This window comes from Copadichromis virginalis, linkage group LG4, assembly GCF_057382275.1.
Source record: "Copadichromis virginalis isolate Kocher_CV1m ecotype Utaka linkage group LG4, C_Virginalis_male_GT1.1, whole genome shotgun sequence".
NCBI lineage: Eukaryota > Metazoa > Chordata > Actinopteri > Cichliformes > Cichlidae > Copadichromis > Copadichromis virginalis.
Window position 1 is genome coordinate 23,006,996 of NC_140621.1, and position 72,089 is coordinate 23,079,084.

Below are 72,089 nucleotides of genomic sequence, written 5' to 3' on the forward strand. Positions count from 1 at the left end.
ACATACATTATTTACAGAATGTATTTTTGTGTTTTTGCTATACAAGTCCAGGTTGAGTGTAAAAACTCATGAAAATAAAGTAAAAAATAAATAAGTCTAACAAAACAAAACAAAACAAAAAACAAGAAAAAGAGCAATGAATGAATGAATGGACATGCAGACTATACAGGTAAAGTGAATCACACTGAAAGGCAAAATAGAGGAGATTAGTTTTTCATTCATTGCTAAAATGTTTGAAATAAATAAAAAAATAAAAAGGCACAATTAAAATTATGTAATTCCTTTTGCTGCCTTGGGTTCTCTTTTGAGCACCCAATGAACTATGAAAATGCAAAAGGGAATTATGACCTTAAGCAATATAGGCTGAAAAAAGCTGAGGGAGAAATGATGTCAACATCATTTACTTTAAAGTGTCATCATTGAATTCATTACACAGCATCAAGGAAACAAAGTTGCTGTCTTCTCATCTTGAGTCTAAGGTGTTAAAGTGGTGGTTAGCCTAAAGCTAACTGTATTTTAAGAGAAACCAATGAAACCTATTTTTTTCCTACTGTTTATGCTAATAACTTTCCCCAGGTGTTTTTTATTTTGAATGAAACCCATGGCAGCACACATTGGCCCTTAAATAAGCCCAGATAATCCATTAATACACCGAGCAAACAAAGCTGACCTGCAATGAGTGGGAAAATTTGCTTCACATCCCAATACCTAGCAACCTGAAACATCTATTTCGGCAGTAAATGCAATCTACTATCCCTACAAGTGTAACACATGTCATGCATGTTGAGTGAAGCATGGCAACCCATATAAACTTTAACATGCACAAATATAATCTAATGGACTACAATGTATCCAACTATATTTATATATTATATTCAACTTATAGAGATTAATGCAGAATAGTGGCATACGATAAACCTAGAAAACAGGATGGAATCAATACCTTTTTAAAATGAATTCTCAGGAACAAATCACAATATTGTCATAACTGTGCAAATATAAAACTAATCTGTCTTGTCTTCCCTTACATTGACCCATATTCCTGGGAGATCAGTCACCAGCAGGTCTCTATGTTGGCCTCATTAAATGTGAAGTTAAATCTCAGTAAAGATGATCTTAAATATTCATTGGCTGTGTCACAGAGGTGGTCTCATTGCTGCAGTGACTAATGAGAATGCTTCCTTATAGTGTTTGCTACGTGTGGGTAATGAGTGTGCCGGGTATGGGAAGAGGAAGGGAGCAGCTGCTGAAATTAAGCTTTGATGAAAACAAATAGCCATGAAAAAATATAGGTCAGCAGGAAACATTTTCTCTCATACCTCAGTGTGTGGCATCATTGAAGATCCTACCAGAAGCTCAGTCCTCACACTAATTTCCAGTATGACAGAGTGTTACATACTGCTCAAACTTACATGAGTTAGTACAGGTGACCTAGATTGAGTTTGTTGGGCATTATGTTCCCTAAGTGTTTTACCATTTGGGTCAGGGAAAGCTCTGACACCTTATATTAATACATTTTAAAAAGTGGGTCATTTTGTGACCCAGCATTATTAGAAAGGTATGAAAATATCCCAATGGCTAACACGCACAGTAGAGAGAATAAATATCCCATTATTATATGAACACAGGAATTTAGTTCATTGACTTTTATTTGACTGAACATTTTTTATTTGTGGTGTGGTCTGGTTTTTAGGCTTCGTGAACATTAGTGACATCTTTAGTCCTGTTCTTGATACTCAAGTGACTATTCATTCGGCGAAAGCAGTGACAGTGATAACATGAAGTTAAAAGTCTATGAAAAGCATTTAGAAATGTAACATTTTAATTATGACTTATATTTTGTTTTATTGTAAGTGGCCTGCTTTCATTACGGTTCTTTAAATTAGTTGTTCCATATATACAGTGACTGCAGAGCATGATAATTAACACATCTACTTACACTTGCTGTGTTAACGAAGCATGTTCTAGCATAAAACTGCAAAATCAAATACCTGTTGTCAACACCTTGTGATGCAACTGAAAGTAGAAAAATGTTGATAGATTTAAGGAAAATCCATGTTAATTATTTTTTTAATGGCTTCTGTAATCCATCTACTCTAGTCCGTTTTCTTCTATTTATCCAGTTTAAGACTGGAGCCTATCCAAGCTGCCAAAAGGTAAACTGTGGAGTACTCCCTGAATAGGTCACACTCTACTGCAGGGCAAACAGAACGATAACCAATGTGGCAAATTTAAAATCACCATTAATGTAACCCCTTGGACTGTGGGATCAGGCCAGAAAACCCATGCTGACGCAGGGAAAATGTGCAAACTGCACACAGAAAGGCTCCAGCCAGCCAGTGGATTCAAATCCAGGACTTACTTGCTGCCAACAGCACATACTAGTCAACAGTGCTGGGGCGTGCTGCTTATGCTTATATAATATTTAGCGAAAATGTCAGTGGCTCTACTTTCAAGTAAAGTGACTGAATGCCTGCAGAGGTAGTGAGGTTTTATTAAACATCACAGGTAGTCGTGAAGGAATAGTGATTTGTAGATGCAGTCACATGTGTTCTGTAAGCTCTAAACATCACTTTCAGCTCATAGATCTATTCACACTTGCACGATCCTTCATAGTTCTCAAAGATCACAGTTCTCACATCTAGTTCATCTCAACAGCAATAGGTAGAAGAAGGGAGAAGTCAATTTTCAGATGTGAGGTAGGCTGAGGTTGATATTTACAACTGTCCTCTGTGAATTTCACAGAGGACAATTGTAAATATCAACCTCAGCCTTCCTTTAATAAACATTACTGGGAAGGATATACACTATTTACAGTGTATATCCTTCCCAGTAATGTTTATTAAAATGGAGTATGCATTTACATATTTATGGTTAGCTATTCAACAGAAAAAACTCTTCTAAGTAGTTCTTCTGTTTTGTTTTCTGTTTGGTTGTTTGCTTTTTTTTTTTTTACACAAAGCTCCTATTTTATTTCTTACTTAAAATTTCTTGAGAAGTAATCATTTCATCATACTTCATAACAAAATGTGATTTATTTATTTTCTAGCTCTCAATATAGATTTCTATGTAAGAACTCCAGCAGTAAAACTTTGCCCTGGAACATATCTCGTGTGGAGCCCAGACTAAACTTGTAACTTATAGCTAACAAGGGAATTATAGATATCTTTTAAGCCTGGGTGACTTTAGGACACTTCCAGTTGAACCCATATATAGGAGTCCCAGAGTGGCTTGCCTTTCCCCACTCAGCCTCTGTAATGACGTGAATGGGCAGCTGACAGTTTCCAACAGATGTGTCACCTCCCAGCATCTCTGACAGGATGCAGATGTCCTGTCTGCTAATCTGTGGTCTAATCTTAGCATGCATCTCTATATGAAAGACACAGTCACTGAAGCTGTGCATCATTAAAACAAATCGTTTCCCAATAAAATGAACCTTTCTTGTTATTTAGATTTAGGGCAAAGTGAAAGTTTTATTTGACAAGAGATTTGTTCCCATCATGTGAATCCTGGTTTCATAAAAGTTTCTAGGAAAGATGCTTTCACAAAGAGTCTTTATGTGCACCAAAGAGCTAGCCGGTCAGCTGCTGGTCATAATCCAATCCAAATTTGCATTTAATTTAATAAACACTACTTCACTGCCATGGATACTTGAGGATATGTGCATGAGATAGATCAGGGGTCAGGATTCAGTTGTACTAGTCAGCCTCTGTGGCATGTAACATGAAATGCACATTTGCACTCTGTCTGTTCTTAGTTGTTGGTCTATCCAAAACAGGAGAACATAATAAGCTGGTGCAGCTATTAATTGATTCCTGCACTTCATTTGACATTTTACTGTTCAACATCCTGATTATAACCAGAGTACGTTCATGCTCATCGTCTCTTATTTCCAAGAAATCTGAAGCTCGGTTCCACGAAGCTTTGGGTTTTTTTTAACAGGCCTCTTTGATTTCCATAATTGAATTACAGATGGAGTCATTGCTGCTGAGGACTCAGGCAAGGTTTGAACAAACAGTATATTTTCTGCCTGTTAAATGAAATAAATTGGGCACTGCAGGAAAACGGTTTTGACTGTTTTCAAGATAAGAAGGGAATTTGTGCATGTCTGCATTTGAAAGAAAAAAAAATAAAAAGTCCAAATGACAGATAGGTAACTGGTAAGAAACTGGTAAGATTGATGAATGTCGTAAATATGAATAGTACAATGTGCCCGAGGCCTGTCTCAATATTGGACAGTAACATATTTTTCTCCGTTTGGTTGAGGATAAACAGCATCATCTGAACTGTTATGTCTTCAAGACAGCAGGTTACTGAAACTTAAAACAGGCATGCTGTGTCAGGTTCACTGCTGCATACTGAAAAGCTACTATTCGTGATTGAAAAGGACAGTCTCAGGCCCAATGGTGCTCACCTTAACATTATGTATTTCTTTTAACTAATAAATGATTAATAACATGCATTCAGAAAACATTAACGTTTTGGAAAATGTCTTCAGGGAAGTAGGTGCAATTTCAAGAAGAGTTCATATTTAATTTGTTTCTACATGCAGAGAGTCCACCATCATGACATGCCCACAACGTAAAGCTCACAAAAGCATCATAAACCTTTCAGTGTAGATTTTTTGGAACCATACAGTACCATTTTATTCATGAAAAACAATTCCACTCCTGTGGAATGACCACTACTGGAATAGCAGTGCATTTTACTGTATAACTGGAATTAAAAATATTCCTCAGGAAATCCCAAATAGTGTAATACAGCCTTTGTTTGGTGTCAAGCAAAACATCTGGTGGGTAATAATGCTGATACAACACCTTTTCCTTTTCTGTGTGCTTATGATCAGACTTCAAAGTCTGTTTTAATTTAATGATACTGGGGAAAAAAGAGATGTTATAAGCAACAGGGGATGCAGAGCAATGACAAGCTTGAGGCTTGCACAGACTTCTCCAAAATGGGCTGTATTAAAAAGAAGAGATATTAAATGTGGGAATGAATTCATAGTTAGAAATCAGTATATAAAATCCAGAATTGTGGGCTTTGTTGCGCAAAATTAGCTAACACTGCCCCCAAGTGAAAAATGTAAGAAAGTAGCACTTTATGAATCAAAACAAACAAACAAAAACATTTTCTGTTCTTTTTCAACCCTCTCATAAATATTAAAAAATAAATCATAAAAATAAATCATGCAAATCATACACAGGCTTTCGGAACACAGCCTTGGGTTCATAATGTATAAAGGTAGTAATTAGTGTGATAGAGTAGGGCTGTACTGAGACCAGCTGCTTGATCTTGGTTGCCGTCATCTCAGGTGCAGATACACTCATTTACAACTTTCTCCACCACCTTTCCTAAACACAGCACGAGTATGAGAACATTATAAGTCACTATCCACTAAGCCACCTCCTTAATGCTGTGACTATTAGGTATTACCAACACTTTTGAAGGTCCTCTGTTGCCTTTGGTGATCGTGGGTGACCAGGATGCTGTCAACAAGACCACTGGATCCTGTTGGTTGGCTTCCATACAAAGCTTATAAAAAATCTTAGGTCTTCCATATGGAGTTTGTCAAGGCTTTAAATGCTGACATACAGTGTACCATATAGTTATATTTAAAGATTAGCATTGCATTTTTGAGCCCTCAGCCAGGGGTAATTATTCCCTAACTGTCTTACTTTCATGTCAGTCATTTCGGCATAAACATTTTCAAATTTCCTTGCATCCTTTATGCCCATGCACAATTTATCCACTAGGTGGTAGGCTTCAATTGTTTAATTTAAAGGGGTTACACGTTTAATAGGACTGCACCTTCAAATATGTGCTGGAGATTTTTGCACATGTTCAAATAAACAAAAATCCACTTTACACTATTGCTATTATATCACACACTCAACTGCACTGCAATCATAAACTGAAACTTTTACATGAATAAAGAGTGACTATGTAAGAAAGAGGCATCGCCTCAATAGAACATCCTCTAACCGAGGCGGACATGATACAGGACAGCAACAAATAGGTTTTTCTTTTTTAATATTGCTTATTTCAGAAGCAACAAACCCTTCCACTCATGGATGTAGCGTGAACCATTCAGAATAACGTTCTTGTAAAATTTGGTTCAGTTATATACTCCACGTTATCCGGGACAGGAGGCGTTTGTCTCAAGCCTGTGTCATCGACGAAGTCAATGGTTACGGGACACTCTAGGTTGTAAAACAAGCACACCATTCGAGTTCCAACACGAACGTAGTGACGTAATTTTTTGTGGCAAATCATAGCGCAGGCTGGGCGGGCATTGTGAAGCTGTAGTTGAGTGTTAGCAGGCTAACTAGAGAAAGAAAGCTAACTAATCGTGAGAGTGGAAGTGGAGCTAAACGAAAAGCCAACTGTCAAAACAGCAAGGGGAACAGAATTTTAGTGAAGTGATAATTCTGTTTGATGACTACATGAAAAGATTTAGACCTAGTTAATCAAAGACCGTGTTTGTCAGATGCCCGAGGAGCATTTTGGATACTACATCGATTGTCCCATTTCCAAACGGAAACCATTTCTGGACAGACAATTCGTGCTAGCTAGCCTAGCTAAGTGAATAATCCAGGAGACTTTTCATTGTCACCTAAAAACCCATACTGAATGTTTTGTCTGTCATGAGTCCGGCCGGGTGCTCCCATGTGAACGGTTATAAGGTGGATAATTGGAAACAAAATCTTCGAGTCATATACCAATGCTTTGTTTGGAGTGGTACTGCTGAGACCAGGAGACGCAAGGTAAAAACAAAAAAACAAAAAACACAGGAACTGCAACGCTAGCCTCACAAACAGAAGTGAAATAATTTTTAATGTGGCACAGACAGACAAAGAACTGGAGTGCAAATGGTGTCCCACACGAAGCACAATCACAAAATCTTAATGAAAGTACTCTTGCAGCAGCAAATGTTGCCAGTACTATGGTTAGCCACCGGTAACTTAGCTAGCAGGACTCTGCCTGGTGAACTGCGGATACTGTAGGATCCTTAGCAGAATTAACTAAAACACTGAAATTGTCTTTAATAAGTGAAACACTGTTAATTCGAGAAAATCTGCTATTAGCTGAGCGTTTTGCTGGATGTCTAAACTTGGATTTTTTTCTTTCCTTTTTTTGGAGTTGTGGTCACGGGTTAACAGTAACCACACCAATTGGGACCTATTGTGTCTTCGCACGAACACACAGAGTCCTTACGTTATTAGCGGGTTTCTGTTGGGCTTACTAGGTCATTGTTTTTTTTGTGTGCGTATTTCTTTTTTTTTTTATTTTGCTCTCTTCTCTACCCTGGCCATGTCGCTTTCAGGGGCTTCCGCTGATTGCTTTATTCCCAGTTTCTTTTTGGGCTCATCCCACACCTGCTTGGCCTACACAGCTACGAGTATCTCTCTACACTGATGTCATCACTGGACCGTGCTGCAGTTTCTGTTATATTCCCACCCTTTCACTCCTTTTCTTTCTTCTTTTTCTTTCCTCTTGTTTTTTTGAGCCACTGTTTTCACATTGTCTAGCTTGGCTTTGTTTTCACCTTGCATTAGCAACAGTTTGATTGTTGCTTGCTTATAAGCCATCTATGCTTCACCTGCATGTTGTAATGCATATTTATGCCGTTGTGATAAAATAGGTACTTCACAGTGATGCAGGATGGGCAGAGCTGGTGAGTTGATGCTTTCCCCCCTCTCCTCATCTTCACTGACATAATGCAGGTAGTTCAGATGAATAAGAGCTGGCTTGCTTGCTTTCCTCCCGCTCACCCACCCGCTTCAGTGCCTCCTTCATTTAGTGGACATAATATTGGATGTAAACCAGTGTAGCAGGAGGCATCGGCCCCATCCTTTTATCGTTTGTGATGCACTGTTACAGCCAGAAATATTGCCTGTTGGGGAGGGTGGACCATGAGTAGAACAGCCAAAAGCATGGCTCAGTTACATTGCGGGTATGTTAGAGCAAATAGTGCTAAATGGCCAGTAACCCTTTTTTGCTTATACAGTGTTGAAATGACATGCTTTAACTTGAGCACAGCGCTCACCCTGTCTGTCTTAATTCTTTTTTCACCCACCCAAGATGACAGAATTATAAAGCAAAACTGTGAGAGAGCATCTGAAAATGTATACATGACGGTATAATGGGGGGCACTGCTACAATTTATTTTAAAAACCTGTTTGGTTTCTTTGGCACACTACAGACAAGAAAGCGCTCAACAGCAGCTCAAGTCCGTCGTAAAAGTATGACTTGTCATAGGTGTTGCTCACTTCTCAGTGATGTACAGAGTTATGGCTAAACTCCTGTTGTTGTGTTTAGTGGTGGCTAATCTGGTTTGTCCTATACATTTGGGAGGAATCTTTCCGTATCTGTTTTGCAGCGCTCTCTGTCTCAGCAACATTCCTGTCAGCTCCACACAACCATCTTTTTTGCAAGATAATATCTTCCAGAGTCTCTGAATCAGCAGCAAGCTCCGCTTTTCACATAAAAAGTACGTCTAATAAATCTTTCCATGTGTCTGCAATGTTGAGACAAACACAACAGCAGTTTATCAGAGGTATAGTGATGTTTCTTTTCCTATTTTTTCCCATCAATCCTGCGCCATCTGTGCTTGGTAGTATGCTGCATAAATAACAGTCATCCAGGCCCAATCCTGCTAGATGTTAAGTGCTCAAGGATAGATGACGGTTTTGCATTGAAAGTAGTGACAAGCAGGTTTCTGTACAGTTTAACATTTTCAGTTCCAGACTGGATTGCATTTTAATTCATGCTCTGTGCTCCACATTTCCATGTGCTTTATCAGTTCAGTTTTTCATTATAATGTATCCCCCTAGATTCTCTATCATGTCAAATTATCACAATACGCCTGTAGCCTTAGAGTCATGCAGGCTTTTTCCATGTTTCTTGCTTGCTATACCTTGTTATATTTCCTTCATCGAGCATATGACTATTTATTATATTGAAATAGTATGTTTACATACGGCTGAAAGCAGGTAGAAAAGAGAAGTTAAAGTTTCTGCATTTTACTTAGTTGATATATTTGTGCCTTACAACTTGTCACTGAGCCTGTTTAGCTTCTAACGAATGTAACATGCAGAGCACTACTGTGCTGGTTCATTGGTACAAAAGTAAAGTTGAGACCACTTTGTGTTTGTTCTTAAGATCATTAGATACCAGTATGACTTTATGTTGAATACTTATTGCATCAAAATGGTTTGATTAGATGACACTGACACTGATGGATGTTGTGAATGTCATATTCATTGACTAGATAAAAGCTTATCTGTGCAGTTCCTTTTGCATATTCATCTTACACTGGTGGGAAGCCCTGTAAATTAAGAGGCACCTTCTAGAAAGATGAGAGTGTGGTTTTGGTTTTAGAAGTGCCTTATAATCTTGTAATCTTGTATTGCATTTTTCCCATCTTCTTTTAGAAGGGACTGTCCTCAGCAGCCTTCCTGTAAGCTGTCACTCTTCCTACCTTAAGCCAATATCAATTCCCAGGTGATGCATTTACGCTGTCGCCTGTTCTGAATGTACAACCCTTCACTGGTAAAACCCGGTAGATTGAACATCAGGAATAGGACACTGCAGGAGAGATGTGGTGACCCAGTGTGGCCTGGGATTCTGTGTGTTTCATTTTGAGGACCTTAGGATTATTTATTTTTTGCATTATGGTTCTAGAGCAAATTCCCCATTCAGCTGGAATGACAAGTACTCTTATCTGCTGTGTAATGTTCTGCAATCTGCTACTGACACACAGTTGAAATATTAACCATAAACTCCACGTTTAATGTTGTTATTTTTTGTAGACTCTGTCACGCCTGAAGCCTGGTGTCATTTTGTTCTAAAAATGTAGCAACCGTCTTCTCTGCACAATCACAAATGGCCTCTAAATCATTTCGTAATTGGGACACAAACGGTCCATTGAGAAAACAATTAAATACAAATAAAGGGGCGTTTTGAAGATGCCCCGTGAAATGAAATGGCAAGAATAAACAAGTATGCAGTGTTGTTTGTCTTCGGGGTGGATTTATTCCAGATGAATAAGTCTGTGGTTCATTGTATTTAGCCTTGAACAAGAACCTAGATGCTGGTTAGTGGAAAGATCTTCTTTAGCCATACTGGGTAGCGAAAGGATTGGAAAGGAAAGACCATTGTTTTGGTTTGCTTTCCCTTCTGTCTTTCAAATCCCTTCTGTTTTTGATATGCTAAGCTAGTGTGCTTTAAATTCTGTGTGTGATTAAAATGGGTATGTCGTGTGGGACCTTTTCTGTGCTGTTTCCTGACATTTTATTTCTCTTAATTGCCAGATTTCCATTTAAGTGGACTTTGACAGAAGGGTGTCAGAGCAGCTTTTGTGTCATTTGATTGAGGCTAATCTATTTCAGTTGTATTCAAAATTTATAGTTTGTGAATGGCCATGGTTGTGAGTGGTAATGCCTCTATTCATACTTATTTATCTTGACATTGCTTAATCCAGGACGATGAACTCTTATTTCATTTACTGGACTACTCCACAGTGAGGGTCTGTGCAATACAGTTAAACAAGAGATATTACCCTAGGTTGAGTGGAAACGGGGTAGGATGAAAGCAGAGTGGGGTGGGGTTGGCAGAATTTTTGCAACCATAACTACTTTGAAGATTGTGCTGTTACTTAGATTAAAGAGTAATGATTAGAGAGCTGACAGTAGTGAACTTGTATTTTCTAGTTTTGATAAATCATATATGATCTGAGAAACCACACCCCCTGCCCCCCAGCCTTCCTCTACCTTTCCCATAAGTGCAAACCCCCCTTTGTGCTTTTCTGCTTTTGATGAGAGAAGATGAGAAATAAATCATTTGCTAGATGCTGCTGGAAATTTCAGAAAACGGATATATTTTCAAGGCTTGACACAATTACGACGCCCGTCTCTCCCTCCTCTTCTTTCAGTTGGCATGCACACATGCACAAAATCACCGAGGCACGGCCCATCCCAGAGAGCGCCTGATTTCTGTGCTATGAGGAGATCTCTTTGTCAGATCTGCCTCCATCGCATCACAGGCCTGCTCCTTGACTCATCAGCATACGTTTCTAGCGCCAGGATCTATTCCTACAGTCTCTTCTTATCACGCTTTTTTCCTCTTCTGCGCCCACGCCGCTGCTGCCTGCTTTACCTTGACTTTATTTTATTTGTAAACCTTGCTAAGCCATGGTTCTTCTAAAGTCTAGCCTATTAAGTTTGTTTCAAATACTCTTTTGATTATTCATATTTTATTTAACTTTATTGGTGTGCAGTACTGTACAGAAATCTTCAGCAGCTACTCATTTCTTTAGGTCCAGCTATTTTTTTTAAACATCTACATACATGCCTGGAAATATAGTGTATATAAAGCAAAAATAGAATTTGTACAATTCTCAATAGGTTGAAGGACAATATTTTGTGTCATCGCTGTTTTTCCACACAGCCTGAACCAAAAATCGATTTCTTTTGTAGTTTGGCATACCCCAGCTTTTTCTTCCGGTTTCCCTTCCTTAAGAATGGCTTCTGACAGTCACTCTTCCACTGAGACCATTTCTGATGAGGCTTCAGTGAACAGTAGATGGATCAAAATAAGGGCCACATACATCTCTCAGGTCCGGTGTGAGGTCTTTGTGGGATCCCCCCCGTTTGTTAAGGGCATGGCTTTTAATACTATCCATCTTCCCTGGATAGTTTTTAAGTCTGTCACTTCGTTTTTTTCAAGCTTCAGTTGTCACGTCTTAAATTTTTAAGGACACATTGCACACCATGACAATATATGCCAAATCTTCCAAGTTTTCTTTTGGGAATCATCTTGTTGGTGTAAAAATGCTATTTTACACAATTTAAAGGGTTGTATTGTTATGTGTAGTTAGAGCACTGATTTATCCCTTGAGTCGGGTGCCTTTTTATACTTGATTGATACATAGGTCATTATGAAGTGGTTTAACAATCAAACGCACAAAAAAAATATATCACATTTCTTGGTCTGGTCAGATATAAGGACTGAAAAACCTTGGGAAGAACTGTTTTTCAGAACTACTTTAAAAATTAGAAGAAAATCTGGCTACTTGGAAATGGAACAAAGAAATGGTTGGGTTACTCAAGGCTTATGCTGAGTATTTATTGGAATTAAATAAAACATGGGTTGAATTATTATTTTTCGAATTATATCTTTATCTGAATTAATTTGATTTTGTGGATCCTGGGAAATGCATAATCAAATGGTCTATTTTTCTGTTAGTTATTTATTTATTTTTTTTCCTCTCATCCGATTGGCTTGCAGGCAACACTCTGTGGCTTTGGTGATGTCAGATTTTGGTTCCTGGGCCCCTGTCCAGGCCTGTTTTTTCCATGTCTGTATGCTCTCTGTCACTCCTTGGTTTCTTCTTATGTGGGTTTCGGTCTGTCAAGCACCATGGCTATGGCTCAGTGAGTCAGACTAAACAAATGGTCTGTAAACTCCTCCCAGAGTAATCATGGACCTGGTGTGTCACCTTGTGGTGCCCCTTTCACATGCTGTTTGCCTCCCAGTTTTTTAGTCATAGAAAGTCTTGCCTCATAAATACTCTGTGTCCTGAGGGAACTGTAACATACTCTGTGAACTTCTTTGTACTGTACCCCTAGGTGCATTTTATACTATTCTGGGTTTTTTCATTTCTGGTAAGACATACCAAAGGACAAATGTTAACAATCTTCCACTTGGAAGCAATTTTAAGTAAGTAGGTACAAAATTTACAAATAATAGCCACATATGTAAAGTGTTGGTTAAGCATATGGGTAGGATTTTGCATGAAAGTTTGCTCTTAGATAAACAATGGAGAGGAACATTAAAAAAAAAATAGGTGTTTACAAAACAAAAGCTTTTGTGTTGTGGTATTATCTTTTGCAATGGCCTCATTGATCCTTACACCCGAATATTCAGATATGGGAGTCTGTGTAAGTGGAAAAAGAGCATGAGTTTGCAATTTCATTGGTCTCATTCCCCTTTGACTGATTCCCTCTTCCTCTCCCACAGACTGTTTCTTTTCATTGTCCTCCCTTCAACTACACTTCTCATTTGACTGTCCAGCAGGCTTTGGAAAGGCATCACTGCCACAAAGCATGCTGTTCGTGGCATGAGCCAGCCAATGAGGCTGCTGTCCAGCCCTCCCTTAGTACCACCATCTGGCTAATGAGCTGTCAGTCACTCTCCAGCGGCTGACCAGAACCAAGAGGCAATCAATCTCTTTTTTGTAGACACTTGGTCATTCCCTATAGTTAAAACCTTTCACTGAAGTGACAGCTTTTCTTGGGATTGACATTATGTCTACAAAACATTCTCTCTCCTTGTGAGAAAGACAATAGCATCAGACACTTGGATGACAATTACTTGGGTCTGTTCTGTAATATCACTTTTAAGGAAGCTATATTGCAATAGCTCCATTGTGGCTCTGTTCAGTGGTGCTTATAGATTTTCTCGCAAGTGATGGTTATGGCATATTGGTGCTGAAGGGAAAAACACGCAATTTGATGATTAGTCCAAGGGTGCCATTCAAAACAAGCTGCTCTTCAATTTCTGATTAAATAAATAGTTGTCTTATTTTGGTAGAGCAGGCTTTGGGCATCTGATAGCTGCAATAACCATATAGCAATTTGTTAGCTTGAACAGTTAAACATCTCTGCAGCTTAACAAACTTGTTCATAAATTATTATTGTTTTTAAGAGGTGAATTGAATTAAAGTTGGCTTTGTGCTCTTGTGTGATGGAGCTTTTTGCATTGATTCACAATGACCTTTCAAGGGAGTATGGCTGGTTTCCAAGTATATGCATATTCCAGAAGACGATCTCTAAATACAGTATTACTAATTAAATACCATATTTCATCTTTCACTGCTGCATTCTGCTTCCTGTTTTCTCCCACATCACTTAATGTCTTAAATAAAAGAGTAAAAGAATAGAGAATGCAGACTGTCACTCCCTTATTCAGTGATCTTAATTACTTTCACATATTCATTATGTAGATTATCACGTGTTCAGCAGGCCTACAAAATCTGCACAAATCCCCAGTATGGAGTTCTCCTTCATACACTGTTTATTCAGGTAGGTGTGTGTGTGTGTGTGTGTGTGTGTGTCTTTTTTTTCGTTTTCCTGGGAAAAGTAGACTCTGTACACTAAGGGCTTAGGGTTTAGCTTTGTGTCGTTATACCACTATATGTGACAGTATGAGGCTAAACTACACACTCTAACAATCCCTTATGTCTCCTACAAGTTAAAATTCATATGTATGAGGTGGGAATACATTCTCAAGCCAAGACTACACAGCATTCATATCACTTTCAACAGGCCATGCAATGAGCTGACGTGAAACCGTACAGATTCATGTTGTGTATCTCTAGGGCAGCTTACTGAAAGTGCATGTTGTGGGCCAGACATTGTTATGTGAAAATAGTGGGGGTGGGGGGTTACAGCATCATTCTGCCAAGACAGTGTCAGGCAACAGCCCCATGAGGTCAGTCAGAAGCAGTGCGGTTCTGGAGCATCACCATCAGTTTCCTTCCATAGTCTCTTGTTGACTTGCTCCTGTTAAATATGGAGTCAAAGAAGACTCGGTATATGTGCACACTTGTGTCCAAGTATCACAGCAAATGTCTAACAATGTCTGTGTTTGCTGTGTGTGTTTTCAGGCGTATTTATAGTATGCACTTTTAATGTCAGTTACGGTTAATGTATGTGTGTGTGTTGAAAAGCATGCATGGGCTTATGAGTGCTAGGCAGCATGGTGAGTCACTGTTCTCATATAGCTTTGCTCTCTAGTCTGTATTGACTTTGTTGCCCCTCCCCTCCTTGCTCCTCTCTTTACAGCAGCAAGAAGGTTCTCCGTTGAGCCAGACCTTTGTCCACATCATAATTGTTGTCATCATTCTCTCTCCTCCTCAGTTACAGCTCATCACATTACTGGCTACGTTTGAATAACTGAATGCATTACCCTTAATGCTTGGAGTAAGTGTGACGTACTGATGGCACTTTTGTGAAGTTAGATCTAGAGCACTGGAGGATTCATATTTATTCCATCATAGTCATTTTTTGCTAGTAGCCCCACACAGCATCGGTGGACTCCACAAAGCATTATGCCCTCTTTTGCCCATGCTAATAATAGATTGGAGGTATAGTCGTTTAAATCGGTGGTTTTCTAAATCTGCTCTTCTATGAATCAGCAACTTTGCGCATCATTTCCCTTCACTCAGAGCACAGCCTAACCGCCCTCAAAGAGCGTGCATCCCAGGTGGGAGATGCAGCCTAGCACAGCACGAACATGAGCTTGCTACCTGCCCGACACTTGTTCCAGTCATCTGAGCCAGCGGCTGATCAATAGCTGATCTAATAGAACATTAAAAGCTCCAGGTGCAGACAGAGATGCAGGACTGCTGACACTGAGGAGTAGACAGCCTGTGAACTATTGTAAGAGGCAGAGAACAGGGATAGATTTTCTGCCCAATACAGATGTATTGAGGTAGGGGAGGGTGAGGAGTAGGGTAAGGCGTGGCATTAGCAGGGTTTCTTGTTTTTGGTGCTATGGTGCAGTGGAGAAATGGGGATTAACATCACTGCTGGTGGGATGAGTTTGGACAGGCAGTTAAAAACATGTTATTAATATTAAGTACAGTGAGTAGCTTTTCTTACTGGTGTATTTAGGGCTTAATTTATACTCTAAAAACGGAACTGCTTCTTCACTCTATCTGTTCTACTACTACTGTCTCCCATTTTACCTTTTATATGTTTTACATGCGACCTTAAAGATTTAGAGTTTGTTGTAGATGTTAGTTTTAAGTGACGTAATTAGTTCATTTCCTTATTCACTCACCAAGCTCATAGAGCTTTTCTTTGGTGCTGCCCCTTCTGCCCATTCAAAGCTGGCTGCCTCACAGACCAATTTGAATAAAAACAGAGCTTAGTGCCTGCAACCGTGAATATCCCCTCCACTGCAATAGGGCTGCCACGATTTGTCGACTAGTCACGATTACGTCGACTATCAAAATCGTCGACGACTGATTTAATAGTCGACGTGTCGTTTGAAGCTTTGTAAGATCGCAAAAGACGCAGGAATAATAGCAGGATTTAAGAGTGTAATAACGGACTGAAACAGAAGATGGCAGCACAGCATGTACAAGGATGCCAGCTGCCGTTAAACCCCGAAGAAGAAGAAGCAGCTATGTCCCAGAATTCATAGCGCGGCCCAGCTTAGTTTCCAACAATGGCGGTAGCTAGTTAGTTTTAATATTACTCTTATTATTCTTTCTGGGTCACAAAATAAACGTTTAACATATTTTCAGGCGAGAATGTAGCTGTGTAAACCTCAAATATCTGCTCAGTTTATCAGGACACCACATATTTTCAAAAGCGCTCCGACGTTTTCGGAGACGTCTGTTACCCACTAGCTCGATAGCTAGCCGGGGGCTAGGTCACTAGCGCCGTGAGAACACCAGACTCCCGGCAAATTGTTTTCAAACCCACCGCCGTCTTTCGCGACTCAGGTTAAATATATATGAGTCACTTAGATAAATTAAAAATGTTATTGTTTGGCTTTTTTTAGTATTTTATTTGTTCCTGAGTAAATCGGTTTGGCTGAGATTAAAGTTATAGTTTTTACACAGCTGAAGCAGACAGCTGATTATCAGAAGTGTGAGATGCTGGAGAATATACTCCGGTGTCCTGTTATATTTTAGATAGCAAGGAGTTTATTAAACTTTACCGAAACAATCTGCAAATTTCATTAAAATTGAATAAACTATCATCTTGTCTTTATTTTTAGTTAGCACCTTAAAAGCTTAAAGCTGTAAGCTAATGATAGTTATATAAGAGCAGATGCTGCTGGTGCAATAAGCTGTAGTTTTACGTCCAGTGGATGATGATCTGATTAGTCGACTAATCGCATAAATAATCGGTGACTAGTCGACTATCAAAATAATCGTTTATGGCAGCCCTACACTGCAATGTCATCACAATCTAGCCCATGCCTACTAATGCTTATCCAAAACATAGACCGCACTGGGAGTTCTGCTGGCTACCTCTGTGTCATTGCATGGTACTATCCGCATTGATCACATCCTGACTAGCATATTTTGTTGCAAATCAGATAAGTGAATTTTGAATTCTTTTCTCTTCTGACAGTAGAATTTTGCACAGGAATGGTATTTTTATCCTGCAACCACTGGCTCCTACACAATTTGTGACCATTTCTGCCCACTCCCACTGATAAATCATCTCTGCGGGGATTCAGGTCTCAGTCCAAATGTTTTTTTTCCTTCTAAAAAAACATAATGCCTCAAGTACAGTTAACAGCGGCATTTCTGTTATTGTTAACATATGAAATAGTTGTGTTAACTTCTGTTGTTAAAATTCTGTTGCAAGTAGCTGACAAGAGAAATGATAGAAATAGAGGGTATCAAGTATTAAATCTGGATATGTGCTATAGGTGGGAGAATCATTACACTGCCACCCAATATCAATATTTTTTATATAAATTATTGTGTATGTAGTCCAAACTGATTTTTTTTTTCTTTAAATTGACCAATCCATCACTACTTTATAACTAGTCATGGTGGTATTCATTAAGCCAGATTAAGGTGAATAGAAGGTAACTAATCAGTGTTGGAGAAGGAGAAGAAAGTGACTCAGGTAATTCATTTGCCATTTAAACAATTAAAAAAAAAAGAAAAAGACACGTTACACATTTGATAATGCTACAGTGAATAAACCATCATTGTATCATCAGGATTATTTTTTCCCCATTCCCAGGTATACTTTAAAGTAAGAAAGAGCCTTTCATTAGAATGGAGGACTAGGTTCAACAAGAAAATAGGTCAGCTGATTACCTGAATATATTGAATAACCAGGTTTTTCCATCATTTAAATTTTTTTCTTCCCTAAGCTTATTTTGTGATGACAATGCTAAGATTCATCGGGCTCAGCCTGTGAAAGAGGGGTCCACATAGCATGAGTCATTTTGACACATGGGTTAGCCATTAGAATACAGACCTCAGCCCCACTGAAAAACCTTTGGATGTGCTAGAGAAGATGCTTTATCTGAGACTGTAGCAGCATAACTACTGGTTCAGAGGCACCTGATCTACCATTAACTATAAGCTAACAATAAGCAAAAAGGAAAGTTTATTGTACTGAAAATGTATACTGCATCTAATAATAATGCCTAAAGGAAATATATAATGTAAATGGAGCAGACTGTCTCTAGGGGCGTTTGGCTTTTGAAAGTGACTTGCTGAATTTGTGGGCTTGTGGCTAATTCAGCTTGAGGTGTTTTCACCATATTGGTCATTGCGAATTTTTTTGTTTTCTCCAGTTGTTTCGAACATTGGTGCAGATGAGCTTCAAATCACCATTTGCAGGAGTTGTAAGGATTTTTTTTAAGTACCGTAATTGTCGGGCTATAAGCCGCTACTTTTTGCACAAGCTTTGAACCCTGCGGCTTTTAGTCAGGTGCGGCTTTTCTATGGATTGTCCAAGATTTTTGTGATATCGTAAGAGGATTTATTTTGTTTGTTCCGCTGTTGTACGGCACTACGTTGACTGGCAGGAGGGCATGTGATCAGACACACAGTATCGGGGTTCAAGAGTGGTATGTTGGTCACGTGTCCATCCGCCAGGCAACATAGTGCTGTACAAGTAGCGCGAAAAACAAACTTCAAATTAACGCTACGCGTTCAGCGGGAGTCGTGGATGACGAGCGGCAATAAACTTGCGAAAAGCAAGTTATGCTCAACTCCACCGGTGGAACCTGACAGCGTGGAAAAGTGTGAAAACATCCATGATCACCAACGGATTTCAAAGGGCTGGACTGCTGCATTATGGAGAGGAAGACACCGCCACGGCCCTTCAGAGGGTGTTCGACTCTGACACTGACAACGAGGATTTGTTTGGTTTTGAAAGTGACAACGAATGAAAGAAGCTGAGAGTGGATGACGTAGCCATCCTGAGCCTGTTCGTATCAGACACTGGAGGAGAGGACTTTGGTGGTTTTAGTGCGCAGGAAGAAGAGAAAGATGGTGGTGAATGACTGACTTTTCTTCTTGTTAAAGCCGTGTCACTGCACCTGAGCCTAAAAGGTAGTCCGAATCTATTTTTCTGGTGTGCTGTAGGTTATTGTTATGTACTACATTTGTTACTCATTTATGAAGCACAGTACATGTTTCGTACTTGTAATTACCGCTACGTGCACATATACCTAAAAAGTTATGCAAATATGTACCCATAACTTGTTTTTCAAAATATTAATAAAAGTGATGTCTCCAAACAGCCATCTCTTTCCTGACAATTCCCTTTGTGCATATTCTCTTACATAAGTCAACATTGAAACACCTGCGGCTTTTGGTCAGGTGCGGCTAATGTATGTACAAAACAGGATTTTCCCCTGATTTTAGCTTGTGCGGCTAATATTCAGGTGCGCTTTGTAGTCCGGGAAATACGGTATTTGTCTCAGGAAGTGAGGTCTAAATATACTTTCTGTCCAAATATCACATGACAGAAAGTTAATTTTTAAGGAAGCATAAAAATGTTGCATTTCACCTTTAGGGGCCACTGGAAACAAAATGCATAGCCATACCAAGCGGCGAGATGAGATTTTAGCAACTGTGCCTTGCTGAACGGCGTTGTTACTTGCAGCTATAATGTTAGTTTCCTGAAACACAAAACCTGTACACAGACCTGAAACTAATGTGCCCGTAGGAGCCCAATTCAACGTCCCACTTCTTTGCCCAGTTCTTTGTCATGGGAACAAAGTTTCACTACAGAACATATTTACAATTGTAGTTAGTTATTTTAGGGATTGCATTATTAGTGGTATCTTTCATAATTGTGTAATAATACCATTTCATTGTTCACTGTTCTAATATGTGGTTTGTCCAGGAAGAAGAAGGCAAAACTGACTGGACCTCTTTTTAAATTCTTTTTTATTTCTATGGCACAATGATGGTTTATGTTTTTCAGAGTGTCTCAGGTTATGCTTTTGAATCCCAATTCAAAGTTAACAATAGGCAGACAACATAACGCGGGACCGCTGAGTTTATATGCAGTAGCATTAGTTATAAAGTAGAGGGTGAGGTTAGTTTCACACACTGTGCCTAAAAGTGTAAAACCGAAAGCTGTCTGGTCAGTACTTTTTCCTTTTATTTTCGGTATCTTCACCTACTTCACAGCTCTTTTTGTGCTATCTCCCCTCTAAGTGGGTGACTCATTGCATCAGGTCTGCACCCTGAAAGGCTTTGATTAGATTGCTTTCTTTCTCCTCCCTTTCCTTATTCAATTTCTCCCTTTCAAAAAGGCATGCTGACAACTTTCTGCTGTAGTGTCCTTTAGATTCCTAAATAAACAAACAAAGATCAGACAAAGCTCTGATTTTAATTAGATCATTAATACTGCATTTATATATTTATTAGGGGTGCAACGATACACAAAATTCACGGTTCGGTTCGGTTCGATACTTTGGTGTCACGGTTCGATATTTTTTCGATACAAAAAAATGTTCATGCCTTTTTAATTTGTCATTTATTAAAATTATAAATATATATTTTAACTCAAAAGTACAGTTTTTAAATTTAACCCTAACCCTTGTGCGTGTTTTTTATTTTGACAGCGAATGCGCACCTGCGGACCACTTATGTGCAGCCCTGGTTATTTAGCTCGTCATATTGCAGCCACAGAAATTATTTTGTCCATGAAACCATAAAGCTGCACTTTCTTTTTGCCTTATAGTCTGATTTGTCATAACTTCTCCGTTTTGTGGTAAGCTTTTCTTTGGCTGTCACTTCTTCACCCTGACCTGTCTTATTTGGCTCAGCAGAACTAAAATATATATCTGTCTGTGAAGGTTCTCAGTCATCCAGGTCATCGTAGTCAAATATATATCCTGCTGCTTTTACACACGCACTCACATAAGCTCAGCGATTCTCTGCGCGATCAACCTCTCACATGTTTAAGCTGCGGGAGATTTCACTTGTCATGTTTGCATAGTAAGCTAACGATTAATAAGATGATGTCAGAGGAATTGGTGCACAAATTATCATCACTCACCAATCAGTGCTGTCGCTCTCTATACACAGTTCGCACGATTGCAAAGTGAAAGCAAAAAAGCAAGCGCAAATTCAAACGCGATTTCAATATGTCACATATTGACAGTGGCTCACCGATGCCAATTACATAATTACCAAGCGACATTTCTGAAAGAATGCAAAAGCATTGACATATATTTTTCCTTCCTACAATAGCCCGACGGGCAGGGCAGAGATAGATTTTGGTAGCCCGACTGGAAAAATCGCTAGCCCCGGGACGTCGGGCTAGCGATTTTGCGAGCCCTGTATCTGATTGAGGAATCACTCATCTTTGGAAAAGAGTTTATTACAGAGAAATGTCTCTTTCCAAAATAAAAGCTATACTATCCGCTTCTTCTGGGCTATATTCTCAGCAGCATATTAAACATATCAGGTCCCCATAAGGAGAATCATGTGCTAACAGCTGTCTAAATGACTCGGCTAAAGTTAATAGCATGCTTGCTTGTTTTTTTTCTGCTTCCACTTGTCTTTGCACTAGGATGATGTCAGCGTAAATGTGCAGTCATATTCGTTGTGTTCCCACTAGTGCTTTCAGGTTAATCTCGTTGAAATGACCTTAACGCCACAACACGGCAAATCTCCGTTAATGAGCTACCGCCGATCGCCCCGTGCATGGGGCTAGACGGCCAACACGTTAACGAGCTAACTGCGCTAACACACTAGCTCCCACCCATGTAATTGAGCATTGCGTGGCACATCCAACATACTGTTTTACTTTAGTCCATGACTCGCTTACCTTCAGGGTCATACGTCACATGAAAACCAAAATAATTCCAAACGCCAGATCTGAATGAGGGTGGGGGAGGTCCATGTTGCAAGGAGAGCTTAACTTCTGTCTCGCTAGCTTGCCCTGCGCTCTTCCTTCTGACGATGCTGTCTGTGTTGAGCGCTCAGTGGATCTGCATTCGACTACTCCGCCTAGGCTGCACTGTCGAGCCTAGGTGGAGTAGTCGAACGCAGATTCACTGAGCTCTCAACACAGACAGCATCGTCAGAAGGAAAGTTGATAAAATAAATTACAAATTTTGTATTGTTCGATACATATGCGTACCGAACCGAAAGCACTGTATCGAACGGTTCAATATCAATACGAATATCGTTGCACCCCTAATATTTATTTATAGTAGTTTCATGTTGACCTTTCACCCTTTTTAAATGCTTGACCTGCATGTCAAGCAGTTCTGTCCTACTCTATTGCTGATCACATTATTCAGGACTATAGTTCTACACATTGTGTTCATAGAACAGGTCCTTTATCCTCTGTGTCACTCATGCTCTTTAGCATTTTAGCTTTATAGTTGCTGCTTATTATTCTACATTGATTCCTTTAAGGAAGAGTTTTTTGCATGTTTGCCAGTTATGCCATGATATGAATGAAATCACTGGCAACACACCTATTGCTGTTAGTGAGTTACCCGCACATTGTTTGCATCCTCTGGTGTGCCTGTCAAGCATCAACACCCTTTATGGCTTGCACATGTTTAATACAGAAAGATTCACTGTGAAATTAATTTGTCGCTGTGTTTGATTTGTCAGCAGGCCCAGCAGTCTTTAGTCTGTCCTCCTGTCAGGTTCATTCAAGCTTTGTGTCCTCAGAATTGTTTGTCTGACACTTGAAGATAGAACTTTATTTTTCTGCTCTTTATACTTTTACTAGGCCTCGAAGCTCTGTCCTGCTTCAGAGGATTTTCTCAAAATTATGGACTTGTCCTTTCCTGCCTTGATCTTAATTCCTTTTGTCCCCTGTTCTCTCCCAACCCCCGTAATCCCTTGGGTCCTTCTCCCCAGGCCAAGTCGTGTATCTGTCACATGTGTGGCGCCCACCTGAACCGACTCCACTCTTGTCTCTACTGCGTCTTTTTTGGCTGTTTTACAAAGAAACACATCCACGAACACGCAAAAAACAAGAGACACAATCTAGGTAAGTTGCTCACTCTCACGCACTCTAAGACCCTAGTTGGTTATATTTAAATTATTCTCACGACCAGTGGCAAAATAGATGCTGACTGCATTGCATTACAGTTCCTGTGGGAGTGCCTAGTCCCAGTCACATTTAAACTGGCAGTCTTCTTCAGCAAGGGGATGGTAGACTTTTGCTAATCTTGTGCTACCAAAAAGAGTAGCTTCAACATTACATACCAATTATGCTAAATAAGACAAAGGTATTAAAGAGCAAGATTTTGACATCACCCTGATGAGCACAATTAAATGTGGGAACAACAGAGACAATAGAACAGTTTTGTACACATCTTAATGGCTTTAATTGATTTAATCCATTTCAGCAGTTTGGTCACACACACACACACAGACACACACACTCCGTCCTGTGTGCGGGGATGCGGTCTTAATTAGCGTTGAGCTTTCCACAGGTGCCTCCCTGACACTGGCACTCTGTTCCTCTCTACCTCTAATCAAATTAATCCAAACTCCCTTGTCTGCTCCACTGCTAGATGTCAAGCTCCCTTCTCAGTGCTCTGTACCCATCATTTTCACTTCCTGTTCTTAGCAGGCTCACTCACAGGACTTTGCTCATGCCTTCTTTGTCTGCTTATTTTTCTATCAACCTCATTTCCCCACCTCTTCATCCTCTTACTGTTTTGCTCTTATGCTTTACTCATTTCAGCACGAGTGCTGAAATGCTTCTCATGCCTTATGCAGGACCTTGTCTTCCTCCTCTCTCTGCCACTTGTATTATTCTAATTTTTCTTCATTAACCGGGTGCTGTTGTATGCAGTGGAGCATCCTGTTTCTATATATATTTTACTGTCTTTTCTTATTTCACGCCCTTGCAAAACACTGAGCAGCACATATACACCGGTTGGTTTTTCTACATGATGCATTAGCTCACCTTCTTATTGTGAGTAGCGCCAAAAACAGAAAGATGTCCGGTTAATCTAAAAATAGGTTGTCACAGCAACAGAGCTGAAATACTGTTGCTGTGGAGTTTGAAAATGGAAGAAGTTGGGTTGTGTCAATGGGAAGCACAAGTGGGGGTGGTAGACAAATACACCTGCCTGCCTCACATCTGTCATTTTTCTAGTGGAAGCAATAAGATGGTAACACTTGGTTTTATCAGTGGTTTTAGAAAGCAAAATAATCATTTTAACCCCCCCCCCCCCAAATGTCTATTACTGTACAAAAAAAAAATACTTATAACTTGATTGCAATCTAATACTCACTCTCTTTCCCCCTCCTTCCTTCCTACAGCAATAGACCTATTATATGGTGGAATATATTGTTTTGTGTGTCAAGACTACATTTATGACAAAGACATGGAGCAGATTGCCAAAGAGGAACAGAGGAAAGCATGGAAATTGCAAGGTATAGCATTCTGTTTTCATTAATACAGTTTTCTTTCTTTTCTCTTTTTTAAACTAAAGCAGCCTGGTAATCTCTGCCCCGTCACATTTGTCCACAGGCATAGGGGAGAAGTACACGACGTGGGAGCCGACCAAGAGGGAGCTAGAGTTATTACGACACAATCCAAAGCGGAGGAAAATCACTACAAACTGCACCATAGGTGGGCAATCGATTGCACTGTTTATTCTGCACGTCTTAATTTGCACAGCTTTTCTTCTCATCGTAGTTGTGATTGCTGTGGGTTTTCTCCATGGCTCTTTGTGTGTTTGTGTACGTGTGTGTGCGCGCAAGTGTGCTTGGAGTCACTCATCCATTTAGGTGTAATACTCAAGGTCAACCAGACTGGGCAGCCCCGCAGGCAGTGGACTGGGAGAGGCAGGACACAGTGTTCCCTCTCAGATATATGCACACTACATCAGAATGTGTGTCTATCTCTACCCAGAGCTTGTTTTCTCTTTGTTCCTTTTTTGGAGTTATCTCTTGCCATGCTTTTACCCCTCCTGTTGTTTCCATTGTGTCTCTAATTTTGTACATGTAGTAATTTACCCTTTTTCCCCGCCCCGTCTCCCACCAGCCTTCACTCTCTTTATACCTTCAAACAATTTGCTTGGTCAACCTGACTGGGCAGTGGAACTGGTGTCTTTATGTGTGTGTGCCCACCATGACCAGTCTAAATTGTTTAGGCGCTCACTGAGCACTCTTATCAAGAACCAAACCTTGGTCAGTTGGATTAGACCCAAGATCTAGCTGTGTCTCACCTGTTCTTCTGGCCATCATTTCTCACTCTAAATGAATTCATTCAAAGCTTTGGGAACACATCCAAGTTGCACACAGTGTTGCTGGCATACCTGACCCAACACCATATTAACTTTTCAGCCAAACAAAAATGGATCACAAAGCATTGGTGGATTTTATGCATAACTTCATTATGTTTAAATACATGAACCAGCCTTTTATATATCAATCTAGTGTTAAAAACCAAATCTAACTCAATTTATTAAATGTAAAAGAAGTGTTCAAACCTTTTACTTGACTTTATATTCTTACAAGGTGCATTTGTTTCACAATTTACACTACATGCCAGTACAAAAGCGTGACATCCAATTAACTCTTCAGAGCTCTGTGATTAAAATTCTGTCGAGCCACAGCTCAGGTTAAAGGCATAAAAGCAACGCGTATTCCCAGTAGCATAGAATTTTGATGTGTGTCATCTTCAGAAGTCCTTTGTAGGGATATATCGCTCAGTAAAAGACACATGACAGCTCACAGAGTTTACCAAATGCCATTTAAAGGACTCTGAGATAAATATTTTACTTTCTGGAAAGAGCTCTTAGTGAACATGAAGCACTGCTCATCTTCTGGTCACACCTCCATGGTAGAGCATGGTAGTAGCAGTATGATACTATGGAATTAGTTCTTAATAACAGGCCCAGGGAAACCCAATGCAACTCAGTGAGTGATGAATAGTAAGTAATACACCTTTTAGCATGAAGATAACCCAAAGCTAACGGCTAAAACATTGCTGAATTGGGTTTGGAATAACTGTCTGGCTAAGTTGAGCGAAAGCTTAGACTTTAAAATGAGAGAGCATTGAAAAAAAGAAAAAGACTTGTAAATAGTTTATGTACTGAATTATTTTTTGAACAAGGAAGTTCACTGTAGTCCAAAGATAAATATGATTTAAAAATCTCTTCATCGTCACCAGTGCGAATTGGAGTCACTGCCGTGTTTAACCTTCAAAGCCCTGATGTTCTCCCTCTTCTTTTATTCCCTTTTTGTTCCGCAGGTTTACGAGGGCTAATAAATCTGGGCAACACGTGCTTCATGAACTGCATCGTTCAGGCTCTGACACACACACCACTGCTACGAGACTTCTTTCTCTCCGACAGACACAAGTGCGAGATGCAATCAAACTCCTGTCTGGTGTGTGAGATGTCGCAGCTCTTTCAGGAGGTACGACGCACAGTCGACATGTGCAAACTTGTTAGATAGGTTTGGTAAATGGCACAAAGAAAATGGGTTTGTGAATGTTTAGTTTTTTATCATCTTTTTTTTTTGTGTACACAGCTATAATTTTAGAGATTTTTAACAACCATGCAATACAGAATGTTTTCTCTGCCATAAAAGGCTGAGTCACTCTTGTGCTCTTTTGTCAAGTCCAAAGAGGGAGGCAGAGACAAGGGAAGAAATGCTGCCTGAAAGGAATGTAGAGTGCAACATACAATGCAGTAATTATACACCTTTATTGAATCTGCTCAGCCAGATTTAAATTACGTAGCCCTTAAAAAGTCTTAACTGTTTATTCTTCATGCAACAGAAAATAGGCATTTTACATCTAATAAACTCAACCCAGAGTCTTACGTAATGACTGCCTGCTCTGCTCCCACACTGTCTCACTTCCTTCTTACATCCTCTCATTTGCAGTGTATATGGGCACACAGTTGGCAAGTGGTGTTATAATATATAACGAGTTGAATCATCAGCCCCCCACCTCCGCAACACACACAGACATGTCTGTCCTGTCTCAGTTAGCTGAACTGTTCAGTTGTATTTCACATGAAGTGTCTTTGAGGCATAAAATTCAGGATTTTACATTTAAACAGTCCCGGGCACGTGAGCAGTCTTTTTTTTTTTTTTTTTTTTTTTTTGTGCCTAAGCCTTGTTTCATAGGTTACATCCAGCTCCCCTCTGTATCTTCATCAAAAGTCATCTTGTGGCTCTGTAGGCACCTGCGTGATCTCAGGCAGCTTTTTTGGATTGAAAAGGGGAGGTGTGGCCTGCTTTGATCAGCGACTCTCTCCTCTTCCTCTCCCCTATTCTTGTCTTCGTGTTGTCGCGTAATTCGTTTGTCAGCCACCTTCAGACTGCCGAAAAGGAGAAGAGTCTGTAAGATTCAAAAAGAGACGTCAGCTCAGCATTTTTTTTTTCTTTCACCGCTCAATCAGACTTCAGAGAAAACTGAGGAGTATAAAGCGACGTGCGCGCATTATCCGCACGTCGAGATGTGAGATCCTCTGGCATTAATGAGGTCTTGTTGGAACTTCGTTGCACTGTTTTTGCACCCTGCCGGTACTTGCCTTGTCACTTGCTTGTCCATCCTGACCTGCCCTGAATTCTCAGTCCAATTTCAACAGCAAGCCAGAGATCTCCAGCACATAACAGATGGATATTTTTGCTGCACACTCTCCCTGTTTTTCCCCCACCCATCTGCTTTGACTTGCCTCTGTTGTGTCTTACACTTTCCCTCTCTGTGGATTTGCTGTCATCAGAGCTGGTTCTGTTTTGTAACTTTTGTTAGAATTCATTTATATCTGGCAAGACCTGTTGAATGAAGTGCTTACAAAAGAGCCAAAAGAGACTGGAATGAAGTGGATAAAATAACACACCTAGTAACACCTGGAAAAATAGGCTAACCACCTTTCTTCTTCACCCTCACCCACCTGTCCCATCTTTCATCCCTTCTCCCAGTTCTACTCGGGCCACCGTTCGCCCCACATTCCATTCCGGCTGCTGCACCTGGTGTGGACTCATGCACGCCACCTCGCAGGCTACGAGCAGCAAGATGCCCATGAGTTCCTCATTGCAGCATTGGATGTACTGCATAGGCACTGCAAAGGAGACACTATCAGTAAGTCATCCTTAAACACAATTAGTTTAATGGGTTTATTTATTTATTGAGTTTGTGGCCCATAAATACTTTAGTTTGAAATTCCAGTTCGACTTAAGTGAGTAAACGCAGGTAAAAACAGTGTCGGCTGAGATTGAGGGGAGTGTTAGGAGACAGAGCCACCTACTGTCTCTGATCTGGCATATCGAATTATACCTAAAATCTACCGACAGACAACAGTGCCTTACTTCACTGGAAACATACTGAAGGAGACTTACAATGTACCAACGGGACAGCAAGCAAGTAGTGTAAGGAATGTCAATAGGCCCTGCTGCAGTGCAATGACAGGTTGACTCAGTCATAGCCACAACGGAAAGGCTTACCCTGATTGGCTAGAGAGAATAAAGAGCTGTGAAGTGGGAGTGAGGCACTGTGAAGCTTTTAAATGTGCTAAAGAGGTGGGCAGTGTGCAGTCATGTGTGTTCATATTGTCTCCTCTCTCTGGTCAACAGACGACAATGGCAAGAAAGCCAACAATCCAAACCACTGTAACTGCATCATTGACCAAATCTTCACCGGGGGCCTGCAATCAGATGTTACCTGTCAAGTTTGCCAGTAAGTGTGTGTGTGTGTGTGTGTGTGTGTGGGGGGGGGGGGTCAGATAAAACCCCCGTCATGATGCAATGGAAAGGGACTGCTGAAAGACAATCCCACTCGAGATGTTCACTAAGCATTCATGTTGAAGCAGCATCACGCCTTCTGTCTTTTTTTCCCTCCAACATTTACTCATTCATGCATCCTCCACATATTCCTGTCATCTTCAAGTAGTGGGGGAACCATTGGTTTTTGCGCTCTTATTCAAAGACCCAGTCCCTGCAGAGCTGCTTTAATGGAGGTTGTCTAGACAGCAGCACAACCCAAGCATTGCCTGCTTCCCCCTAGAGCTGTCCTGTCACATTAACACTAGCACGCTGCACTGAACTGGAAAGCACCTCACCCAGACTTGCAGGCAAGCCCAGCCCAGCTTACTGTGACATTACCTGCCTCCACTGTGAAAGTAGAGACTGCTGATGCAGAGCTGCTCATGACAGTGCATCACCGTGGCAGTAAATCATGCCCCTTCATAATCATTAAAATCACTTTTTGAATATAATGGGTAAGCTCTTAAGCAATAAAATGCATCAGCAAAGGCTTTCAAACTAAAGTAGTGCCATACTGGTGTCAAATTACTGCAGAGCTGATCTCCTATTGCCATAAATGCATGTCTGCTTGCCTTGCTAGCCACCCACTGGTTGCTCTGGGTATTGCAAAACCATGACTCATCTAACCAACATTGATAATGTTTGGCAGCCCACCCCTGTGCATATATATTTATGTATACTCTACACATTTTGCACTTGAGGCCTCTGTTTTGCCTGGGCTGCAGTCCATCACGCTTATTGGGCTGTAATAATACAAATTCTTTACGCAAAGCCATTTTCTTTGACGTAACACATCATTGAATTGCAAATGAACCCGGAACAACTGTGTAGACATTATTCACATGCGCACATTCAGTCTTCCATCAGCCTTAAACAAAGACATGATCAGAATCTCAAGGGGGCTGTGGGAGTTTAATCTTACTCGTTACCATCTATGTCATCATCCTGCCAAGTGACGCCAAACTACACAAAGCCACACACTAATAGTTAAACATTATAATTGAACTCCCTTCTTCTTCTTCTTTTTTCCCCTGTAGTGGGGTTTCCACAACGATAGACCCTTTCTGGGACATCAGTCTGGACCTTCCTGGCTCTTCCACGCCTTTTTGGCCCCTCAGCCCTGGAGGGGATGGAAGCACAGTTAATGGCGAAAGTCACCTGTCAGGATCCACCACGCTCACAGACTGCTTGCGCAGGTATATATTCATTCATTCATACATAAAGTTCAGTCCAGGTTCCCCAGGAGTGCTTTCTTTTGCTTTGTGTTTTTTAATGCAACACTTTAACATTTTGAAAAACTGTTTAAAGCCACTGAAAAAAAGGCCTGCTGGAAAACTCCATATAAGGTGCAGATACTCCCTGTTTATGTCTAGACATGGAAAACTGATATTATGGATTATAGTGGCAGCGGCAGGGCCAACTGGCAGCATGGTGCTGGAATTAGTTATACTGTCACCTGCTGATTTTGCAGGCATTTTGCATTTTAAGTGTTTTTTTGACATTTTTATGTAAATGAAGGTTTGTTTGTTTTGTGTTTTGTTTTTTAATAAATGTTTCTGTGGGCATTTTTTCTCTTTTGGAGAGTCAAAGAAGAACATTTTTTCTTGATTTTAAAAATACTTGTGGATGTGTCAGTGAGTGTGATGTAAAATACATAAACAAAAAGCAAAAGCAAACCAAAACCCTTCTCAGGTTGGATGCTACATGTTTATCGGGCTCCTAGTAGGCATATTAATCTGCGCTGATTTAAAAGGAAATAAGCTTTTATCAGTCCACCTGCATCTTTTCAGGAGCAGTCAGACATTCACCCCACCCCTGCACATGTACAGGGGGTCACATATAGTTTCTATTCAGGCACAACAGCCGTGTTATCCTTGAATCTCATCTTCTCCCATCACCAGGTTGACCAGGGAGTGTGACCTCTCATATCTCCTCTACTGCCTCTTCATTTTTTCAATTTGTTTTCCTCTTCTCCTTATCTTATTTCATTCTTTTCCCGTTTGCCCTCACTCTCTACCACTCACATTTGTCTCATCCTCCCCCTCTCTTTTTCTCACCTCCTCTCCTGCTGACTTTTTTTTTTTTTACTGCAGCTTCTCACACATCTCTAGTTGCTGCAGCAAGTCTCTTAAAGCTACAGAACTGGTTGATGTTATTGCCATGGTGATAAAGGCGTTGACGACACCACATGGGCTTTTGCGTTAGGCAAACTGACATGCGTATGTGCTGCAGCAAAACCGTGCAAGCAGGCATATTATACAGACCTTCATGTTCTTCCACTGATACGGAGAACAGCTTAGTGCGCTCCACATTCAGAGGACATCTAACACAACCAGAAACACTCCACGCAGAAATCTTTCTTCCTGCTTCTCGCGTTTCATGCCTCCGTTCCATATCCATTTTCTGGCTGCACGTTTTAACACGTCATCTCTCCCCTCTCTCTTTATTGCATTCTTCACTCTGCAGGTTTACGCGACCTGAGCATCTAGGAAGCAGTGCCAAAATAAAATGTGGTGGTTGCCATAGTTACCAGGAGTCCACCAAACAGCTGACAATGAAGAAGCTTCCCATCGTAGCATGTTTCCATCTCAAAGTGAGTCACCCATGCGCTGCCAATTATCACTCGTTACATTGTCTGTCACTGTCTGACAGTTTGATTATTTAAGGCTAATCTGAGGATCTAACATTCGCACGTCTAATTTTGTCACCACTCCGAAATAGTTAAAAGAGCTGTGTGACTTAAAAGGAAAGTTCACCCTTAAAATCAAATGTGTGCATGTGTTGATGAGATTCCTGCATGCTTTTATATGTAATTGAGCTAATAAGTATTTCCTTATAATGCTAAGGTCTCATCCCCTAAAAACTTGAGCAGCAATTTGAGCAGTTTTATGTAGGAACTACTTTTCTTTCCATCGTGCTACCCATTTTTTTTTTTTTTTTTAGCTTTTTTGCTGCACGGAGGAGAATCTTGAACCTGCCCTCGCTCGTGACAGGATGTAAACATTAATGCCAAGCTATAAGGTTGACTAGCTCTGTGTTTCCTTTAGTTAGAGACTGCACTGCAGGCCAGAGGAAAACAATTGCATTTGATCTTGACGTGAACTTTCCCTCCTTTCCGCCTTCATGCCAATGCATTCTGCTGTTCAATTATCTGTACTTGTTCTATATTGCAGTGGCATTAATATATGATTCATTTTGCTCTGTGTGTATGCAGCCTTTCATCTGATGTCAGCAAGGTTCACATTATGCAGTGCCTTAGCTGGCTGGTACATGTGCGTAGGTGTGTTCATAATTCAATTTAGCTGTTGTTGCCTCCTACAGTGTTGCACCTTTGTGCAGTGTCCCAGGACATTTATGATTTTTAATGACTCATATGGTGCTCCATTATCTTCATGTTTTATTTATTGCAATACTGGAGAGCTATAATGTATTTGTAGGCTGCAGTAATGTTGTCTTAGATGGATATCAGCCTCACTTGTTATCTCATTACAAATATGGAAATGTTTGACAGCCAGGGTGGAAAACATACATTTCACTCATGTTTTTTTTTTTGTTTTGTTTTGTTTTTTTGTAAAAATGATGCCTGTTAATTCTAAACATATAGTATTGGTTTCCCCACCCCCCGCCTCTCTCTCTTGCCACTTCTCCTTTTCCCGTCTCCCTTCTCATCAACCCTCTCTGGCCCTCTCCAGCGGTTTGAGCACTCTGCTAAACTACGGAGGAAGATCACCACGTATGTTTCCTTCCCCCTAGAGCTGGACATGACACCCTTCATGGCGTCCAGGTTAGATGATCGCTGAAGTCTACATGTTTCATTTCTACTACTAATGAGGCCCTCAGCTTTTCTTTTCATATATATTATAGTAAATATTTGGCAGCTAAGATCCAAATGGGGAAAAAATACTTTTCCTCGTATAGCCTTCACCTTCCCAATTCATTTATTACATTTCATGACATGCTTTGTGTAAATGCTCCCTAGTAATATACACTGTCACTAGAGCATGCAGCAGCAGTCTTGCCCCACCCCTGAATGTTGCATCCATTCAGCTCCGCTCATAGACTGAAACATCATTAGTGTTACAGGCAGAGAACCAACGTGCTTTCATTGATTGTAGTATTCTGCCACCTAGTGGATTTTTGAGGAAGTTTATACTTGCCTCAAACATTAACTGTCTTCTTTGTCTTTTACAGTAAAGAGAGCAGAATGAACGGGCAGTATCAACAGTCGGTTGATGTATTAAACAATGACAATAAGTGAGTACCTTGCATTAGCAAAATTCACGAAATATCACTAAATTATCAGCATTTGTTGCTGTATGACATCAAAGACTCTTACACAGTAGCACATGCTAATGACCCAAACCATCCGGCTGTGACTTCCCCTAATTAAATCAATTTGAAGCCTATTAAAAGCTGCTTAGTTTTCTTCATCCATTGCAGCTACAACTGCTTTAATTTTCCAGGACATTTATTGGGAAGATACTGTGTCGTTTGTGAAAATGTTTTTTCCTTAATATCTCTATAGTGTGAAAAATGACCTTAAAGTTTAATGGTACTGGGTTTTGAACCGAACGAGCTCATTTACTGGTGGGATGATGGGATATTCTTGCATTAAAAACTCAGTTTTTCCATTTCTTTTCTTTTTTCTTTTTAGGTATTCCTTGTTTGCTGTGGTCAACCACCAAGGCACATTAGAGAGTGGCCACTACACCAGCTTTATCCGCCAGCACAAGGATCAGTGGTTCAAATGTGATGATGCCATAATCACCAAGGCTAGCATTAAGGATGTACTCGATAGTGAAGGGTAAAAGTCAAAACACAACATTAGTGGTACACAGTCTGATACAGTGTGATACTGTAATTCATTTTGTTTTCTCTTTTCTTTCTAGGTATCTCTTATTCTACCATAAACAGTTCCTTGAGTATGAGTAGTCTTTGTGACCAATGACCATGAAGAACCACTTGCTTTTAAATGAGACAGTCATGTGACTGGCGACAGGATGAAACACACAAAGCTACCTGAAACTTTCTGACTACCAGTCTGCTCCTCCAGTTCTTGAGGATGAAAACAAACAAACAAACAAAAAGAGATGTGTAAAATTACACATACTTTCAAAAGAAAACAAAACAAGCACTGAGCTACTTCTTGGCATCTACTTGACAAAACTGAATAAAGAGGAGGAGGAGGAGGAAGGGTCAGGCACCGCCAGTTCCAGGCTTGGGCAGAGGGAAGAGGCTCCACACCCCGTCGCTCTCTCTCCCTTCCCCTTCCTGCTGCAGGGGCAGAGTCTGAGCGTGACCGACTGTCACGCCGATTGGTCATATCTGGATTTTTTTCTCTCTCACAGTATTCTGACCCCACCCCCACACCCCACCCTCTGTCCCTCTCCACCTCCCACACACTCTCCATCTCTCTCCCATGGTGCTCTCATTTCAGCTGACCAAGCATTTAACTTAGTGATGATGGAGGACAGTATGTTGTCATATGCATAAAGGACTGAATGCAAAAAAAAAAAAAAAAAAAAAGGACAAAAAAGGAAATATATAAATCAGCGTATTATGAACTTTGCAAGAACATTTTTAAACTTATGGTTATGATTCTTATCATTTGTGAATTTAGTTATGAAATACTGTATGAATCTAGTATACATCTATTTTTTATGGGCAAAGAAATAATGGGAGAGCTTGGAGACGCTGCCTTTGCCAGTAGCTGGGGAAGCGCTGCCATGGAAACTAAACAGATTTGGACCTGTGTGTTCTCATGTTTCATTATTTACTGTGTTGATTGTTTCATTTTTGTTTTTTAAAGTCTGGCTGAGGGCAGGGAATATCTTATTTTTTTAGCGACTCGTTGAATTTTTGTTTACTTGTTTTCTTTTCAGTGTCTTTAATTTTTTTTTAATTGTTATTTTCAGTACATTCATATGTTTCTTGCTGTCCTGGTACTGGAAATTTCTTTTTTTGTTTTGACGTATTATACTTTCATTCTTGTGGAATTGTTGGTATAATGATGGTGATGACTAATTGGCTCACCTTTTGCTGTTTAGAAAGTGTGTATGTTGAATGTGAGCTTTGGGTTTTTGTACTGTATGACAAGAAGATTCAATACACAAAACTACAGATCAGGTCCTGTAATATGTGAGGCTGATGTGTTCTCTTCGAGTTGAACACCTTGAATGTTTCTGTGCAAAGGAAAAAAAGAAGCCCTGTTAACAGCACTGCATGCGATTGGGCTCTCATGGTCTTATATGTGAAAAATTGCCCTTAGTAATGGCTCGAGGCTTGTTGCCCGTCATGATTTGTTTCTTCTGTACTTTTGGGTGAGAAGGCTGTTTGAGATTTCTAGTGGATTAAACACATTGCACATATATGGGCCCTGTGCGACCGCAGTCTGGCTCTGCATCCATCAGTATTAATCTTCTCCATGGCAACTGTGGATGGTGTAAACCAGTTTGGCTTACAGTATGTCTTGCCTCTGCAAACCTAGTGTTCTATTAAATTGTTTGTCAACTCAGACTTTAGGTAACACACATATGTGTCAGGGTTTTGTGGTCACTGATTGTGTGTATTAAAAAAAAATTGACGGATTGAAACTTGTATTTAAAAAAAAAAAAAAAAAAAAAAAAAAGAAAAGAAAAGGGGGAAAAAAGAGGACCAGGGCCCTAACCAATCACAAAGTAATGCCACATAAAGAAGAAAAAAAGGAACCCCTGTTTGTTTAGCTGCTCTATTGAAAACCAACATGCATATCCTTTGGTCTCCTGCGTAACCTCAGCTCGTAGACAGTGAGGAATTTCTGAAGGGTGAAATTGAAGACTTCTGAAATGGTCACACTGTGGTTTTGTTCTGTGGTGGAGCAGTTGAGACCGCCCAAAGGACATTCAGGGACACAGCTGAAACGAAAAGGAAGAGGAGAGCTTCATTCGTTTCAGTGATTAAACTCAGAACAAAACTGGAATATGGATATGCTGTCTGTCTCATTTCTTTCTTTTTGTTTTTGTTTGCACATTAAAATATATTTTCAGAAGTGAAGCGCTGCCGTGCATGTACTGTTATAGAAGAACAAGGACAGAAACAAAAGTGGAGTCTCACTTTGTCAAAACTTAGACTGAACGCTGAAACACAGCTGATAGCTGATAATCACATGCCTAACTGATCAGATGTAGGCATGTGATTATGGCTCCACCTTGTGGTCACATTTAAAACCGCAACACAAAAAAAGAACAAGCCTGGTCATGGGCATTTAACCACATCCTGCACTAAAACAGCACATAAGATGAGGTTGTATCCCTTCACTACTTTACATTACTTCATTATTTATGACATAAGTGAAACTTGTCTCGTATTTATGATTTGCTAAGACAGTTATTTTGTGTTAATTTGTGTTAAGCGACTATAACTTCCGCCTAATTAAAACAGTTTAAAGTAAATTGGATTTTAATTTAACATTTTGTATCCTTAGAAAATTGGTTGAGAATTAAATGAGTGCACAAATCCCTCATCTCCATAAACACACATTAGGAAATAAGCCGTAGCCACCTTGTAACAATATTGAAACACAAGTCAGCGAGGTAGCGTATTAATAAAAATAAAGTCCGGTTATTACAACACCAAACGTGCTTAATTTTAGTGGGTATTGAGACCACTCACACATGCTTTGTGCAGTGTACTATAGTGGACTGAGCCAATGTGAGGTTCATGAGGGGGAGTTCAACTTTCAAAATAAATTATCTTCCAGTCTACATTTAAACTAATAGCTTTCATTGGGTTTAATAATATTTAACATGAAATAGTTATAATTTAAAGTGATAGCTTGATGATTGCAATGAGCGGTGCTATACCCCTTTAATTTCCACCCATGATTGCACTGACATGACCACATGTCAGTGCATGTCAGTGCAATGGACCCTCTCCCTCTCCAGGGAGGGAGAGGGTCCAATCAAATTTCCCCTTTAGCCACACCTCTGGATACCTTTGATATCTAAGTCCCAAACTCTTCATAAACAACCTCTGTGTTTACCTGCTCATTCATGCTGTGACAAAGGTCAGTTTTAAAAGACTGCACCAAATGATTTTTGAACATATTCTTTATTTAGTTTCAACACAACTATACGCAATCTCATCTCATCTCATTAGATAACTATTTCACTTTAATTTAACTAAACAGGAGCTGGGAGAACATATATATCCCAAAATACAGGAATGGTAACATTCACAGAACAAAGAAAAGTGAAATAAAACACCAATAGAACAGGCAATGTAACCAATTCAGATATTTTAAAGGAAAAAATGGATTTTAAGAAATCAGCATTAATAAACAGCAGTAACACAGCTCTCCCTTGATATCTGCTACCATGATACTTAATGCAAGGTGTTTATTTTGCTCACACATACTAATACAGACTATAAGCTTTCACATGTATATCTGATGTGTTTGGTTTCATAGCTCAGAGATGGTGAGTTTTTTTCTTCTTCTTCAGTCTTCTGAGCAACATCTAATCATAATGTATTCCTGGAGTCATCTCTCTATTATTGTCCTGCTATAAATGTTTCTATGCAACCAATACCAACTGGTCACTGTTGCTATAGAAATATAGGACACTAGAGGTGCTCCATGTCTTTCAATGCTAATAAGAAGTTGCAATCCTGTTAACATATGCAGCAATAGTGCAGAGAGAGTGCCAGGCTGGATATGGAATTTGGTTAGTTATGGATGGGGTGTGACTAAGTGTGTGTGTGTGTGTGCACTTCTGCATATCATGTAAACACTCACACAAAGAAGTACATATTGAACTCGGCATGCTTAAGGCAGTAGTAACACGTATTTTACCTCTTGTTTGCTAGAGAGTGCTAGCTGACATGTTCACATCAACACATGGGCAGTCACGATTCTTCATGAATTAATTAAAATCTATCAGTAGCTTTGATGCTTTTGAAGAAACCTCCACATCTAATATAAATGTTTCATAAACACAAAGATAGTAATCCGACTATAGGAACAGAGAGGTCACGGGCTGCCAGAAGGAACTGTGGACTCCTGGAGCAGCACAGTGACGATTTAAAAAGGAACACCACAGCCTCTTTAGGATAAGTGTTCTAGCCCTTCACAAATTCACAACACGCAGACACAAAGTGTTAGAAACCACACTCAAAATGTAGCCCCAAGACGCCACGGGGGACGATGGGTCAGAGTCAAAGGATACAAAGTGTTAACTAATAATATGTGATGTGGAAGCTCAGCCTCCAGATACAGGAACTGATTTAAGATATAGATCAAGTCATCTGTACCCTTTGATGCGCACTGCAGTTCCTGGGAAACCGGTGGACAGAAAAAATTGCAGTAAAATAACTATAAATAAGAAATTATCTTAACAGGTTTCAGGTTTGGAAAAAACATAATAAAAAGACTCTGGATTCATTCTTGATCATTTAGAAACAGCTCCCCCAAATTTAAGCTAATTGGTAATTATTACTTTGCAAACAATGACAGCAAGATTATTATATGGTAGATGTCGTTAAATAATAAGCAGTGTTGTGAAAAATCCAGTAAAACAGGAAGGTAACATTGCTCTATTTAATACCACCATGGTACTACAACCCTACGAAATGTCTATACATCTTAGCAGCACTTTGGTTAGAGGCTTGCTTGATAAACTGTCAAGCCAGTACCCTTTAATGGGACCTAAATTATATATGTACATAGTGTAATGCAGGGAAAAAGTGACACAGGACTAAATATTTGGTGGCCTACTGAACATTCATATTTACATGAGATACATTTGTCTTCCAAGGAAAATCACTCACAAAAATAAGAAAAAAGTAGCTATTTACAGAACATAACGACACACAACAGCAGTGACATTCGTTATGTTCTACAGCTGTTTTGTACAAGACAGGATTGAGAGATTCATATATTTATATACATTTTCTGACTTTCTTTAAATACAGTTTCTATTTTGTTTACTGTCAAAATACTTCCCGAAAAGAAGCAAATAATCTGCAGTTACACAATATCTTGAGCACACTGTTCTCTTGTTATTTTCAGCCAATACAAAAATGTGTAAACTTGGCACAGCCTCTCTGCTATAAACTCTGTACATAGTGCTGGGTCTCTACTACACTGGTTAATTGGGCACATTTGCAATTGGGTGTTGACGTCTGTTTAGTTACTTCAGAGTTAATACACTCGGGACTGAGGAGATTAAATTTGCATTTCATCCACAGCCTAAAGACAGCATTTATGAATTTGTGTTATTATGTTATAATAGATTTGCTTAGAACCTGATAATACATCAAGAGGGACACTGCAGTTTGGCATGCCTTTGATTTTTCCTCTGTGTTGGTTTTTAATAAGTTTAATATTTAATAATGTTCTTCCTGATGAAACCTTAGAGAGATTGGTAACTGATGACTGTTTCTGAGAGTGTGTACATGAGTCCAATCAGCCGCCCCTCAGATGCTTGTCTGCAGGTCCCCATTGAGGAGAGTACTCTGGGTCTCCGTCGGGTCATTCATCATGCGAGATTTGTCCTGTCGGCTATCACTTCGATCAACCTCGTCCAGCCCTCCCACATTTTTAAGACACAGGACATTTTGGAAACTCTTCTTGAAGTTCTCTGATAAGAAGGCATAAAGGATGGGGTTAGCACAGCTGTTGGCATATCCTAGAACCACCACGAATGCAAAGGTACTTCTCAGAATCGGGGTGGTGCTGATGGTGCCCGTCACTGATGTGACGTTGAAAACGTAGAAAGGCAGCCAGCAGAAAACAAACACTGCCACCACGATGGACACCATCCGGGTGACTTTCCTCTCTGAGCGCTTCCTCTTGGAGGAGCCCACACGGATGCCCGAGGACTTCACCTTGATGATGATGCACAGGTAGCAAAGGCAGATGACCATGAGGGGCAGGAAGAAGCCTAGAATGAATGTGTAGAACATGAATGCTGTGTAGTAAGCCTCTTGAGGTTCAGGCCATACGATGGTGCAGAAGCAGCCATCATGCTTTGTAATTACACCACTGTAAATAACAATTGGCAGGTTAACCATCAGCGACACCCCCCACACTGCCAGATTGATAGTCTTGGCCATGCGTGGCTTCCTCCACTTTGTGGATTTAATGGGATGCACCACAGCCAAGTAGCGGTCAATACTCATGACCATCAGGCAGAAGATAGAAGTGAACTGGTTGAGGGAGTCGACGGTCATCACAACCCTGCATAGCACAGGCCCAAAAGGCCAGTGGACCAGGGCCAACTGGATGGCAATGAACGGCAGGCCAAGCATGAAGAGCACGTCAGCCACCGCCAAGTTGAGGATGTAGATGTTAGTAACTGTCTTCATCTTGGCGTAGCGCAGAATGACATAGATGACGAGAGCGTTTCCACACAGCCCCATAGCACAAACCAGAAAGTACATGCAGGTGATGACCACCGTGCTGGTTCTGTTGAAGCTGTGGTCTGTGTAGTTCCCGTGGGGGATGGACTCATTGTCCTGCATGAAGCTGTCGTACATGAGGTGCTCCGACAGGTTCGGAGGGGATGACGGGAAGATCCACGAGTCCATGACACCTCAGTCTCTCTGTGTCGCACTGATTATGACATCCCACCTGGACACAAGCACAAGAGAAGCCTGAGGTTAGACCTTTGCGCGTTTATTCGGTCAGGCTTACTGCTACCGAGGGAAATCACTCCACACCCCCTAAAGCCATGAGCTCTCCCGGGGGAAATTCTTTCATTTCACACGCTGCAAAACGATCAGCTGTGACAAGCAACCTTGGATTGGTTGTTGACACATTTCCCCCCCACCCCCCAATTTATTAGGGGGAAAGCATGGATGTAAATTTATCTCAGCTTAAGTAATTGAATGGGGGGAATCACGGCACTGCCAGTAGCCTTGTTGCAGTGAGACTGAAGTGCTTTTCACTGCCAGTACACAGGAGGCAAACGTGGTCTGACAACTTAGTTTGAAGCCAAAAAGATAAGAGGTTTTATTATGCCAGTGCATCATTTTCTCCATAGCAGCAGGAAAGGTTGGACTCTGCCTGCAGTCTTGTATTTTGGTAAACAGCCGACCACATGTTACTGTTGTTCGGGTGCTTACACTGTTGTATTACCTATCACTTGGAAACTGGAAAAAGCACATTCCCATCGCAAAGAATAAACAAGATTAGTGATTAGTTCTATAGAGGCAGAGCACAGACACGATTAACATGGTGCCCAAAGCACTTGTGTAGATGAAAAATGAATCACCACCTAAACACTGCAGGTGTCTGGTATATTGTGGAAAAAATGCTGTGTTTGAGGTACTGTGCAAACTGAGCAACAGGTATTCTCTATCTCTCCCTATAAAAATATACAGCCAAGAGCCAGCACAGGAAGAAAGGAGTCAGGAATGCAGTTTGCTTCCAGCAAAGATGGTAAAAAGAGTATTTTGTAGCTAAAAGCCTTCAGGAACCTGTTTTTGTTTTTTTTAGCAGAAGACAAGACAATGACACAAATCTGGTTCAGAAAAGACAAACTGAAAGAGTGAGGTTAAGTCATTCATTAACAATATTAGGAAACTCTGTATACAAACAGGATAGGATATTGTTTGGTTATGTGTGTTGTGAAATTGCGCCTGTGTAAACAGTTAACAAAATTACCACAGCCCACGGAAAACGGGCGAGACATTTCTTTGGCTCAAGCACATTCAATTTCCCGTTTTTAATTCATTAATCCGTAAATCTGACTTCTCCTTTATTTTCGTACATTTTTTTAACACATCCCTATCAGTTGCTCTTGGAAGTTATTATCTTACCTGTAACTGGGCTTTTTTTTTCCAGCATTCACAGAACACACCGCTTCTGTGTGGGTTCAAGTGTTTTAAGTGTCCACGGCAGGTTCATCTTTAAATATTCCCCAAGTTTGTCTCATGGGCGAGATGGAAAACCACTGCGTGATGCAAAATTTCGTTTTGCATTAAATCCGTACTGTATTGTGTGTTACGCAGCAAGAGAAAAGGAGACGGATGCCCTCGTGGTGTGGCGCGCGCAGTAACTGTCTCCGGCAGGCGGTCGCGGGGATGTTTAAGCAGTGCCGGGGAGGTGCTGAAGAGACTCACCTCTGAACGAAGAGGGACCGTCTACAATGATGCAGATAGCCAATCCCACATAAGATGGAGCTGATCTGCATGAAGCATGCTATAATTTAACGACTCTGGTGGCGAACGCCCTGCGCCACTGTGGATAGGATAGTTCTGGGATGTGACAATAAAGTTGACACCAAGACTTAAAGGAGGTCAGTTCATACCAGCTTATCATCCAGTTATCATTTGACTTTAACATTTTGGTTACAGGATCGAGGCACGAGTTCTTTTTCATGAAAAAGGTTATTTACTTATTTACTAAAGTTTATTTACCCGATCTACATTTTTTTTTAAATTTCAATTTTATGTAATTTCTGGGTAAAATATGTCAGAACGCATTTCCTTAAAGTCAGACTAGGATTGGCCAGGAGACGGTCTGTTGTCCCAAATTTTCCCGGAAGCTACAAACTCAGATTTTTGATTGCGCACAAAAAAAGGAGCTAGGCTGATGGCAGCTAGAGGGCGAGACCGGTGTGTTTCTGTATAGAATGTTATGTTATGTGGGGCAGAGCAAGAACAAGAAAATAAAGTGTGGTTATGAATCGTACAGTGGATCCGCGTATAATTGAATAATACGACATGGTGTCAGAAGTCCTGTACTGATCCATATAACCTCGACTGAACGAACCTGTGTCTGGCGGAGCTCGCGGGATAACGAGGGGAGAATATGGCGAATGAGACTGCACAGAGAGCACCGGCGGGGCCGAGCGCGACATTCAGCATCCAGCCACCGGAATCCTTCGACTTTTCAAAACCGCAGGAGTGGTCCAAATGGATACGGAGGTTCGAGAGATTCCGTCTCGCCAGTAATTTGAACGTCAGCTCGGAGGAAAACCAAGTCAACACGTTGATTTACTGCATGGGAGATGAGGCGGACGATGTGCTTCGCGGTCTGAGTTTAACAGCGGAGCAAAGGACAACGTACGAGGGGGTACGTGATGGTTTCCAGGCTTTTTTCATTGTGAAGAAAAATGTGATCTATGAGCGCGCCAAATTCAATATGCGCCGACAGGGAGACAATGAGACAGTGGATGCTTTTGTGACAGCACTGTATGCGCTAGCAGAACATTGCAACTATGGAGTGCTACATGATGAGCTGATACGTGATAGGCTCGTTGTCGGTCTCACGGACAAACGGCTGTCAGAACGCATGCAGCTTGACCCAGATTTGACTTTGCAGAGGGCTATCAACATGGCGAGGCAAAGTGAAGAGGTAAAGCGACAACAATCCTCCTTGCGAGGTGACTCTAGAGGTGAGGCTAGCGATGCTAAGTCAGTAGATAGAGTGCATAAAATCAGTCGTAAGCCTGTTAGAACCAAACTGCTCCAGACTGATAGTCGTCAAGCTAAAACACGTGGATTCCGAGAAGATGGCAGAAAAGGGCCAACCTGTCAGAAATGTGGTGGCGCTCCATCCCATTCAAAGCAGGATTGTCCAGCGAATGAAGTGAAATGCCATGCATGTGGAAAGAAAGGACATTACAGGCGTGTATGCAGGGCACCAAAAACAGTGCATGAGGTTGAAGAGGATGAACATGGTTTGTTCCTGGGCAGTGTTAAGTGTGAGGGTGAGCCGTGGACTGTCGACTTAAGCATAAACAACAAAAACGTGTCATTTAAAATTGATACAGGAGCCGATGTGACAGTCCTACCCCTTAAGGTGTTTAAGGAGCTCTACAGACACAACCACCCCCCCAGTCTCCACAAATCAACCAAGGCTCTGCTGGGTCCCGGGAGGAGTCGTTTGGATGTCGTTGGTGTCAGTGAGCTTGCACTGAGGAAGGGAGACAAAGAAATACTTGAGGATGTCTTTGTCATCAGACACCTGCACACTGCTTTGCTGGGGAGACCTGCTATTAGCAAGCTGGAGCTTGTGGCTCGTCTGGAGAGCATAACTATAGAGACGCTTAAAAAGTGCTACCCAAAGCTGTGCAGTGGTCTCGGTGAAGTACGTCAGCCGTACGACATCAAACTGAAACCTGGAGCTCAACCTTTTTCCTTGAAGACGCCACGGAGAATCCCGTTGCCTCTGATGGACAAAGTTAAGCAGGAGCTGGCCCGTATGGAAGAACTAGGGGTGATCAGCAGGATTGAGGAGCCAACTGATTGGTGCTCAGGCATGGTGGTGGTACTGAAGAAGACAGAAGATGTACGCATATGTGTCGACCTTACACACCTCAATGAGTCTGTGTGTCGAGAGAAGTACATACTGCCATCGGTGGAGGAAACATTGGGCAGATTGGCTGGTGCCAGCATATTCAGCAAGCTGGACGCTAACATGGGGTTTTGGCAGATACCTCTGACGGAAAACTCAGCCAAATACACCACTTTCATCACACCGTTTGGGCGTTATTACTTCAAGAGACTGCCCTTCGGGATTGCTTCAGCACCGGAGCATTTCCAGAACAGGATGGTCACAGAGGTCACAGATGGTATGGAAGGGGTGGTTTGCCACATGGACGACGTGCTGGTCTGGGGCAGAACGCAGGAAGAGCATGACTCTCGCCTACACGCTGTGCTGGGCAGGATCCAAAAAGCTGGCATCACCCTGAACATTAACAAGTGCGACATCGCGAAACAGCAGGTGACGTTTTTAGGGCATGTTCTCTCAGCCAGCGGTATCAGCCCTGACCCAAGCAAGACCCAGGCTGTGAGGGAGATGAAGGAGCCACAAAGTGTGAGTGAGTTAAGGAGCTTTCTGGGAATGGTTAACCAGCTTGGAAAGTTTATCCCACAGCTCGCAGAGAAGGACAAACCTCTAAGAGACTTACTGTCTAAGAAAAACTGCTGGAGATGGGACATTGACCAGGCTAGAGCATTTCAGAACCTGAAAGATGCGCTCACATCACCGCCAGTGTTGGCCATGTATGACCCAAGCCGTGACTGCAAGGTGTCAGCGGACGCATCATCGTATGGCTTAGGGGGTGTGCTGCTTCAAAGATGGGACGAGGAGTGGAGACCCGTTGCCTACGCGTCATGCTCCCTCACTGCAACAGAACAGAGATACGCTCAGGTTGAAAAGGAGGCTTTAGGTCTGACCTGGGCTTGTGAGCGGTTCCGCAACTTTCTTATTGGCAAACACTTTCAAATGGAGACAGACCATAAGCCGCTGCTAAGTCTGCTGGGGGCACAAACTCTGGATGCGCTCCCTCCCAGAATTCAACGCTTTAGGATGCGCCTCATGCGATATTCCTACTCGATTTCGCATGTACCAGGCAAACACCTGTGGACAGCTGACACGCTCTCACGATCTCCAGTGAAAGCAAAAGAAACACTTCAAGACAAGGAGTTGTTGGAGAGCACAAATATTTACGTGGACATGTTGATGGACAATCTGCCAGCTAGCAACAATTTCTTGGAGCAGCTGAGAGAAGAGCTGGAGAGGGACAGCGTATGTGCTCGCGTGATGCAGCTGTGTGAGGAAGGATGGCCCACACATTTCAACAGCGAACCAGCGCTAAGACTGTACTGGGCAGAACGGGCGTTCCTCACCGTACATGATGGTCTGCTAATCAAAGGGGACAGGTTGGTTATACCTGCAACTATGAGAATTGATGTGCTCACCAGACTGCACGAAGGTCACCAGGGAGTGGTTAAGTGCAGACAGCGAGCACGACAGTCGGTTTGGTGGCCAGGGCTAAGCCAGCAGATAAATGAGCTTGTCCTTAACTGTCGGACATGTTGCCAAGTGAGAGAAAACCACACAGAACCGCTGATGCCATCACAGTATCCGGGGCGGCCGTGGCAAAAGCTAGGAGCCGATCTGTTTATGCTGAGAGGGAAAACCTACCTTCTTGTCGTGGATTATGCCTCAAGATTTGTTGAGATTGCCCCTCTCACACCTTCAAGGTCAGAGGACGCGATCCATCATCTCAAAGTGATTTTTGCACGACATGGGATCCCCGAGCAGCTGGTAACAGATAATGGGCCACAGTTTTCAGGGGCAGCTTTTGAGACATTTGCAAAAGTGTATGGCTTCTGTCACATTACAAGCAGCCCGAAATATCCCCAAAGCAATGGCGAAGCCGAACGAGCAGTTAAGACTGTCAAGAATCTATTGCGGAAAGCTGTTGATCCACACTTGGCTCTGCTCTCTTACAGAGCCACCCCACTGCAGAATGGCTATAGTCCAGCCCAACTCTTGATGGGGAGACGGCTTCGCACCACAGTGCCAATACTGCCATCTCTGCTAGACCCCGCACTTCCTGATAGTGTGGTTGTCACCCGGAGGGAAAAGGAGAGGAGGACTAAAGAGGCACAGTCATATAACCTTCGTCATCGCGCACGCAGCCTCGACAGGCTCACTCCAGGCCAAGAAGTGTGGATAACAGACCAGAGAGCCAGCGGCACCGTTATTGGCAGCCACTCCACACCACGATCATATCTCGTGGAGGGACCTCGTGGGACAATTAGGCGGAATCGTCGGCATCTTGTTCCCATGAAACACTCTCCAGACCAAACTGAGAGCAATAATGGGGAGCCAGAATCTGCAGAAGCCGGGGAGCAGTGCTCCACGGACATGCCAGAGACAGTTTCTCCAGAGCTTCCATCTACACCCAGAACCAGATCCGGAAGAGTGGTTGTGAGACCAACCAGATTGGACTTATAACGGATAAGATGGAAAGGACTGTTTTATACAAGAATACCCCTCTTTCGTAGTATTGTTTGCACAATATGGGTAAAAGTGTAAAAGCTAAAAGGTTGTCATTTTCAAATATGCATGTTCAGAAGTTGGGAAATGCAGGGGGTGTGACAAGTTAGCATGTAAGAATTTGTGTTACTTAACGGGTTAATTAGAGTTAAGATTTTCATTATATAGTATTCCTTACAGGTAAGCGCAGGACCAGACCTTCCAGCCACAGAGGCAGAATAACCCTCTAAGGTCTGGTGAGTCAATGGTAGTCTACCCATTGATTCTAGAAAGGGGAGATGTGGTGTAATTGCATTGTACAGTAGATGTTAATGCAGCCGGTCAGTGTAGTTAGGCTGATGGCAGCTAGAGGGCGAGACCGGTGTGTTTCTGTATAGAATGTTATGTTATGTGGGGCAGAGCAAGAACAAGAAAATAAAGTGTGGTTATGAATCGTACAGTGGACCCGCGTATAATTGAATAATACGACAACCTTTAGCTGAAACCTTTAACGCATGCGCTTTACACGTGAAAACTCTGTGGTTCGAAACCAGGAGCTAACACAAATGGTACGACACCTGTCCCTCAAGCACAGATAAAAGGACGGGTTGCGTCAGGAAGGGCATCTGCCCTTAAATCTGTGCCAAATCAAACAATACGGATCCATCCGCTGTGGCAGCCCTTGGGAAATTAGAGCTAGCCGAATGAACCTAAACTTTACAGTCTGAGCAATGCGGCATAGGCATTGCACAGTGAAAGTCAAACTGTCAAAAAGAAAAGAAAATGGAGTGACTGGAGTGAGACTTGGATGTCATCCACAAAGGAAAATATTACTTTCAGCCAAAAAAAAAAAGTGTCGTGCAAGTTCATGCCCATACTTTACCTTTAGTTCAGCTTTTACCCTTCAGGGGGCAGTAGTGAGCACAGAGCTGCAAAAACAATCAGGTGCTGCCGAAACCTCTAGCACTCATGCAAAGCTAATTTCATCTTGTTTCCCGAATGTGGTAAACACAATACATATCTAGCAGTCTCAACGATGCAGGATGTAGCTGAGGTGGTTGCAGAGTAGTGATGTGATTTCCGTCTCTTTTTAGAGAACCGGCTCTTTCGGCTCGGCTCACTAAAAAGTGCCGGCTCTTTCGGCTCCGAACCGGCTCTTCAGGTTGTTTTGTTGCTTTAATTAATTTATTATTAACAATAATATAAAATTATGCACAAAAGGAATTTAAAAAAGTGTTTTTATTTATATATGTTTATATATAAATATATGTGGTGGCCCCTAGAGACAAAACACGTACAAACTCCAAAACACATTTCTAGCTTGAACTGAACTTCCAAAACAGAACTACTAGATCACTTAAATTACACAATTGAAAGCATGAAAGCATATGTGTATTGCATAAATACACAAACATTCATATATATTCAAATAATTTAAAAAAAAGTTCATTTACCTGTTACTACCACACACTAAATCCAGTCATTGGTACTTGCTGGCTTGTGTAGCCACTAGGTAACAAAAGCTCAACACTGCACCTAGCATTCTGGAGCACTTCTGTTGTGTTTTGTACGTGTTTTGGAGTTTTTACATGTTTTGGAGTTTTTACTGCTTCGGGGTTTGTACGTGTTTTGAAGTTTGTACGTTCTTTGTCTGTAGGGGCCACCGTAAATATACTTTTATTTATTCACTCCACATAAAATGTAATAAATAAATCCATAAATTAATACAAATACAAAAAAATACAAAAACCAACTATTCACATTTCAACCTTTATCTATTTAAATTTTCAGCTTTTTCCTTTTACAAATTTAAAGTGAAACAACACAAAACACTGCAAACCAAAACACAATTAAATATAAATTAAAATATGAAAACAAAAAGAACATGCACATTCTCTGTCATATGGGCCTGCATGAATAAACTCTCTGAATCCTTTATCATCCGCAACTGAAAATAGTTGTGGATGATTACTATACCTTTCTAATGTGACGTTGTTGTCCCTGGCTCTTTCTCTCTCTCCCTCCCGCTTCCTGTGCTACTGAGTGTAACTACACCCCCCCCCCCCCCCCCCCCCATCCCAGCATAAAGCACAAGGCTCGCATGCGGAGTGAAGCGGCAAAAAAGTGCGAGAGAGAGGGTGAGAGAAAAAAAAAAAGAACAAAACCCACAGCTCGCGATAAGGAGCCAGCTCACGTTGTTCAAGTCAAAGACCCGGCTCTAAGAGCCGTTTCGTTCGCGACCGACACATCACTATTGCAGAGTGCTTCACTTCACATCTGTAATACCCAAGCGTTGGTTTTGAAGTTTTTTGATGTTCTTCAGCAGCTCTGCATGATGGGAGAGGGACAAATCCAGCATCCCAAACATCTACTCGTCAACCTGCGGGTGACAGTTCACAAGCCAATCAAATCATCCATCGCATTATGAGTGAGTCTTCTGCACAGTTAGAACACAGTATTAATGTTTCAGAAAATCATATTCTAATTGCAATTATATAGTCTATAAAAATTCAATGTTTAGTTTGTATAAAGTGGTTAAAGAGACATATATAATGATTTTTTTCCATCTTGCTGATAGTGACAGAGAAAGAGTACGGAGCCCCGCAAGGGACATGGCAAAACCTTTGCGAGATCCCGAGTTAGTTTTGCGAGATCTCGCAAAAGTTCATTGTAATTTTTTTTTCTCCCATGTCCCTTGCGGGGCTCCGTAAAAGAGAGACACACTTTTATCACTTTTATTTTTAAGCATTTTGTTTGTTAGTTGTGTTTTTAAGCACTTGTACCTTGTATCAATGGTACTGCAACCTCTGGTAAATGGTACGGTACTTGCTGTAATCTGCATGGGGTCAAAAGAAGAGCAAATGATACCCTGTAAGTAACAGGCTGGCATGAAAATTTGGGGGCATTATTCAATATGATAGCATAATACTAAGGTGCCACTTTCTTTGCAAATGGATGAATGTGGGTTTTTTGCCACAAAAGCCATGACTAGTAAGCTGACAGACCTGCACTTTCTGTCCTAACACTACTTGTATTACTCATGACACATGAAACAACAACCAATCTGGAAGATGTCAGACCACATCGGGTTTAAAATTGGACTTAATCTACTGTGTCTGCCTTGTTTTTCTTTTTCGTTTAAGAAAAGAACTTAGGGAAGTGCAATGTTTGTAACATTATTTTCAGATTTAGGGTGGCCGTTAATGGCTTAAAAGCATACTTTGTTTTTACATAAATAGCAGTTCAGGGAAAATCTAGTACTGGGTGCACTTCATCGTCAATGCCTGTCTGCTAATCCTGCATTTAAAATTCGCATGAGTCCATTAAGCAGTTATTGATTGGATATTAGGCTTTCTTTTTTCTTCTTTTTGTGAAAGCCAGGAAACAAGCACATGTTGACTGTCCAGAAGAAAGACAAGGAAAAGGAAAAGGTCATGGGGGAATTTAAACTGTAATTTATTAGTAGGTACCTTGCCGTGACAAAGAATCAATGACCCATCAACTTGGTTTTGTGTACAATGCAATATAGTTAAATTAAAGTGATCTATTAACTTTTCTGTATGATTTTAACATTGATATTGTAGGTAAAGCTGTGTTGTCATTGAAACCTTGGCATTAGACAAGTGTCTTGGGATGTTATGGCAACTGAAGGAAAAAAAAAGATTTTTTCATGAGGCCTTTAGGCACTAACACTTATTACGGGTATTCCCTCTGCGAAAAATGCATGGCAGTACATAATAGCACTGAACGATGTGCAGAATGAAATCCTGACTTGGCTTTGCTGGGTAGTTCAGGTCTTTATTTGCTTTCTAATTACTGAGGCATGATGAAGTACCTCTCTGGTCCAGGCCCTGAACTGAAAACATTGATTATACATCGTACCATGGTGAATTGACAAGCAATTAGAAGCCCGAGGCAGCTGTAAAATATTTAATGAATACTACTGATGCTTTTGGCAATTATGTAATGACTGTACCACCAGTGACAAAAACTAAACAGGTGTTTTTGGAACCTGTTTATATAATAAGTTAGCAAACGTGGAGGAAATTAGGCTTCATTCAGAGACTGTTGACATATTTTGTCCTTTTTCTGTCTTTAGTGTTTTGTCACTTATAGTGCTGCAAATTGTAAAAGAAAAAAAAGGTTACTACTGGACTGTGTAAAAGTCTGGCGCCACCTCTCATTCCTATATTTTGCTAGAAAAATGGGAAATATGGGCAGAAATTTATTGCAACACCTGCAAACATACATGGAAATACAGTATATAAGCCAAAAACAGTCTAATGAATGAATTTAATGAAGCCACCTTTATTGTTCACCACAGCCTGAACTCTCTTAGACCAGTTTTCTTGTCATTTTCAGGAATAGTTCTCCTGCCTTCTTGGGAGACATTGAATGTTGGCTACCTTTTGTTGGACTCTGGGGAGGCCAGTCCACGAATGATGGTGTTCTACTGTGTGATTTTCTATCCAGATATGCTTCTGCTGCATTGGCAGTGTAAATCATTGTCCAGATTTTTTCCAGATAATATTGCTTTTTGGACCAAAATCTCAAGATATTTTTTATGATATGTTCATAATTCCATTGATTTTAGGCTTCTTGAAAAAATGAAATACATTTTGTGAGGTTTTTTTTTGATAAAGTTTCTGTGTTTACATGTTTTGGATCTTTAAGTGTTAAGTTGCTTAAAAAACAACATTCCCCTAAAAATAGTCAGATACAAGGTTTAGACTGGCAATGAATAAAAAAGACGCCAATGCCCAAAGAGATCTTTGAAAGACATTTATAACCTGCTAAAATTATTTTTAACTGATTTTAAAGCATTAAATAAAAAGGACTAAATTAATTTCTCAGACATTCATGAACAACTTTGCAACACACAACTGTGTATGGAACAAAACAAATGAGATGAGTTATTTATTTATCAAACCAAAGACTTTGTGTTTAAGGCATTATAAGTCTTTTCTGTGACTAAGGCACTCTCAGCCATACGCCTTGCCCGGTCTGTGCCAACGGCTCTATCAGTAGTCTTAACACACTGCGATTTATTTACAGAAAATGACTCTGCCTGCTGCAACAAACTAACTCCTGTGAGACACAGTTGTGGTGACTAAGGTGATTCTGAAGGATAATGATCTGCTTCATGTTGCTCCACATAGTCTATTACAACAAACTGAGCACTAAGAAATACAGACGTTACCTTGAAACACACCTGTTGGGACATTTAGAACACAGTAGTCGGATTTGAGCACCAAGGTTCACAGTTGACATTGGAAGGCTTCAATCATATTGAGTATACTTTTTCAGCTGTATCCAGAGTGGTTTCAGTGGGATCTCACTGTCCCCATCTTCATTTGTTAAAGAGTATTTAACACAGATAAGATTTGGTATTAGATGCCGTGACTGTTAATAAAAACTGAGACAAACCTCTGATTGCTATTCAGCTGAATTTTGCTGTCAGAGGTATCTTTTATTTTGCTGGCATGATGTCACCGGACTGTTCATCTTTGTAGCAGGAAGCACAGGTTGTAATCAAGCTGGGAATAAACAGTGTGGGTTGATGCGCTCCACAAAATGATGGATGATTAGGAATCATTTAAAAGTCAGCGCAAATCACTGCGCTTGACAGACGTTTTAAGTGCCAGCCATTTCCCATAATAGCTGTACCAATGACATTTGACAAAACGCGATGTAAAATCCAAATTAATTACTATGTAATTCCTCTTGTATAATTCATTTATGAATGCTTTTTGTGATTGAAATAGCTGGTTAAGTTGAAATGATAAGTTCCTGATGTGGCTGTAAATGTGCTTTTAGAGCTTTGTCAAAGGATGTTATCTGGCATGCAAACCAGTCACTGCTCTCTTTTCTGTTGATGGAACAGAGCTAAAGAACTGCTTGTTTCAGAGCTGTGTAGTGCGATTGATTATCTTTGCTGGAGACTGTTCCACTGGATTTTTAGTGCTCTCAGGTTCAGTCCAGAATTTTCTTTAATTGCTTTCTTATGAGTTACAGATAGCATACCTTTTTCCATCTTATCCATTTGCACACAAATACCAAACACAATTAAGGATGTCATTTGTGTAACATGATAAAAACTAAAAAAGAGCTAAAGCTAACGTTTGTGACTATTGTTTATTGTGCAGGGTAATCTTCTCCATAGTCACATTGTTCAGTCAACACCATGTGAGACTGTCAATACCCAATATCAATGATCTGGAAGGAGGGCTGTTGCTACAGTGTTTCCCTTCGGTCGATTGCTTTGGAGCATGGCAGCTGTGATGGTACTAGCAGGGGACTTTGTACCACTGTCACCACATTCATGTGGCCTTACTTTCACATGTTTGATGTAAGTGTCCTTCCACCTTTGGCTCTAGAGTGATAAATACAGAAGGTTTTATTGCACTCACTGTCACCGTCATTAATTCAAGTAATGTTTTCTACTTCTGTCTCTCTTCCTTTTCACACCTTGCCCTCCTTAGATAAGGAGTAGACCCTATTTCACTGACACACACACAAGGAGAAAGACACGGGAAAGGAGCCAGCTCACAACCTTTAGAAGTACAGTGGTACATCGTGCTGATATGGGACCAGGCCCCCTTTTACTTTCAGAACTGCTTTAATTCTTCATGGCATATATTCAACAAGAGGCTGTAAACATGGAGCCATGTTTTCAAGTTGTTTACAGCTAAAATCTGACCCTATCATCTGAATGTCGAAGCAGAAACTGAGACAATGTTTTTCTAACCTTCTTTATTCACTGTGACTGTGTGAAATGTAAACTTACTTTAAAAAAAAAGATGTTTAAAGTTCAAAAAACACAGAATGCTGGAAAGCAGAACCAGAGCCATGACACTGAAATGCGTTAGCAATGCATTTTAAACAAGAAAAGATTGTCTGTAAACTCCAGAGATGCTTGTGTGGGAAGTAAATCATCAGTTTCTGAAATACTCAGACTAGCCCAACAAAGATTGAAAAATTCAGAGTCATTTAAATTTTCTTTGAATTCTGATGCTTGTTTTAAACGTAACAGTTTGTTTTGACCATGCCTACATGGCTAAATGCAGTAATTTGCTGCCATGGGCAGTTGACCCAAACACCTAATGAAGTTAGCGTTCCAAAATAAAGGCTGGATTCTTTATAGAGCACTGAAAGCTTGCTTAAAGACACATTTTCTTTTCATGTTCTGAGTATTTTCTGTTCCTCTCGAAGGTCCTTGGAATTGTTTTCTTCCACTTTTCAAACCAGTCTTCAGACAGAATTTTATGCCCTTCACAGCTGTAACTTTGTGACTCATATTCTCTTTCAAGTGTTGCCTGGTTGTGTGCTTACATGTTTGGGAAGCAGAAGAAACTTGCTGTGAGTTAAACGATAAAATGAAAACTAGAGGAAATATATTTTGAAATGATCAAATATAATTTTTAACTTCAGCAGGTAGTTATAGAGTCAAGCATTACACTTTTGTGGGCTTTATTTTAAACACAGAGGCGTTTAATGAATCTCTTGAGCCTTCCATCCACAAAAAGCCAGTTAACAGTTTTCAATCAATCTTGCAATCTTCTAATAAACCTTTTTTTTTTCGACACACTTTTCTGCTTCACAGCTGTGTGTGAGGGTAAAAGCTGAGAGATGGAGCACCTGGTGGTCGTGTGGTACTTTCTAATCTTATGAAACCAATTGGTTTTCACTCTACTTTTCAGAGCCCAGAGATGAGAGATAAAATAGCTCATGGAGGGAGACAGGTGTTGGATAAGATTTCTCAGGTAAGCTCTGTCTGAATAAGCTGTCAGTGCTGCTTTTGTTGCATTTCTGTGGCGCGCTGCTCAGTGTCTGACTTTCCCACTTTAAAATTATAATCGTAGCATCAGTGCTGCTTATTGCAGATAAACAGTGCCTCTTGATTTAAAATGTAGCTTTGATTTTTATTTCAGGTGTCATTTTCTGCCTGATTCCTGGGGCATTATGTGGTGTGCAAAGCTTCTATTAAGGGTTGAAAATTTCTGCTGTAACTGTGCTGTCCCATTTTTTGACATCTAAAGTAAAGTCTTTAACCCTTTAAATCCCAAACCATGAAATAATTGCCAGAAATGTCTAATTTATCTGGATATATTAGCTCATTTGTATCAACATTTTGTAATTCCAGCATTTTTTTTTTTTTAATAAATTGCTTAAAAATGTATTCTTCAATTTCACCTCGGTTTTTTTGGAGTGAAAAAAAAATAACACTGATTATGTAGATGTCTCAAAAACTCTCAAAAACGGACTTTAAAGGGTTTAAAAGTTCAGTCTGTTACTGGTTTGCTTTTGTTTTGCCTGTTCTTTCTCTAGTAAGTGTTGTGTAGCGTGCCATATTGATGATGGTGTGAAATGAAGTCATATAATTCCAAATACATTTTCTTCTTGTAATTATCTTGGGATTGTAACAGTAATTTCATGACTAAAACAACAGCTGCCATTATGTTATTTTCTTCTCAGATACATGACAGTTTAGGAGATGAGAACTAAATATTAATGAGTAAATACCAGATCGCTAATGTTGAAAACTGCTTGATATTTCAGGCCAACTTTATGAAAGAAATACATCTTAATCTCACATACAAACAACAGATAAATTGACAATTAGCTTTTACAACACTGTTCGCAATTTTCCCTAGTTTTATTAGAGAATCATTAGGTGCTCTATGGGATTGAGAGCTGGCGACTGTGGAGGCCATTTGAGTACAGTGAACTTACTCTCACATACAAGAAACCCAAGATAAATTTGAGCTGTGTGACATGCTGCATTATCCTGCAGGAAGCAGGCCTCAGAAGATCAGTACGCTGTAGTCATAAAGAGATGCGCATGGTCAGCAACAACTGGCTGTGGTGTTTAAACGATGCTCAGTGTGCGATTGTTACGCCTCCGCCAGCAGCCCCAACCTTTAACACAAGTCAGGATGGAGCTGACGTTTTACGTTTTTTACACCATGTTCGCCCGATTTGTCAGATCAGGCAACTTTTTCCAAATTTCAGTGACCCTGTGAGAACTCTACCCTTAGTTTCCTGTTATTAGCTGATTGGAATGACACTTGGTGTGGTCTTCCGTTGCTGTAGTCCATCTGCTTCCAATTTCAACATGTCGTGAGTTCGGAGATGCTCTTCTGCATACCCTGGTTGTAACAAGTGATTATTTGACTTACTGTTGCCTTCCTTTTAGCAAGAACTACTCTGATCTCTTGCATCAACAAGGCATTTTCACCCAGAGAATTACTGCTCGCGAGAAATTTTCTCTTTTTAAGACCATAATTTGTAAAACTCTAGAGATGGTTGTGTGGGAAAATCCCAGTAGATCAGCAGTTTCTGAAATGTTCAAACCAATGAGCTCCAACGAACAATTTAAATCACTTTTCTTTTCAATCCAACTTCTTCTTTTCAATTCAATCCTTTTCACAGAGCAGTTGGATAAATGTACACACAAATAAGATACAGCAACAAGTGACTGTATTAAAACTACTGACTCATAGAGCTTATATATATTTTGTTGAAGACAAGGGGAGCCTTCGCTTGAGATTGTGGGTTAGTTTTTCTTTTTTTGGACATGTGCATAATTGAGTGTGTTTTGATGAGTACTATCATCAGTGGGGGCTGTCTTGCACTTAATGTATTAGCTTTCAGCCTGGGGAAGGCCTAGGGTATCTGGCTGCAGCTCTGTTCTTCAGAGGAAGCGTAAACAGAATGCACAGCCATCTGCATATTACAGACTTCTTATCAACTGACCACAGAAACACCTGCTAGCATTTGGAGTTCTTTTACATAAATAATGTGTAAAAAACTAAACTTTTTTTCACACCACTCTTTGGGAGTTTGATTATTTCAACATGATCTGAAAACATTAAAAACACTGATGGTTAAAATAAAGTCCTATGCAGTGCAGTATTTAGCTGGGATACTCTTGGATTTGACATTTAAATTTCCGATTTCCCAAGGTTCTGGAGGGAGAGTGGAGAGGCATAGAATACAGGATTTGAAGTCCAGGGGTATAGTTTCTGCAGTCTGTAATGATTTGAGGTGCCATGTTATCTGCTGGTGCAACCCCATATCACAGCAAAGTGTGTAATAGACACAACAGTCCACTTTTTCCAGTTGACTCTTTGCCTCTCCAGGCAACATCATTTGTTTTTCATGCATTATATATGGAAAAAAGCTATAGAGACCATGTGTTTGAGTGTCGGTTAGTTGAGGTTGGACGTAAACTTTGGAGATTGCTGATGGCATGAGAGATCCTCCAAGCATTTTGAGGCACATGGCTGGTTGGATCTGTGTGTGAATGTGCTCCTGAGCCTCCTCAGCTTGGCAAAGGATAAGAGGGGTTGTTCATGAGTGCTTTCAGATTTCCTTTCATCCCTTTCTCTGTCACTGCCTACATACTGCCCAGTTCCATCCATGTCACAGAGCTGGCCTTCGTCATAAGCGTATTGACATCATAAGGCCCAAGGCCACCTCCCCAGCAAACCATAGAAAATACAACACTGACCACTGCAGATTGGAAAAACAACCACAGCAGACTGTGCATGTCTACATCAACTGGACATGGATAGTAGTTAATGTGGCCCAGTAGTCTCAGTTTTGCTCCAAGCTAGGTAGGCCAATCTTAAAGCATATCTTGCTTTATTGTACTATGAAATGCTAATTGATTATTTATAAAATATCAATAACCACCATTGCTCTTGTGCAGCTTCCCAAAGTCCCAGCATCCCAGTGCATGATGTGGATGACACTGTGCATCGGTTGAATGGTAATTGGTTGACAAGGGAAGGGAAGGACTTGTCTCTTCTCCTCAGCTGGCTGATGGACCAGCAACAGCACGAGCAAGAGTTACCCACAGACTGTCTCGATCTGACAAAAAACGTTCTCTGCAGGTAGACTGTGTCTGTATTTGCCTCATGGACTGCCAACTGACTGCCCACATGCTGCGTATGTGCTGCCCACGCGCTACTATCACTGAACCATAATTTCCTCATGAAATACGACCTGCTGGCTGTTCAAAAGAATGCAAGTTTAAGGCATTTCTGCATTGGCTTCACTTTTCTGATATTATATACAGAATTTGTACTATTCTGGTTTTCTATGAGGTGCAGTGTAAGTGAATCTTTCACTAGAGAGCAGGCAGGGTGCAGACTGTTTAACAATGCAGTGCAGTCTAACTGCTTTCTCTGTCTGGTATAGTTGGAAAAAGTTACAGTGACTGTGCGAACGCATCTTGACATTGTTGTTTAATTGCACTGTCAAGAACTGGTAAATGGGCTCCATCTCCACTCATGAGCAGTGCACTGGGTTGCTATGTATTGGCCTGTGACTGTGGAATTAATCATGTCACATGTGCAGAGCACTGATGGCATAATTTGAACAATGATGAAAACTCCAGTGGTAAATAGTATGGCCTCAATCCAGTGCTGAGCATATTGAGTAAACAAAGCTGTTAAGCCCTTCTTACTGCTTTTACTGCTGTTTTTCTGCAGTCACCAGAATTAGTGAGAAACTAGCTGTTCCACTGGATAGTCTGAAATTTCCCTCTTTAGCCATGTCTCTGTCAGATCTATGTTAAGTATATGTTACAAAAAACTTGTTACATAGATTATATGTAACATATATTGTAGCATCTTTGGACATGTATCTATTATTATATCATTTCCATATGTTCCATAATAATCTTCTAGTGATTTCTTTGCCATCGATATAGAAGGCTAAGGGTTGCAAGCTTCATCATGTGAAAACACAAAGCGATATCAGCAGATAACGGAGCTTTTCTGGAATAATGGAAGGTTTCTTATTAAAGGTTATGTTTATATGTTTTGATTTGACAAATAGAGGTATTCAATATATTTAATCATGCTGAAAGAAACAACAAACTTTGTGCAGCATAAGTGGCACGTACAGATGGGAATAGATGTATGTTTCTACGGAGAGGTGTATTTCATTCACAGCTATGATTTTTTACTATTTTTGTAGTATTAACCCTTTAAGACCTACCATAGAACCAAGTCCGCCAGAGCTTATCTTTATATTTTTACATGCTAAAGTGCAATTTCTGGGAGCATTTCAAGTTGCTATACATCAATACAACCATTATAGCCCAAATTCTAGTAGTATGTATGCATTAAGTGCATAGTAACTACATAAATTGCAGAAAGGTGTAATAAACTACAAAAAATTTGAAAATTGTTTTTGTTTTTTACATATATTTCTAGAGAAATATATGTAAAAGAGAAATTTAAGAGGTTTATCCCTCAAAACTGCAAATACAAAAAGGTTGCACAAAATAATTTCTGAGTGTCTTCATAGTTTTAATTTTGAAATACACCAATTTTTATATCCTGCAGGAAAAACTAAAATAAATGTTATATTGCAAATTTGTAAAAAAACAAAACAAAACAGCATGTGCATCAAAATAAACTATTTCCAGCTGTGCAACTTGAGTTCTAAGAATCCCAGAAACTATATAGAAAAGCATAAAGTCAAACATGACTTTTAAAAACACCAATGAAGGCTTATAAAGCCCTGAAGGTAAAAAACTACATTTTCCACAAAAATGACGTCACTTCCGGTTTAGGTTGGTAATGGCGGATATGCAATAGTTCATGCTGACGTCAACCTAGGAAGTGTTACGAACAGCTGATCGGATCGGCAAAGCCTGTTTCTGGAATATTATGTTTTTGTTGCTGCAAGTGCTTTTTATGCAATTTTTGCAAAGCTATATGTGGAAGGAAACTGTGACCTAGGGCAAGCTGATGGGATAAGATGTAGGTACAACTCCTGTTTCATGTGCAAAAAAAATTATTGCGTGAGCTTGCATGGTTGTAGTTCTAGTTACGCAAAATGGAGCGTGCTGGCTCCGACCTGTCTTAAAGGGTAAAAAGGCATTTTATTTAGACTGGACAAATCCTTGGGGGTATCCCTCATTTATAATATAAGGATTTATTTGAATTATTAACAAACATTTAAAAATAGACAAGATGAATAAAATCAGATACAAAACACAACAAAACAGAATATTCAAATAGAAATAAAGAAATAGAAATACAAGCTTCAGTTATGAGAAGCAAATTAATGTAAAAATAGTTAAATGGCTTGTAATCAACAATTTAAACTTAAAGTTAATTGATAAGTCATGCTAAGAGTGTATTGGCACTGGGCTATCTAAAATGAAATAAAGCATCAAGTGTAGATAAATACCCTTTTACAAGTCTAATGTTGCCAGAAATTTACAATAAGTTACTGAAAAATAAAAAAAGAAAAGAAATTCTAAATAGGGAGATTGTGTCTGAATAAATCCACCACTTTACATACAGGCCGCCACCACACTTTTACTACAAAGCGGAGCTATGGTCTTAGAAAAGTAGCTTCAGGAGATGCTCTATTCTCATTGGGGTACATCACCATGGTAACGTAAGGTGCAGACCTAACCTGCTCTTAAACAGGTTAAATGATCGATGTGTATTAAATCACACCTTACTAACCAGTCAGTTCTGCAAGTGGAGCATGATGCTCATCTTTTCCTAAGCAGTAGAGGTTCCTGTTGCATGACGCTGCAAAAAATGAGTTAGTGTGGTTCAGGTCATAAAATGCATAAAGAAACAGGTTCCCAGTAAAACACAAGCTAGTGGGTCATAAGAGGCAGCAGTTTAACCCTTCATACTGTACCATCATGACAGTTATGGAATATAGAAACCTTTCGGCAGTGTTAGGAATTTCTTCCAAGCCACACAAAGTGTAGAGAAGTAGAGAACGATTTTAAAACCTACTGAATCAAAATCTCTCTGCAGTTCTTCAACTGCTGTGTCCCCATGGTGCAGTCATAAAAACAGCTGGAGGAGACATAATGAAACCAGGGCTTCCACTGCCACTACTAAACTAGATTTTCTTTTTCACTGAATCCCCCAACATTTCATATTGAACGTTTTCCTTTCATTCATTCCATTCAGTTTTTCAAAGAGTTGTTTCAAGGTCACATTTTATCAGTGCACTATTCGTGTTACATAACGAATAGTCTTAGGTGGTTTGTTAGATGTAGAACGTGGCAGCAGTCACATTGTCAGATGGTCATAATGATTCTTTGGTACCATCCATTTCCGATCCATTAAACGTGTGAGAAACGCACATAAAAGCCCAACAGATCATGTTAAAAGGAAGGTAGTGGAGAGAGAGTTGATCACCACGACATAAGGCTTGTTTGGACATCCAATTTAATAAGGTGGGTGAAAAGTAACCTGCTTCATGACGTTCTCTCTCCATCTCTGTCTGTCTGAGATGACTCAGTCTTGGCTTACAGTCTGCAGCCTGTTGCCCTGCAGGGATTACATCGAGTGCCATGAATGTGCATGTCAGTCCTGTTTAAATGAAACAGCTTTGAATCTTTTAAACACATTGGTAAATCCTCTCATTTTGGGATGAAAATGTATATTTTCTGCATCAAATCCTGGTTGTGTTTCTGTGTGTCAGTGTTTTTTTTAGCAAGCCATCAGTATATAATAGTGGTCACCTTTTTCTCTTGTGGAGATATGGATTTTATGAAAGATTATGGATGCTCCAAAAGACATTTGATAGTAATTTTGCTGGGAGCACATACCATATTTTGATTGTGTGAGAGAGGCTTAGGAAAAAGTTACACCACATATTGTTTGTCTGACACTTTCAGGCACTTATGCTACTAGTAGGTTGTTTTGGTTTATTTTATTTTGCTTTATTCAAGCTTGCCAAAGCTGTTCTTGCTCCACAAAAGCAGAACGAAATCCACAAGATTAGATTCTCTCTAAAAGAAAAAAAAATCTTTTTGTGTTTTTTTCCTTTCTTTTTTTTCCAGCATCATTGATTTTTCAGAAGAAAGAGATCTGGAATACCGGTGTTGTGTATGTAATAATCACAGTACTGGTACAATGCTGCAGCCTAGCACAAATTCAGTATCAGTAAAGAGGAAGTTAATCACCCCTAACAGATTGAATGCTTTTATTTATTTACTCACACGTTTATTCAAAAGTGTTCTACCAGTAGAAGAGGTAATCATTTGTTTATGTGGATAGGCCCCAGTGTTTCTCATGGATTGATGTTCGAAATCTGTAGCAGTGAGTCCTGCTTAATGTTTGTTCAGAAACCCATAACACAAAACACACAGGCTAGGGACAGATGGCTGTGTAAGGAAAAAAAATACAAGTGGCAAACCGAGACAGGGAGCAGCACAAAGTGAGAACGCTGCTTTCCTGTGGCAGCAGCAGAGTGTTGCTAAAGACAACCAGAGACGCAGTGACAGAGATGGAGAGCTTAGCCGCCTCCGGCTGCAGAAACAAACCATGTTTCAATAAAGCATTGCCTGCCTCTTAATGAATGTTTAATATTGAACAAACCATGAGTGTTGTTGTTATTGGAACCCGCCACTGGTTTTGGGCTGTGTAACTGAGGAGGAGATTTATAAATGGTTTAGTAATGAAATAATAACAAGCTGGAATTATATTAAAGCACAACAAATGGCAAATAGTACACTGTTTGCCACTGTAGCTAACAGGGTTTAATATTCAGTTTATAGTGCTGTTTCTTTTCATATGAAATTATATTTTCGGCTGCTCTCTTATTTATGAGGATCATCAGCACGGGTAGCTGTGCATGTTTGATTTGTCAGATTTTTACGCCCTTCCTGACCCAACCCCAAAGGGATTTATGTCTCCTCCTGGAACCAATGAGGACCAAACCAAGGATTTTTTCCCCCCTTTTGCTTGTTAGGCAATAGTGTGAACAAGTACACTGCAGCGCCACAGAACAGATAAATAAGAATAGCTTCATATTGTATGCAACTAACAGCTTTATGAATGTGAGCGAATAGTGACGAATCAACACGGGAAACTGGGGATGTATATTACAACAGCTTGCACTTCTGAAAGCAATCCTCGAGAGAATAGTCTGCCCACTCTTTTCACACCAAATGCTACACAGTACGAATGTCTTCAAGTCACATTACCCGAGTAAGAGTAAAAATCGAGCGCTCTGTGTTTGTGTTCACACCGCCGTAGGTGTCAGGTTGGTGGTCTGACCTGCCTCTGTTGAGGGGAGTTGAGGGAATGTGAAAGGATACGTCTTAACGAGCGTAAATTAAGAGAAGAAAACAACAGGCGTGTCTCTTTAGGCCTGCCGCGGTGCTGAAGGTGTTGGTACATTGTGTGCTGATGTCTGTCGGGAGTGCCTGTGACATGCTCGCACACACTTAAGTACACTTATTCAGCTTAAAGACAAGAACATGGCATTCTTGGTCATTGTTCTTCTTCTATGGCATGGTAGAGCGTGATAAATATGATATCTTTGAGTTCTTTGTCCTTTTAAACGGTTGTTCTTTCTTTATAAAGCCAAGACAATCTGCAGTAGAAGCTCACTGAAGTCCTGTGTTTCATCCTAATATGTTTTTCTGGATTACAGTTGGGGTCACTTTAACTTGTTTCTCTGTGTTTCCATATCCTGGATTTAATCTCTTGTATGATTGCTCAACTCTAATTATATATGGATTACAGTAAACCTGAGCAACAATATCAGCTCAGATGGACTGTTCCTGATTTATGATGAATAGGCAGGAGATTCATATCAAAGTGGGCACTCAAAAAAAAAAAATAGAATTTCTGCAGTGCTGTTGCATGCAACCATTTATATCTTTGTTTCTTTGCATTTAATCTTTTTCAAGCTCACCACTCGTTCTCAAACTAATCCTCATTTGAGTATCAGAGATGTTATGTGACAGTAAGGAATACTTTAGTGCATAGCTGTAGGGCTATAATGCTCTTCAGTTTTGATCAGACCCTCACAAACGTAGTTATGAATTCACATATTTTGTTGGAACACTGCGTGCACACTCCAAGTCTGTTTTCTGTATTTAAAAGAGGGTTGAACTGGAGTACTCATTGGAATAACCATCCTGCCGTGAGCCACCTAATCATAGCAGTTGTGATTTAGGACTTAGTGTACCACGCTCAAAAGCACATCTCAACCCAGCCTTGTCATTTTTCCAAATTAAATTGTAGAAATGATGAACCTGAAGATTAAAGGATCAAAGCAGTCGTTTATTTATTATTGAGACGTTTATAGCTGCGACACTGAGATGAGTGACTGGTGACTGCTGCCGAGACGAAGCCATATGGCTCTGCAAACAAAAATACAACTGACAAAATCACAAGGATTTGTCTCGCAGCAGAGAAAACCTAGAGTGCATACTGTTTGCAGCACATAGTGCTCACAGCGAGACAGTTAGAGGGAGAATGTATATTGGAAGTCTGAAGGGTTGTAGATGTCACAGCAGGGATAGGTTCATCCCCCACTGTTGGAATTGGAAGGTGCGATTGAAATTGCTTGATTGCCCAGGGAGCTGTGGTGGTGAAGGCTTTCAGTGTTCAATGAGCAATTGTTGCTTGAGTTGGGAGTTTTGAAGGACTTTGTTAAAGGCTTACAGGGAAGACGGCTAGCATGTTGAGATGAGTGGTTTGTGAGACTGAGAGCTGTGACACGAAACAACATGAGATGTATTAACGTCGCTTCTTTTTGTGTCTGGTAATTCTGTTTTCACTTGGGAGATATTTTATCTTTTGTACTCAGTATAATTTTATTTTTCAAATTTTATTTTGTAGTGATTTTGTTACATTTGCAACCGGCATTTAAACCGATTTAGGGACAATTTTGGGCTAAAGCAGTCAGTGTGGTTTGAAACCATACCTCCCCCAAACTTCCCCAAAACAGGACAACATAATGCCACCCAGGTGACCCTACTTACTTGCTCAAATATTATGTGTCTCTTTGCAAGGCATCGTTAAGACTGCAGTCACTGAAGACAGTAGTTGCATGGGCATAAAGCTGTGCTGTTGGCATAATGAATTGTTAATGAAATTTCCTCAGCTCTTTCTTCATCAAGGTCAGAAGTGTAACCAAATATATCCAGGAGTACTGCTGGCTCTACTATCGTCAATGGATACTTTAAAAATGCTGTCTATTTGACTCCAGCTACAACTCCTTTTCCATTAGGGGTGGGAGATATAGTCTCATAATGCAGACACCCTCTACAGAAAAGGGCAGAGCAGGCTGTATTTGCTGCGGAGACTCAGATCTTTCGGAGTGAGGGGCCCACTCCTGAACACCTTCTATTACTCTGTGGTGGCTTCAGCCATGTCTGCCTCGGTGGCAGCATCTCTGCTGGGGACAGGAAGAGACTGAACAGGCTTATCCAGCTCTGTTCTAGGATGCCCTCTGGACCCAGTGGAGGTGGTGAGAGACAGGAGAACGGTGGCTGTCATCCCTGTTGGACAACATTTTCCACCCCATGTGGGAGACTCTGACAGCACTGAGCTATCATTTGCGTTTTGTGTTAACGCAAATGATACAATATGACACAGCCCTAGTCGACATACAGACTGCACGAGAAAAAAAGTCTGCTTAATAATGCAGGACGGGCATCAGTTTTGTAAACCATGAGGCTCTCAGAAAGAGAGTTCTGTTTATTTGCTTTGTTCGATTAGGTTTGGGCAAAGCTACTTGCTCAGGCTTACAATACAATGATGGTTTGGGTTATATAAAACACGCGTTCACAATGTTAAGTCTCCACTTTTTAAAAAAAAGTGCACTGAGGGCTAAAGAGTGCATTAAAATGGAACACAGAGGGATCTTGAACAGATGTCCCTATGTGAAAGGCTTAGGGTGAGACCAGTAAGTCTCCCTATCATACATCCATGTATTAACCTTCTTCTATTGGCTACTCCCTTTAGGAATCACCACAGTGGATAATCTCCCTCCATCTCATCTTATCACTCACATATGAAAATCTCTTTTTTGATGATTTTCATATTTGATTTGGAAACAATTTAATGCCGAATGTCCTTTCTGAACCAACCCGACCCAGGTATTCGGTCTAGAGACCAGCACGCCACAGGTTGTTTTTTGATCTAAATGAGGTTTTTCAGCTTTTAATATTATTATTATTTTAAATACATTAAAATTGCATAAGAATATCTTTCCGTTATAACTTGGCTTAAGTTATATATTTTTCCATGTTATGAAATATTTACTACTGCTTTATAGGTTAGTTATAAGCCTTTGATGAATCTCACTCAAATAGCAAGGTTGTAGAAATCAGATATTGGTGACTTAATAATATGTTTAACACAGATGCCATTTATAATATATCACTAATAGATAAATTAATAATAAATTACACAAATTCACAGCTAAACAATTGGCGTGGAAAAAAAATACCTACAATAAGCTATATGTCAGTATAAAAAATACGTGCACTGCACCACCATTACCACTTAACAGTGTATAAAGCATCAAGCTACAGATATTATAGGTAAATGATGCCCACAGAGGACATTTGCACTATTGCACCTTGAAGACCTCCCTCGTGTTTTTTGGAGGGGTTTGATTTCTCATCACATTTACGCCTGTGAAAGCTCGCTTTATATGACCTTGCATCATTACTGACCCCAATTTCCTTTCAAAAGCAATAGCAGCAACTCCATACGTTTATTCTCCATCAGCAATCATGCTGACCCTCGATTGCAGCATTAATTAAGAGTCAGAACACTTGAGTTTTTACATTAATCCATTGACCTGCACAGATGGGGCTGAAAGGAAAAGAGGCACGCTTCCACCTCTCAGTGGAAAACAAAAACAGCATGTGTCTTAGATCGGCATGAATTTGAGTGCAAAAAAGATACTTGCTAAGAATTATGAATATCAATAAGCAAGTGACACTTTTACAAAAATAGCTTTTCCACCTTAAGCAAATATTAGTTTTAAAATGAAACATGACAAAATCCATGGTCTCACTCTGGAATGTGCTTAAAGGAATTAAGAGACTGCAGGCAAACACTCTACTTTCTCTTTTCCTTGTAGAATAAGGAATTCTGTGCGAGACCTCTTTGGTGGCATGTCTTGACAGCTCTCAAACATGTTATCATCAATTAGGTTGCTCCTGCTTGGAGAAAAATTTCACTGCCCTGTCCTATTTATACATGTGTGTGTGTGCACTACATCTGTGTTTGTGTGTTTTTTGCTGAAATGTATTACAGTATCAGAAGAAATAGGTTTAGGCTCAGGGGAGTGAGAAACATGTTTGGGATCATTAATCAAGTGTCCAGCAGACAGAGCGCCAGAAGGCCAGACTTTGCTCAGCAACTTTGATTACAAATAAAGTGAGTCGATTTGATAGAAAACCGTTTCTCTTATGGGAATACCACAAATGATTAAGTGTAAGCACATGATGTCGCCTGGCCTTTGTTATTTAATAACAGGTGAAAAATAGCACATACACAGTTGTATACATTATGATAATTTTACTTTTTACATACTTTTGATTGCCTATGTGAATCGAAGAGGCTTGTTGTTTGAAGACCACACAGCAACCTCTGTATTCTCTTCCAGAGGGTAAGAACAAAATGGCATTAACTTTTTTGTACATCTATAACAATTTACTGATGAGTTTTCAATCAAACAAGGAGTAGGTTTTCTTTCTCACTTTTTTAACAATAGTTTTGTTTTTAACTTTTGATATGAAAAGTAGTGTTTTTCTCATAAATGAAGTGCACTTTCAGACACAAATGGGTCTTCAGCAGAGATCATTACAGTCCTCATTACCATCATTCTAATGGCTGGATAAATTATTTTTATGAACATATTTTTCATGCAGTGCTCTGCATGAACAAACACAATATTTCTGGATGCTTTGGGTCTAATTTATTTGAAAATCTAAGCCAGAAGGCTCACCCAGACCATACCGGTTGTGAAAAGATTTAAAGCTTTAGATCTCAAATGAGTCATCCGAGAACGGTTTGGGATTCTCTCTGCATTTATTGCTGCACTGTGGGGGGCTAAACATCTGTGGTTCACGTAAGTGAATGTATGATTTCACTGTCAAAAGAAACTCGTGACATTACGGGATTACTGCAGGGTCTTTCTTTTTTTTGGTCAGATAGACTTGGAACATTCAGCTGCATCCACACAGGGAGTGACCCACAGCAACCTAGTGACCAGCGAACATAGAAACTCAATGACGTTCGACAATGTAAAGAGAATATGGGTGAAAAATTTAAAAACCAAAATCACAAAATAAAAAAATGTGAGGAAATTTTAAATGGGTGGGCCCTGAGATAAATCTTTCTCTCCTTCAAGGTGAGTGATGGCGATTGATATATGGCAAGGTAGGTGATTACATTAGAGGGTTACCTAGGCAACCAGAGCCTGGCATGTGATCCACAAGCAAAGTGCCCACTGTGTGGATGCAGCTTAAGAAAAATGAAGGTTTTAAACACTTGTGTAACGGCTTTAGGTTTCATGGCTGGAAGCTGCATTTGTCTTTGGATTGCTCACTTGTCTCGGAGTGATGGCATTAACTGAACTGAAGGGGAGGAGTTGCTATAACAGGCCTTTGGTCGGACTGGACCTCACTAAAAATACTGAGCTGCTTTTTATTTTGCATGTGTTTCTTCAAATCTTTGCAATGAGTATACACTTATCAAACAGACACATTTTACCGGTGGTGTTTTTGACTTTTTCATCTAAAAATTCTAAATTATGCAAATTCCGCAGCAAAAGACCTGTGGTAAAATATTCAAATGTCAATGGATAACTGAAGAATAAGTGATGACTTATGTCTAACCTAAATGATTTACTTAAGCCTTCACTCTGAATTTATTTACATTGCTACATTGCTCCTATTTACCATCATCATATATGATATCATATATTTTCATTGAGATACCAGACTGAATTTGATTAAAAGGAACATTTCAAAAGGAGAAAGTCAGTGAGAGCATTCCTCATCACACTTTGGGAGGATTAACTGGCAACAGATGCTGCTCAAAATGTCATTCTGATAAGACGGCGAAAAGACTATTCTTTGTTCCCCTTACTGGTCTGGTGTTTATTTCTAACTGAGAATCTTTAGTGGATTAGCAGTAACACTTTTACATTTGACCAAAATCTAAACAACGTACTGAAGCCTCATAACAAGTGCATGTGCAGTGCTCAGTGCTGAATGCTTCTCATAACCGCTCATGTCATTCTGGTTATTTAACAACATTATTTGGTACAGTTGCAGAACAAGTGATCTCTCCTATTATAGAAGAAGACGTGACATGTTATGGGACCTTGCTCATTAGTCTAGTTTATTACGACACTAATGCGTTATGCGGAACAATAAGTATGTATATTATATTAGAGGACATTATGTTAGCATCATGTGGGCGCTATTACTTTTATATTCTGAAAGTTTTCCACGTTTAATTTCTCACTAGCCATCCACTGTCACCAGCAGGGGAAAAATGTGTCTCTGGATGTTCTGCTGTTGACTTTATCCTTGCAAGTAAATTATCATCTGCGTTCAGCTCGGACGCAGCAGTGGAAAACAGCGCCCGATGCCCGTCGCACATCTAAGATAAAGGACCATAAGGACACTTCTCAAATTAAAGCACTTGTCATTAGCTCAGTCTAACTTTGTGGTGAGAGAACCGTAGAGTGAAAAGTTTGTTTGCAAGCCAAGTGGGGATATTTTCTCCGTCTGAAAGGTTGGGAGCTAACACTTTGTTTCTTGTCAGGGCAGATAGCAGGCTTGAGGGAGATTTGCTTTCATTAGAGCTTCCAGTCAGCTGTGTCCAACACAATCGATATACGAGAGACCAGCTAACAGTATAACAATAGGCTGTGATTTGCAAGTTGATAAGGCTTTGTAAAAGTTGCACTGATAACATGGTACATTTTGGATTTCTATTCTAACTGTTATAATGTCCTTTATCATTTGTATTCATTTAATCTGCTTTTCATCTTCTAGTTGAAAACAATTTGACATCTGCGTAGCAGCAAGTTCTTTTTCTTTGTTTTGTTTTTGTTCTGTTGCGGCTTTAAGGTTTACCACTCTATCATTAGCTACAATAGATCTTCTACTGCACATACTGTGTGCATGAATGATACGCAAGATTGATAATCTCTCAGTTATCTCATGCACTTACTTCACTTATGTATTTGATTACAATTGTATTTCATGCGCTCATTTCTTCATTTTCTTTATATTCTGCTAAATCATTTTTATTAGCCATTTGATACTTTGAAGTTTTACTGCTGAAAATATGAAAAGCACTCCAAAACATAACAGTGTTATCCCCTCTCAGCGTTGTAATTTCTGAACCTTTATCTTCTCTGGTGGCAGAAAGACTTCTAATTAGTCATATAAAAAAGGTGATAGTCATTCTGCAGAATTTTGATGAGCTCTTCTGTGCTCTCTTGATTCAAATGATCATGTTTGTTATCCAGTAATATACGATGAATCAGAGTGTGAGCACATTGATTATAAAATGTTGTCTAGCTGCCAGTGAAATATAACTCAAGCTCAAATTAGAAACAGAACATGTATAACTCTGAACGTGTCATCTGATTTGGCATTACTGATATGAATTTTGAATGCAAAACCAACAGGGTGGTGTAATTTTTTTCAGTAGTGCTTGTAGAGGGACCTCTATTTGTTTAAAAATATAATCTTTATAATTCAGTAAGTCTTTTGATGACAGTATTTCCAGCCCAACTGAAATACTATGGCAGGACCTCAGAGAGCTGTATGTAACTTAATGCCTGCAAGCCTCAATGACCTGAAGCAATGTCGTAAAGAAGAATGGGGCCAAAATGAGTTATTAGTTAGTAAAAATGTCATGGTCCTGGGTCGTGTGACCCAGTGTGTTATGCTTAACCTATTTTGATGTTTATTGTTTGCTTAGGTTCTTTAAGGTAGTCCAGCCCTTTTTGTAATTATGTCACCCTTGCATTACGTCTCCCTTGCCCTTCGTGTGTTTATGTCTGTGTGTCTTGTACTGTCAAGTTCATGCTGTCAGTTATGTCACCTCCCCCTGTACTACGTCTCCCCGGTTCATGTCTCATGTTTCCTGTTTTACTTTGAAGGCCTGCATTCACTGTCTGTGTATTCAGCTCACTCCTCCTGTCCTGTCGTTAAGTTCATGTGTGTCAGCTGCGTTCCCATGTGTGGCCACTTCCCCTGATCATCCCTCATGTGTATTTAGTCTCTGTGTTTCTTACAGTCTGTGTCGCGTCGTCTGTGTTATCTCCCCTACCCCTTGTCATAGTTCCCCAGCCTTAACTAGTCCTAGTTTGTACTTTGTTTAGCCATAGTTTTCCCAGTCTATGTTCAGGTTTTCCCTCAGTTGCTTTGCTGCCTTGTTCCTTAAGTTTTCGGCCCTAAATAAAGACTCGCCTTCTGTTAAGTCCGGTTTTTGTGTCCTCACCTCTGTTTGCTCTTGGGTCCTCCACTCACTCCACACGGTCTGCCCCGGTGGCCCGTGACAAAAAAGTTACTTCTGTTAAAAACTGAGTACACTGCATCATGCAGTGTACTCAGTTTTTCACAGGACTACATAGACTCTTGTGAAAGCTTAATTTTTTCATATGACTGTATGTCACTGATTCCCCTGAGTAGATGTTTGCATTCCCTTTGGCATAACTATATCCGGCCACATTTGGCCCCCTTTTGTACAAATCAGTTTCACCACTATTTAATTTCCAGTATCAGTTAACCCTTAATTATACAAAGGTTGCACAGTGAATCCATCTCTGTTGTGTTTTCAACAGGTGTCAGCAGGGGAAGAGGTGTCAGGATCAGGTGATGAAAGATTAAAAATGAAATAGGCTTGATATTGGTCTGCAATTTCCTGGTAATATCCTGTTATATCTACTTTACCCTCGGGAGGATTGTCATTAAATTGTTGAATGATATCATACAGACAGATCTAGCTTTATTGTTCCACAGCATAGATATTTATCTCTGGCGTGTGTCTTTACACATGGGATATTTGCCTCAAGAACGATGTCTATCTGTAATGACTGTAATCTGTATGCTCTGTAGATGGCAGTACTGTACATATTGTATACCTGAAGCTTAAGAACAGAACTCTGCAAAAGGAAAAGGCTCAGTAGGTCCTTCAGAGTTACTTGTAGTGCAACCCCTGCTTTCAATACCAGTCTCAGTGATCCATCTGTCAATCTTCCTTTGCAGCCAATATATCCTCAGCCACAGTTCTCACACTGTATTCCTTAACAGTCACCAAAACTGAAAGACAGCTTGACAGCAAGCTGAGGCATCGTCAGAGAGCAGAGAAGAATCAATATTTTTCAAGAGTGACTCACATATCTTCCTCGTTTGGAGTCGGTATGTTCTTTAATTGAGGAGCATCCGCTTTGTGAAATATAGTAAACTTAATGAACAATGCCAGGGCGAGTTAAAATTCTGATGTAGTGTTAACACATGCATTTATTTATTTATTTTAAAACTATAGTGCAATGGAGCAACTTCACTCTGGTGAAGCTGAATTCAGGTTAAATAGGCTGCACAGTAATGACAAAAATGATAATCACAATATTTTTGTTAAATCTTAAGGTCAGTGTTTCACATTACACATTCATTTCACATTGTTTCCCCTCTTTGAATATGATTTTGTCCTCGTTAATGTCACTTGCAGGACAAGCACTTTGGCGTCCGCTGCGCCAGACGTCTGAATTTTGTTGTAA

The 72,089-nt window shown here is 40.3% G+C and overlaps 2 protein-coding genes and 2 long non-coding RNA genes across 4 annotated transcripts; 2 read left to right on the top strand and 2 right to left on the bottom strand.

Annotated features, from left to right (window-relative positions):
• The first annotated feature begins 6,288 nt into the window (after positions 1–6,288).
• LOC146711431 (ubiquitin carboxyl-terminal hydrolase 22-like) lies at positions 6,289–35,412 on the top strand. Its single transcript, XM_085454282.1, has 13 exons — positions 6,289–6,764; positions 22,895–23,027; positions 24,314–24,427; positions 24,525–24,626; positions 26,253–26,419; positions 27,935–28,094; positions 28,586–28,688; positions 29,812–29,970; positions 31,241–31,367; positions 32,467–32,558; positions 32,966–33,028; positions 33,429–33,578; positions 33,664–35,412. Exons 1-13 carry the CDS (start codon positions 6,645–6,647, stop codon positions 33,704–33,706), a joined length of 1,533 nt encoding a protein of 510 aa, XP_085310408.1. The 5' UTR covers positions 6,289–6,644; the 3' UTR covers positions 33,707–35,412.
• LOC146711432 (uncharacterized) lies at positions 26,691–31,328 on the bottom strand. Its single transcript, XR_014920164.1, has 3 exons — positions 31,039–31,328; positions 27,907–29,894; positions 26,691–27,350 (listed from the first exon to the last, which is right to left on the bottom strand). It is a non-coding gene; the product is annotated as an uncharacterized LOC146711432 (long non-coding RNA).
• Positions 35,413–36,843: 1,431 nt separating the features above from the next.
• LOC146711433 (somatostatin receptor type 2-like) lies at positions 36,844–41,636 on the bottom strand. The gene is made up of 2 exons (XM_085454283.1): positions 41,573–41,636; positions 36,844–40,382 (listed from the first exon to the last, which is right to left on the bottom strand). Exon 2 carries the CDS (start codon positions 40,337–40,339, stop codon positions 39,227–39,229), a length of 1,113 nt encoding a protein of 370 aa, XP_085310409.1. The 5' UTR covers positions 40,340–40,382; positions 41,573–41,636; the 3' UTR covers positions 36,844–39,226.
• A 361-nt stretch (positions 41,637–41,997) lies between these two features.
• On the top strand, positions 41,998–54,292 carry LOC146711434 (uncharacterized). Its single transcript, XR_014920165.1, has 3 exons — positions 41,998–42,051; positions 48,853–48,957; positions 54,230–54,292. It is a non-coding gene; the product is annotated as an uncharacterized LOC146711434 (long non-coding RNA).
• The last annotated feature ends 17,797 nt before the right edge of the window (positions 54,293–72,089 follow it).

Coding starts and splice junctions, on each gene's coding strand:
- LOC146711431 (XM_085454282.1), top strand. CDS start 6,645: ATGAGTCCGGCCGGGTGCTCCCATGTGAACGGTTATAAGGTGGATAAT. Junction 24,428..24,524: donor GAAAGCATGGAAATTGCAAG/GTATAGCATTCT, acceptor ATTTGTCCACAG/GCATAGGGGAGAAGTACACG. Junction 33,029..33,428: donor GTATTAAACAATGACAATAA/GTGAGTACCTTG, acceptor TTTTCTTTTTAG/GTATTCCTTGTTTGCTGTGG.
- LOC146711433 (XM_085454283.1), bottom strand. CDS start 40,339: ATGGACTCGTGGATCTTCCCGTCATCCCCTCCGAACCTGTCGGAGCAC.